Source organism: Pleurodeles waltl, chromosome 6 (genome assembly GCF_031143425.1).
Source record: "Pleurodeles waltl isolate 20211129_DDA chromosome 6, aPleWal1.hap1.20221129, whole genome shotgun sequence".
NCBI lineage: Eukaryota > Metazoa > Chordata > Amphibia > Caudata > Salamandridae > Pleurodeles > Pleurodeles waltl.
The window spans coordinates 1,079,977,571-1,080,049,659 of NC_090445.1; positions in this window are offsets into that span (position 1 = coordinate 1,079,977,571).

Consider the following 72,089-nt stretch of genomic DNA (forward strand, 5'->3'; position numbering starts at 1 on the left):
TGAGTTATTTCTCTATATGAGTTATGCAATTCTTGTGTTTGCCTGCTTGTACACAGTTCATTTATAAAATAAGCCTGTGTTTCAATCATTCACTTCCATGTCCATTTCAATATCCCATCCTCCCCATATTTTTTTGTATTTTTTCATCCAGCCTCTACCTTTGTATACTTCTTTTTCGATAACTGTGCAATACATCATTCCTGTCTCCCAATTCCAGTGCATAGCGATTGACCCTGATCCCCATCTCTGGGCAATGTCTCTTTTTGCCACCATACAGCCCAAATCAATAAGCAATCTTTGATAGCTTTCCCATATGCTCAGCAATGCTAGTCATGGTGTCAGAGTTAAAGGCATACCTATTGCTCTTACTAATGATTTGTCCACTCTTCCGCAGAATGTTAGTGAGAGCAGTTCCACAGGACATGAATAAAGGAGCCTGTTATGCCGCAATATCTCCTACAGCCCTCATCTGGTATCTGACCTAGTTTATATACTAGGGTGGGCGTATAATATATTCTGTGTAGTATTTTGAGTTGGATCAGATGAAAGCTTGCTTTTATAGCCCCTTGCATCAGAAATGCTAGGGCTTCACTCCAGTCGTCTTTAACCAGGTCCCCTACATCCATTGCCCATCTGTCTGTGGATTTTGCGTGTTTCACATTACTGTGGCATATGTCTGGGATACTAGTTTTGTCTCTTCTCTACCATTTAACAATCTAATCTCTAGTGGGAAATCCTGTGTCTCCTCCTCAGACGGGATACTCTTTTTAAGGGCGTGAGATAGTTGGCCATATTTAAGCCATTGTATGTTAGACATTTGGTATTCTTTCCGCAGGTGTGCGAAGGGGACTACCCCGTAGCATTCCACACATCTGCAAATGTGGATAATCGTATGGCGTTCCATCCCCCAAATCCCAGCAGTGAGGAAACCTCTTTTAGTCTAGCTGCCTCCCATAGTGGGGTCCTCAGAGTTAGTCTGTTGTGCCAGCCCATTTCTCTTGTGAGTTTCCCCCATCTTTAAACACCCTGAGTGTCACCAGGTGAGTGGGGGGGAGAGACGGCCTCCTTACAGTTCATGGAGATACCTATAAATCCCCACCCCTACTCTGTCTCTCCAAAATGCCAGATGGTCCCGTCCGTGTATGCCCATTCATTCACCATACCTGCCTGTGTCGCTTCATAATACTTTCTTACATTTGGTAGTGCTATACCCCTTCGTATGTGGATCTTTGTAGTGTTTTCAGTGAAATTCGTGGCTGACCACTCGCCAATATCAAGTTTCTTGTCAGGTGAAGAATTTCTCTGGTACTCTGTATGGTGTATTCTGCAGTAGATAGGACAGTTTGGGGAGCGCTATCATTTTAAACATTGAAGCGTTCCCTAGCAAGGAAAGTGGCAGCAATTGCCAGTATCCTACCTCCTGTTCAAGGTGCTGCAGTAGTGGTGCCAAATTAGCCCCATAATATTTGTCCGGAGAGTGGGTTATCGAGACCCCCAAATATTTAAACTTGGTTCACTCTATTCAGAGTGACAGTGGGAGTGGGGTATCTGTCTGCCTGTCATCCAATTGGAACAATAATGTTTGTCCCAAATTATAGCGAAGCCCGAATGTGCCCAAACATGTCAAATATATGTCGGAGCCTGTTAGTGTGTGCGTTGTGTTGTTTAAGTAAAGCAACATATGATCAGCATATAGTGAGATACAGTCCCCCTCCCCCTCACATCCCAGCCAGCACCACACTTGTGTATTAACTCTTATCCGTGCTGCCAACACTTCAATCTCCAACACAAACAGCATTGGAGAAAGTGGGCCACCCTGCCTGGTGCCCCTCCATATGCTGAATGCCAACAAGGTGTATCCATTGACCTTCACCCTGGATATTGGGCGGTCATATAGGAGTCTGACCCACCGGATGTATTTGGGGACAAATCCCATCCCTTCCAATATTCCACAAAGGTATGTCCATTTCTCTGAGTCAAATGCTTTATTTGCATCAAACACGACTATTGTTTTCCCCTCTGGCGAGTCTTGAGCGAAGGCTAGGTTGTTGTGTAGGCACCAAAGATTCAGCCTAGTCGAACAACCCGCCATGAATCCATTCTGGTCCGGATGTACCAAATGTGTGGGGACTGTTTTTTACCTATTTGCCAGTACTTTCACAAGTATTTTAATGTCTGCGTTTATAAGGGAAATGGGCCTATAGGAGTCCCATTGATCCGGTAGTTTCCCTGCCTTTGGGATCATTATCACAACTGCAGTGCGCATGTCAGCCAATAATGTACCTGTCAGGCATGCTTCCACTAAGGCTACATGTAGTGGGGCAATTGTGTGTTAATGTAGCCGTTTAAATTGTTTGACTGGGAATCCATTACGGCCAGGAGTTTTCCCCAATTGTCTCTGTCCCAAGACAGTCCCGCCTCCTATATCGTGGTATCTGTGTCAAGAGCCATTCTTTGACCGTCGTTAAGTCTCCCTATTGGACAATCGTGAATGAAAGCCCGCAACTCTACATCAGGGATAGTCATGTGAGAGTCATATAAGTTTTCCAAGTATATGGCAAATGTGTCTGCTACTTCCTCACTTATTCGGGTCTTACTCCCCAAAGGCTGTACTAGCTCTCTGATTGTCCTTCTATCTTTCTCTCTCCTTCCCAGCCATGCCAACAATTTGCTTGTTTTGTTTCCTCCTTCATATAGACTTTTCTGCTTCACTCGGTAAGACGTTTTTACCTCATTCTTGGCTACTGTTACATACTCAGTTCTCTTCAGTTCTACTGCTCTCTTGCTATTCTGGTACCCCATCTTTACATGCTTCTCCTCTAGGTGTGTTATCTCTTCCTCTAGATTGGCTAAGGTTGCATGCCTGCCTTGTCTATCCTGTGTCTCCCCCAAAATTATCACTCCTCTGATTGTGGCCTTATATGCCTCCAACAGTATCATTGGGGGTCATTCTGACCCTGGCGGTAAAAAACCGCCAGGGCCGCGAATGACGGAAGCACCGCCAACAGGCTGGCGGTGCTTCCTGGCCCATTCTGACCTCGGCTGTAAAGCCGCGGTCAGAAAACCGGGTCCGGCGGTTTCCCGCCGGATTTCCCCCGGCTGGGCGAATCCGCCAGGGCAGCGCTGCAAGCAGCGCTGCCCAGGGGATTCTGACCCCCTTCCCGCCAGCCTGTTTCTGGCGGTTTACACCGCCAGGAAGGGGCTGGCGGGAACGGGTGTCCTGGGGCCCCTGCACTGCATATGCCACTGGCATGGGCAGTGCAGGGGCCTCCTAACAGGGCCCCAGCCTGCTTTTCACTGTCTGCCTAGCAGACAGTGAAAAGTGCGACGGGTGCAACTGCACCCGTCGCACACCTGCAACACCGCCGGCTCCATTCGGAGCCGGCTTCAGTGTTGCAGGCCCCTTTCCCGCTGGGCCGGTGGGCGCTACCTTGGCTAGCGCCCGCCGGCCCAGCAGGAAAGTTGGAATGGCCCCAGCGGTCTTTTGACCGCGGAGCGGCCAAATGGCGGTTCCCGCCTGGCGGGCGGCAACCGCCGCCAGCCTGGGTCAGAATGACCCCCATTGTGCTCTGCACTATATTATTATTTTCAGCAAATTAGTTTTTAGAGGCCTTTTGGAGACGTTCCACCTCCTGTTTATTGTTCAGATGCCATGTTTCCATTCGCCATGTGAGTTTGGGCTTGTGGGTCACGAGATTTAGGGTTATCAGGAGTGGGGAGTGATCACTCAATCCAATAGCGAAGTATTGCGCCTCAATAAATCTCTCTAATGATTCCCGGGTTGTGAAGAAGTAGTCTAGATGGGAGTGCATTGAGTGGGCTCCGGAACAGAATGAGTATGAGTAACCACCCCCTAAACATAGGGTATGTGCTCTCCCCAGTACCCAATCTTGATAAACAATGTGTGCAGTTGTTGCCAGGGCATGGCTTCTCATCAGTCATGCATGAAGTCCTCCACTTTTTGTTTACATTTATTACCTCTGTGATGGAGCAGTTCCCCAAGTAGAAGACCGCCCGAGGCCTTCGTTAGTCTCACCCCAAGTGTTCAGACGTCAGGGCGTCACCCTTGGTAGTTGCTCATCTTCATGATCTTGTCCTGTTTCAGTGTGGTCCATATCGCTCCTGCTGCTCTCGACGACTAGAGTTCTCCAGCTGTTTTCCCGTTAGGACGTCCATGTGTTGTTTACGTTCCTGACAGGTTGCTCTTGCTTCTCTTTTATTTGTTCTTTGGTGGGTGTTGAGGTGTGTCTCCTCCCCTTGGAGTTTCGACAGCCGGAATTTGCAGGCACCCATTCACGTCTGGTTTTCTTTTCGGTGGTGAACCGGACCATAATCCACAGTGCTCCATCCAACTCCATACATCTTGTGCAGTTTGGAAAAAGTGCGTCTTCCCCTCCAGTTCTACCTGTAGTTTAGGTGGATATATGAGAGAATATTTAAGGCCAATTTGAAGTAGTTTTTTAATTGGTACAAATGTCCCTCTTTGCTTCTGAACCGGGGTTGTGTAGTCCGGATATATGTGGACTTCGCTGCTTTCCACAAACCACGGGCCATGTTTCCTTGCAATTTGGAGTATTACCTCCCTATCTCTGAAGTTCATTAATCTAGCAATTATCGGCCTGGGGCAGGCGGGCCTGGTTGCAATGTGCAGGTTGGAATTCTGTGTGCTTGTTTGACAGAGAAGAATTTTGTTGGTTTGCCATTCAGAATATTGTTTGTCAGCCAGTCTTCCACAAACTGTTCAATGTTGTGCCCTTCTGCTTTTTCTGAAACACCCACCATTCTCACATTGTGGCGTCTCAACCTTCCTTCTGCATCTTCTAGTCTGTTAGTTGTTGTATTCCTTTTTTCAACTTGTCTTAATTTTGTCCTCAGATTCCTTGACGCGGCCCGTCAGATTTCGGTGCTCAGCTCTTAGAAGCCCCACTTCACCCGCTATTGCTGCTATTTGCGTCTCCATGAATTTTTTTGTGTCTGCGATCGTTTGAAGAAAGGTCACCGTTTGCGTGTCTAGGGAGTCAGCGTCTTTTTCTTTTTCAACCCTCTCCATGCCTGATGTAGCACTTTTCTCGCCAGTGCAGGAGTGCAGCATTTTTCCTGATGTGATGACTGGTCGCCCAATTTCCTTTTGTGGGTGGCTGTATTCCGAGCATTGCACAATCCTCACCACATGGGCCGTGACGTGCCAATGGCTGTTCTGGTCTAATGTGCTTGTGTGTTGGTCCTATGTCAACAATTCAGGAAGTGTAAGGCGTATATTACACCTTTTTTTAGTCCTGAGATAACCGTCTTCTGTGCTGTGTCAGAGGGTCATAGAATATTTTAGGCCATTGTCTGTTGTCTGTTTCCTTATGCATAACAATGTCCCCAGCTGAAAGTCCTCCGTTCGAGGTTATTTTGGACCACAAGGTTTGTCCGCTGAAGGGGCTGCACAATAACGCAGTGGCTGAAATGTGCCGGTGAGGTTTGCCCTTGTGTCTTTTATCTGGGTATCCATATCCTCCAGGGCCCTCCAACTGATAGTGGTGGCCAGTGCTCCGATAGGTCCCGACCGGTGATATGACGTTTATCTTTGCACTTCCGCACCTGTGTAGATGTTTGGTTCCACGGATGGGGTGTGGTGGGAGGAATTGAGTTGTTTACAGGGACCAAGACTCGTCCTCCGCTACGTGGTTGGGTACACTGGGGGGGTCTCCTTATTTCTGGCCTCCTCCCCATTTGGCTGTGTCCCCCCTGTTCACCCACTTCATCCCCCAATAATTTCATCGGTGCCCCTGAGGTGTGGGGTGAAGGCAGCACAGTGTACTACTCGGGGGAAGCCCATCCTCTCACGTGGAGGGGAGGCTGCCTTCCCTGCCATATCTCCATTTTGTTGGTCGCACTATGTGTGAGCCACCGGTCTTATGCGCGTTCTCTACTCCTAATGCTGTGTTGCGTGGGTCACCCTCCCCCGGCTGTCTATTGTTTCAGTGCTCCATCGTTATGGTGTTTTTTTGTGACCCCTCCACTCTCTCTGTTCCGCTATTTGTATCGCCTCACTGTTTCACTTTACAGAGCGGCGGCCGCCGTCTTGCCGGATCTCAACCGGGCACGTCGGAGTTTATTTTCCCCTTGGGTCTGCCTCCATTGTGAAGTCGCCGAATTCTAGCCTGTCTCCATTCGACCAGGGTTCGCTTAGCATGTTTCTTTAACTGGATATCACTATTTTACAGGATTAATGGGCCTCGTGGCTCGGAGTCTTTTGGGAGCTCAGGGAGCTGCATGCTACGCCATGCACGGCTAAACCGTCACCAATATTGAAGCAAAAAATGACAACCGCCTGCCCTGATGTGCATCCTCTGGGTCACTAGATGCACTCCTGCTTATGCCTTATGCAGCTGGCAGCTTCCCGGGTGAACATAAGCGCACCGTGCACCCACAAGACGTGAGTCTACTGAACACAATAGATTTCCCCCGCATAGTTCTGAAAACATAGAATAGCGGTGGCTGCTAATTAAGGAGGGTGACATCCCGTTTGGATACACGCCACAAACTGTTGGCAGTCAAAGCGGCACTCCTCCACACTCCTACAAATTCCTGCACTGCCCTGCCCCCACCAAATTCCACCTCCTATGTTAGAGGTGTTGCACCTGGGACCCACAATACATCTACCCCTCTATCACAACAGGGTGGCAGTCCCAATTGGTATCACGCGAACTGCCCTGGCCACATTCTCAGCAGACTCCATAGTCACAACTGTTATAGTTTGAAACACGTTATCTTTATTTGTCATTATGTGTTGGCAATTGATTATGTGTTGAAATTTGACGGCACTTAAACTCTGTGCCATGGAAGATCATACTGTTTTTATGGTGTAACTCATTTTCTTGTGAAAACTCAATAAACACATTAAAAAAATGCAAACACCTCCAACTTAAAATATAACACAGCAATTTATAACCACATCACAGCAGTCGTCATTAAGAACATCAGTGTATCTTTATCTGACGCATTGGTTCACAAAGACACTGGTCATTCCAGGCAGGTTCTGCCCCACATCCCCACCTGAAGAGCACCAGGCCACACAGACAGACACTGCGGTGTCCATAATGGATATATCCGAGGTCACCGCCACCCTGCAGTATCCACTGTGACTCCATGTGAGTGGAATGCATCACAGACTGGTTAATTTGCTTCCCAAGAGGGTCTGCTGAAGTGAGTAAAGTAGAAGGTGGTTACCTTCCCTGAAACACAGGGGAGATTGTCTGCACATATGCCAAGCACTATCCTCTGCTTATGATCCAATATTCCAGAATAGAAACATACCATTGTAATCTGGTTCAGATCATGTGCACAGCAGATCTCATCATATCTTAATGCAACACAAGCGTCCCATGCTTTCATCTTTCGAAGTGGTGACATTCCGTGAGCAGTGGTAGGACCAATGTCCATGGCTGTTCATGACAGCTGCCTAATATGCTATTTACTCCTTGTCTCCAGGGGTCCTTCCTGTACTATTAATCTCTGGCTAAGTCCAACGAACCCATAACTACAGGGATCCCCAAATTAAAATCTGTTGCTGTAAAGAGACACCCCTGAGAATGGAGAGGCTGCCCCCTTCCTTAATTTCCTCACCCCTCCAACGCATTACTTAAACCATAGCTGATTGCAGTAATGCTTTAATTTTTTTGGAGTAGTAACTGTACCCAAGGCTGATGCCTGGTGAACTCCAGAGTAACTTAAGTCCAGTGTCCCTGGTCACAGAGACCCCAAGGCTGTTTAATATTTGACTTACTGTAACAATTAGAATGAGTACAAGTGTGTAAGGATTCCAATCACCTTGCATAACCTATATTTAGGAGTAGTAAATGTGATCATTAATATAATTTTGTGCAAAGCTGATTTTAAGATGTAGAATGGATGCTAATAACAGAAAAGTCAAGGTCAACTCATCTGTCACTACTTCTATAGGGCCACTCTGAGTGGGTTACGCAAGGTGCCACACCACAGCAGCATCCTGTGGTTATTCTTTGTGTGTTCGCAATTAGCCGCCAGTGTCTGCAGTGCATGCTTGGAGCAACACAAGTACTTCTTGGCTCAGCGAGAGAAGAGTCTCCAATTTGACTGCTGGCATCTCAAATGCAATTGAATTTCTCAGCCATGGAAGATCCACTTCAGCACATGGAAGAACTACATCATCCATACTTGTGTGAACCAGAATGTGGGACTGTAACATGACCTGTGAAGGTATATGACTGATACCTCACCTGTAATGTGGCTGTCTGGCTCCTGTTCTGCCTTTGTCAAAACCCCAGCCTGTTGAGTGGTTAAGAGGATGCTGATGAAATACATACAAGTCTTCCCGAACAATCCAAAGGAGAATAGAGGAATGAGATCCTGGAAGTCACCACGCATTGCAGGAGACAGGTCTTCAATAGACCAAAATAAGGGTACCATATGCCCCAGCACAGGATTGCACTACTGAATACTGAGAATAGGAATATCGGGATATCTTAACATTGAGGCAAAATATAGAGGGACAGAATATCGAAATGTAAGTACATATCAAGGACTTATAGATTTTCTATTCTTAATTCTACATCTATGTACCTTAAAGATATATACATCCTGAAGATACACATATGTAGAATTAAGTATAGAAAATCTATACATATCTACCTTTTGATATTTTGTCCCATCCCCACAGATTTTCTCTTGCCCTTCCACGCTGTGGCCCAGAGGGTTAGAAAGCTGGTCAAGCAGGGCTTAAGTGGCACCAACCCACACTGTACTGGACACAGTCACTGAGATGGGACATGGCAAATGAGCGCTGGTAGACTGTGCAGAGCGTTAATGGACATGATGAAGATGAGTCAACAGGTGCTGAGAGAAACTTGTCCCCAGACCTAGAAGCCAAGACTACAATGCAAAGCAGCAATAGGATACCTGCAAATAGTGGCCAAAAATGCTAGTTTCAAATTGATCCAGCACAACATTTTACACCAATCATATCTGGTGCCTAATTGCTTATAGAAAATGTATCACTAACCCCTGATCAGGGGCGGCTCCCTCCATTAGGACGGAGGACTTTTGCCCCCTGCCGGCAGTGGCAGCTGCAAAACCTTTACAAAGAAACAATAATAAACAGTGTTAAGGAGTGGGGCCACAGGAGTGACGAGCAGTGAGGGGGAGTGCAGAGGCCATGTGTGTTTGTCTGGGGCCGGTCAAACATATACGTGCAGTAGGCTCTCTCCAGCCCAGCAGCACAGTTGAAGGGCTGGAGAAAGCATGCACAGGCTCCCAGTCTGCCTGCGAGTGTCGCTAGACAATCCTAATGCTGCTCTGAGCATCGTCAGGATTGGCCGCAGGGCAGGCTGGGAGCCTGTGCCTGCTGAGGAGAAGCAGATGGAGCAGTGTGGTGGGAGAGAGCAAGGTGTTTATTTATTTTTTTATTTAATTTTTATTCTCACCGGACCCCCCGCACGCCGCCCTGCCCCTTCCATGCACCATGACCCACGACTGTCCCTGACTTGATGATGCACATGCCATGGAACAGAGTAGTCATCTATCATTACTGGGATGAAGCTGTAGGCACTACTGAACAACAAGTGGGTATTGAAATAATGAATAATCCCAGAACCTTGGTGATTGGTGTGCAGCCCTGCACCAAGAAACAGTGTACATTTGAGGTCCTTGCCACACGTCAACTGGCCACCTCGTGGAAATCCAACACTGCACTGAGACAGGATTGTAACGTAGGTCCCTGCAGCCTCTGCGGCATAGGGGGACCCCTAACCCACCAGATGGCCCCAACCCTTCATGATACCTCATTTAGTTCAAGGTCAATTAATATATGTGAGATATGGAAAACTCAGGGGCCCCTTATAACATTCTGTATGGAGTCCTATCCTTTTGCATTACATTACTGCACTGAGAGAATGATGTAAATGGGCAACAGCAGAGGGCTCAGCAATTACACTGTAGCAAAAATGAAGGCCCTCCCACATGACCCGCTGGCACACGATACTACTGAAGCTAGAGGATAAAAATGACAAGAAACCACACTGAGACAGCATGGTATGCACAACAAACTCAGGGTACAGGTAGGAGACGTGGTGGAGCACCAACAATGTAGGCAGCCGGAGGGGATTCAATATGAGGGCTAAACAAGATGGTCCAAGCTGACCACGGCTTCTCGTTGGACCCCCATAGCCAGTTGGGTTGGGCTGTTTAATGCCCAGTTGTCACTCGTGGTGGTCCATTAGGTGTTGGCTGTACAATTTGCTGTGGATTAACTAAAGGTAGAACTTTATCGCCGGGAGATGAGCGGGTGTCTCCATTGCTGCACAACAAACTCAGGGTACAGGTAGGAGACGTGGTGGAGCACCAACAATGTAGGCAGCCGGAGGGGATTCAATATGGCACACAGAGGGCTAAACAAGATGGTCCAAGCTGACCACGGCTTCTCGTTGGACCCCCATAGCCAGTTGGGTTGGGCTGTTTAATGCCCAGTTGTCACTCGTGGTGGTCCATTAGGTGTTGGCTGTACAATTTGCTGTGGATTAACTAAAGGTAGAACTTTATCGCCGGGAGATGAGCGGGTGTCTCCATTGCTGCCATAAGTTGTTGTTTTGTCATTTAGCAGTCAAATAACAAATCATGTGTGTTCCATGTCCCCTGTGAAACCGAACCTCACAGTTTGCTTTGCCTTTGACAAAAATATATATACACAAGGAAGAGAAAGCTTGTCAGACTCAGATCACCTAGAAGCCATTTCAACCCTTCACCAGAGATGAGTAAAGCTGATTAAAAAATTCTATCTTTCGAGTTCGGATGAGCCTCCTGGGGTGATGTGTCTGCCTGGTGCACATTCTGCACTGTACCGAAAAACATTTTGTGTGGACCTTCCCACAGAGTCAACTCTGATATCTGCCAGCCTCCGCCCAGCATGGGGTGAGCAAGGGTCTGGATTCTAAAAGAAGTGTCTGTGGGCCACAGCTAGAGGTCTCCTGACATCCAAGCTGTGAGAGCGCAGTACCTCACAGATGCTGAGCTTAAACAAATTTGGGACAAAGGAACTTCAACAACAATAACCAGGGATACAATGGTGAATTCCTTGTGGGACCCACTTGCCACCACCAATCATCAATCATCTTCTAATCAGTTGACTCAATACCTCCACATCTAGACGATATTATTAAAAAAAACATACATTGGTGATAGTGCTGTTAAAGTGAAAACTGATTGGTCAGAAATCCCCAAGGACCGCACACTTCAATACACATTTGTCTTACTGCTTTCATGGAACACTAATGCACATTCAAGGCAGAACGACTTTTTTTGTGGCTTGCCCAACTACCAATAATTGTAAACAAATAATTTTACATGTGAATATTTCTCTTTCCCCTCACCCTTTGCTTAATGGGATTGTTGCATGTGTGTTGTGTGCAGATAAATGTGTGGAAAACATTGCAAAGGTTTGTCAACACCCAGTTATCACCTTTTGATTGTTCACTTTAGTATATTGCCTGCTCCACTGAAAACACACCATTCCCAAACCTTGACCTGGTCTGTGAACTGCTCTGCCTCAAGTGGCTCCACCTGCTAAGTGGAGCCCTCGCTCCTCTGCACTCCTGACCCCTGTCAGGAGTTCCAGGCCCTCCTCTACCCGCAGGCTTCTGCCTGCACCTCATCCCTGGTATCTAGGGGGAGAGCTCTGCTTTCCTACTAGGCTGCCTCTCTCCTCCTTTTCCTCTGCTTCTCTCTCCGTGTGCTCTCTCTTCCGTGCCTGCCCCGGCGCCCCTTTTTGCCACCCGCTCTCTTCTGTGCCCTTTTGACTTTTGCTTTACTTTTGCTTTTCTCTCCACTGTCTCTCTCCCTCTCACCTCTCTCTCTCTCCCCCGGCGCTGCTGCCCCCGCAGCCCACCCCCCCTCCGCTCTCTCACGCCACTCTCCTGCCACTGCTGCCCCTACAGCCAGCCCCCTTTTTTCACCTCCGCTCCCGCCTCCCAGCTGTCTTCTCCCCCCCACTTAATGGCGGCCACGTGCAGCGGGTGCGCCATTGGCACGCCAAAGGAAAAACCGTCTGCTCCCGGACAGCGCCCAGCACCAAAACCCCTGGCCCCCCCACCACCGCCACACCCATCTTCATTACAATGCCTCCACCCTCCATGCCCTCAACACCGGCTGCTCACCTGCCTGCCATCAAGCCACCCAGCAGATCACCCGCGGACCACCCACCCGCTAAGGCAGGATGCAACCATCTTAGATGCATCCTTCTCAACACCTGCTCCATCCACAAACATGCAGTCGAACTATGGAATCTACTCCACACATCTTCCCCAGATGTTGCCTTCCTGAACGAGACCTGGATGAACCCCTCCTCAGTGCCATACATCGCCATAGCCATCCTGGACGGTTACAAGATCACCCACAGGGACCGCTGCAACAAACCAGGAGGAGGCATCCCCATCGTCCACAAGAACACCCTCAGGATCACGACCAGCACCGCTAAACACCTGCACTTCCAGATCCACACCGACCCAAACACCACCCTCCGAGAGACCCTTGTTTACAGTACCCCAGCCCCTGACAGCAGTTCAGCGACTCCATCACCGACGTCATCAGCACGCACGCTCTCACATCCACAGACTACATACTTCTTGGGGACTTAAACTTCCACCTCGAGAACACCAACAGTAACAATTTCACCACCCTGCTTGACAACCTCTATAACCTCGGCCTCACACAGCTTGTCACAACACCCACCCACTCCGCAGGACACACACTCGACCCAATTTTCTCCGCCAGCAAACACGTCTCCTTCAGCCACACCACCGAACTCCACTGGACAGATCACTGCTGCATCCACTTCTCTTTCGAGAAACCCACAACACACCATCACCCCAACGGATCCCACACCGCAGATGGAATAAGGTCACCGAAGACCAACTTATCACTACCCTTTCCCGGAACCCACCCATCGACACTACTGACACTGACACAGCTGCCCACAACTTCAGGCAATCGATCGATGACTGTGCCAACACTCTCGCCCAATCAAAATTCCTTCCAGCAGATGCACTGACAGAAAGGTCTTCTGGTTCACCGCCGACCTCCAAGAATCTAAGCGAACATGCCGAAGACTCAAAAAGAAGTGGTGCCAAGATCAGACTCTGGACAACCACACAGCCTTCAAAAACTCCATCCGCAGACACCACCAACTCATCCGAACTGCCAAGAGAACCACCTTTAAAGAACGCATCAACAAAAACGCACAAAACCAAAAGGAGCTCTTCAACATCGTGAAGGAACGCTCCAACCCCAATGACACCCCCATCACAAGACCTCTGCGACTCCCTAGCCACCTACTTCCACCACAAGATCGCAGACATCCATGACAACTTCAGCACTCAGACCCCCCCGTCAACCTCTGACACCACAGACTCACCACCCACCAGCCTCTTGCTCTCCTGGACCCACGACAACGACACCATCGAAATCATGAACACCATCCACTCCGGCTCACCATCCGACCTCTGCCCCCACCACATCCAAAACAAAGCAAGATCCGTCATCGCCCCCCAACTCCGGAAGATCATCAACAGTTCCTTCAAATCCACCGCCTTTCTGGAGAGCTGGAAACATACCGAGATCAACTCCTCCTCAAAAAACCTAAGGCAGACCCAAAGAACCTCAAGAACTTCGGGCCCATCTCCCTGCTCCCTTTCCCGGCAAAAGTCATAGAGAAAATTGTCAACAAACAACTGACCCTTTTCCTCAAGGAGAACAGCACTCTGGACCCTTCCCAATCCAGATTCTGCAGCAACCACAGCACTGAAACTGCCCTAATCGCTACCCCTGAAGACATCAGAAACATACTGGACAATGGCAAAACCGCGGCCCTCATTCTCCTGGACCTCTCAGCTGTGTTTTACACTGTCTGCCACCACACCCTACGCACGTGCCTCAGCAATGCAGGAATCCCCGACAGAGCTCTGGACTGGATCGCCTCCTTTCTAACTGGCAGAACTCAGAGAGTCCGCCTCCCTCCATTCCACTCTGAAGCCACCAAAATCATCTGCGGCGTACCCCAGGGGTCATCCTTCAGCCCAACCCGCTTCCACATCTACATGGTTCCGCTTGCTAACATTGCCGGATCTCACAACCTCAACATCATCTCATACGCTGATGACACCCAGCTGCTCCGCTCCTTCACCAATTACAACGGCAAGATCAACCTCCTCGAAGGAATGAAGGCCATCGCCGAATGGATGAAGAACCGCTGCCTTAAACTGAATTCCGACAAGACTGAGGTCGCATCTTCGGCTCCAACCCCTCCACTTGGGATGACTCCTGGTGGCCTGCCACACTGGGAACCGCTCCGTTATAGATTTTCTATTCTTAATTCTACATCTATGTACCTTAAAGATATATACATCCTGAAGATACACATATGTAGAATTAAGTATAGAAAATCTATACATATCTACCTTTTGATATTTTGTCCCATCCCCACAGATTTTCTCTTGCCCTTCCACGCTGTGGCCCAGAGGGTTAGAAAGCTGGTCAAGCAGGGCTTAAGTGGCACCAACCCACACTGTACTGGACACAGTCACTGAGATGGGACATGGCAAATGAGCGCTGGTAGACTGTGCAGAGCGTTAATGGACATGATGAAGATGAGTCAACAGGTGCTGAGAGAAACTTGTCCCCAGACCTAGAAGCCAAGACTACAATGCAAAGCAGCAATAGGATACCTGCAAATAGTGGCCAAAAATGCTAGTTTCAAATTGATCCAGCACAACATTTTACACCAATCATATCTGGTGCCTAATTGCTTATAGAAAATGTATCACTAACCCCTGATCAGGGGCGGCTCCCTCCATTAGGACGGAGGACTGTTGCCCCCTGCCGGCAGTGGCAGCTGCAAAACCTTTACAAAGAAACAATAATAAACAGTGTTAAGGAGTGGGGCCACAGGAGTGACGAGCAGTGAGGGGGAGTGCAGAGGCCATGTGTGTTTGTCTGGGGCCGGTCAAACATATACGTGCAGTAGGCTCTCTCCAGCCCAGCAGCACAGTTGAAGGGCTGGAGAAAGCATGCACAGGCTCCCAGTCTGCCTGCGAGTGTCGCTAGACAATCCTAATGCTGCTCTGAGCATCGTCAGGATTGGCCGCAGGGCAGGCTGGGAGCCTGTGCCTGCTGAGGAGAAGCAGATGGAGCAGTGTGGTGGGAGAGAGCAAGGTGTTTATTTATTTTTTTATTTAATTTTTATTCTCACCGGACCCCCCGCACGCCGCCCTGCCCCTTCCATGCACCATGACCCACGACTGTCCCTGACTTGATGATGCACATGCCATGGAACAGAGTAGTCATCTATCATTACTGGGATGAAGCTGTAGGCACTACTGAACAACAAGTGGGTATTGAAATAATGAATAATCCCAGAACCTTGGTGATTGGTGTGCAGCCCTGCACCAAGAAACAGTGTACATTTGAGGTCCTTGCCACACGTCAACTGGCCACCTCGTGGAAATCCAACACTGCACTGAGACAGGATTGTAACGTAGGTCCCTGCAGCCTCTGCGGCATAGGGGGACCCCTAACCCACCAGATGGCCCCAACCCTTCATGATACCTCATTTAGTTCAAGGTCAATTAATATATGTGAGATATGGAAAACTCAGGGGCCCCTTATAACATTCTGTATGGAGTCCTATCCTTTTGCATTACATTACTGCACTGAGAGAATGATGTAAATGGGCAACAGCAGAGGGCTCAGCAATTACACTGTAGCAAAAATGAAGGCCCTCCCACATGACCCGCTGGCACACGATACTACTGAAGCTAGAGGATAAAAATGACAAGAAACCACACTGAGACAGCATGGTATGCACAACAAACTCAGGGTACAGGTAGGAGACGTGGTGGAGCACCAACAATGTAGGCAGCCGGAGGGGATTCAATATGAGGGCTAAACAAGATGGTCCAAGCTGACCACGGCTTCTCGTTGGACCCCCATAGCCAGTTGGGTTGGGCTGTTTAATGCCCAGTTGTCACTCGTGGTGGTCCATTAGGTGTTGGCTGTACAATTTGCTGTGGATTAACTAAAGGTAGAACTTTATCGCCGGGAGATGAGCGGGTGTCTCCATTGCTGCACAACAAACTCAGGGTACAGGTAGGAGACGTGGTGGAGCACCAACAATGTAGGCAGCCGGAGGGGATTCAATATGGCACACAGAGGGCTAAACAAGATGGTCCAAGCTGACCACGGCTTCTCGTTGGACCCCCATAGCCAGTTGGGTTGGGCTGTTTAATGCCCAGTTGTCACTCGTGGTGGTCCATTAGGTGTTGGCTGTACAATTTGCTGTGGATTAACTAAAGGTAGAACTTTATCGCCGGGAGATGAGCGGGTGTCTCCATTGCTGCCATAAGTTGTTGTTTTGTCATTTAGCAGTCAAATAACAAATCATGTGTGTTCCATGTCCCCTGTGAAACCGAACCTCACAGTTTGCTTTGCCTTTGACAAAAATATATATACACAAGGAAGAGAAAGCTTGTCAGACTCAGATCACCTAGAAGCCATTTCAACCCTTCACCAGAGATGAGTAAAGCTGATTAAAAAATTCTATCTTTCGAGTTCGGATGAGCCTCCTGGGGTGATGTGTCTGCCTGGTGCACATTCTGCACTGTACCGAAAAACATTTTGTGTGGACCTTCCCACAGAGTCAACTCTGATATCTGCCAGCCTCCGCCCAGCATGGGGTGAGCAAGGGTCTGGATTCTAAAAGAAGTGTCTGTGGGCCACAGCTAGAGGTCTCCTGACATCCAAGCTGTGAGAGCGCAGTACCTCACAGATGCTGAGCTTAAACAAATTTGGGACAAAGGAACTTCAACAACAATAACCAGGGATACAATGGTGAATTCCTTGTGGGACCCACTTGCCACCACCAATCATCAATCATCTTCTAATCAGTTGACTCAATACCTCCACATCTAGACGATATTATTAAAAAAAACATACATTGGTGATAGTGCTGTTAAAGTGAAAACTGATTGGTCAGAAATCCCCAAGGACCGCACACTTCAATACACATTTGTCTTACTGCTTTCATGGAACACTAATGCACATTCAAGGCAGAACGACTTTTTTTGTGGCTTGCCCAACTACCAATAATTGTAAACAAATAATTTTACATGTGAATATTTCTCTTTCCCCTCACCCTTTGCTTAATGGGATTGTTGCATGTGTGTTGTGTGCAGATAAATGTGTGGAAAACATTGCAAAGGTTTGTCAACACCCAGTTATCACCTTTTGATTGTTCACTTTAGTATATTGCCTGCTCCACTGAAAACACACCATTCCCAAACCTTGACCTGGTCTGTGAACTGCTCTGCCTCAAGTGGCTCCACCTGCTAAGTGGAGCCCTCGCTCCTCTGCACTCCTGACCCCTGTCAGGAGTTCCAGGCCCTCCTCTACCCGCAGGCTTCTGCCTGCACCTCATCCCTGGTATCTAGGGGGAGAGCTCTGCTTTCCTACTAGGCTGCCTCTCTCCTCCTTTTCCTCTGCTTCTCTCTCCGTGTGCTCTCTCTTCCGTGCCTGCCCCGGCGCCCCTTTTTGCCACCCGCTCTCTTCTGTGCCCTTTTGACTTTTGCTTTACTTTTGCTTTTCTCTCCACTGTCTCTCTCCCTCTCACCTCTCTCTCTCTCCCCCGGCGCTGCTGCCCCCGCAGCCCACCCCCCCTCCGCTCTCTCACGCCACTCTCCTGCCACTGCTGCCCCTACAGCCAGCCCCCTTTTTTCACCTCCGCTCCCGCCTCCCAGCTGTCTTCTCCCCCCCACTTAATGGCGGCCACGTGCAGCGGGTGCGCCATTGGCACGCCAAAGGAAAAACCGTCTGCTCCCGGACAGCGCCCAGCACCAAAACCCCTGGCCCCCCCACCACCGCCACACCCATCTTCATTACAATGCCTCCACCCTCCATGCCCTCAACACCGGCTGCTCACCTGCCTGCCATCAAGCCACCCAGCAGATCACCCGCGGACCACCCACCCGCTAAGGCAGGATGCAACCATCTTAGATGCATCCTTCTCAACACCTGCTCCATCCACAAACATGCAGTCGAACTATGGAATCTACTCCACACATCTTCCCCAGATGTTGCCTTCCTGAACGAGACCTGGATGAACCCCTCCTCAGTGCCATACATCGCCATAGCCATCCTGGACGGTTACAAGATCACCCACAGGGACCGCTGCAACAAACCAGGAGGAGGCATCCCCATCGTCCACAAGAACACCCTCAGGATCACGACCAGCACCGCTAAACACCTGCACTTCCAGATCCACACCGACCCAAACACCACCCTCCGAGAGACCCTTGTTTACAGTACCCCAGCCCCTGACAGCAGTTCAGCGACTCCATCACCGACGTCATCAGCACGCACGCTCTCACATCCACAGACTACATACTTCTTGGGGACTTAAACTTCCACCTCGAGAACACCAACAGTAACAATTTCACCACCCTGCTTGACAACCTCTATAACCTCGGCCTCACACAGCTTGTCACAACACCCACCCACTCCGCAGGACACACACTCGACCCAATTTTCTCCGCCAGCAAACACGTCTCCTTCAGCCACACCACCGAACTCCACTGGACAGATCACTGCTGCATCCACTTCTCTTTCGAGAAACCCACAACACACCATCACCCCAACGGATCCCACACCGCAGATGGAATAAGGTCACCGAAGACCAACTTATCACTACCCTTTCCCGGAACCCACCCATCGACACTACTGACACTGACACAGCTGCCCACAACTTCAGGCAATCGATCGATGACTGTGCCAACACTCTCGCCCAATCAAAATTCCTTCCAGCAGATGCACTGACAGAAAGGTCTTCTGGTTCACCGCCGACCTCCAAGAATCTAAGCGAACATGCCGAAGACTCAAAAAGAAGTGGTGCCAAGATCAGACTCTGGACAACCACACAGCCTTCAAAAACTCCATCCGCAGACACCACCAACTCATCCGAACTGCCAAGAGAACCACCTTTAAAGAACGCATCAACAAAAACGCACAAAACCAAAAGGAGCTCTTCAACATCGTGAAGGAACGCTCCAACCCCAATGACACCCCCATCACAAGACCTCTGCGACTCCCTAGCCACCTACTTCCACCACAAGATCGCAGACATCCATGACAACTTCAGCACTCAGACCCCCCCGTCAACCTCTGACACCACAGACTCACCACCCACCAGCCTCTTGCTCTCCTGGACCCACGACAACGACACCATCGAAATCATGAACACCATCCACTCCGGCTCACCATCCGACCTCTGCCCCCACCACATCCAAAACAAAGCAAGATCCGTCATCGCCCCCCAACTCCGGAAGATCATCAACAGTTCCTTCAAATCCACCGCCTTTCTGGAGAGCTGGAAACATACCGAGATCAACTCCTCCTCAAAAAACCTAAGGCAGACCCAAAGAACCTCAAGAACTTCGGGCCCATCTCCCTGCTCCCTTTCCCGGCAAAAGTCATAGAGAAAATTGTCAACAAACAACTGACCCTTTTCCTCAAGGAGAACAGCACTCTGGACCCTTCCCAATCCAGATTCTGCAGCAACCACAGCACTGAAACTGCCCTAATCGCTACCCCTGAAGACATCAGAAACATACTGGACAATGGCAAAACCGCGGCCCTCATTCTCCTGGACCTCTCAGCTGTGTTTTACACTGTCTGCCACCACACCCTACGCACGTGCCTCAGCAATGCAGGAATCCCCGACAGAGCTCTGGACTGGATCGCCTCCTTTCTAACTGGCAGAACTCAGAGAGTCCGCCTCCCTCCATTCCACTCTGAAGCCACCAAAATCATCTGCGGCGTACCCCAGGGGTCATCCTTCAGCCCAACCCGCTTCCACATCTACATGGTTCCGCTTGCTAACATTGCCGGATCTCACAACCTCAACATCATCTCATACGCTGATGACACCCAGCTGCTCCGCTCCTTCACCAATTACAACGGCAAGATCAACCTCCTCGAAGGAATGAAGGCCATCGCCGAATGGATGAAGAACCGCTGCCTTAAACTGAATTCCGACAAGACTGAGGTCGCATCTTCGGCTCCAACCCCTCCACTTGGGATGACTCCTGGTGGCCTGCCACACTGGGAACCGCTCCGTCACCTACCTACCACGCACGCAACCTGGGATTCATCCTGGACTCCTCACTATTTATGACCCAACAAGTCAACGTTATCTCCTCCTCCTGCTGCTTCAACACCCTCCGCATGCTCCAAAAGAGCTACAAATGGATCCCCACAGACACCACAAGAACAGTCACCCAAGCCCTTTTAAGCAGCAAACTAGACTACGGCAATGCCCTCTACACAGGAACCACGGCCAAACTCCAGAAAAGGCTGCAACGCATCCAGAACACCTCTGCACGCCTCATCCTGGACATCCCCCCCCCCCAATGACATATCACAGGCCACCTGAGAGACCTGCATTAGCTTCCCATCAACAAGAAAATCACCTTCAAACTCCTCACCCACGCTCACAAGGCACTGCACAGCATCGGACCAGAATACCTCAACAGATGGCTCTCCTTCTACACCCCGACCCAAAGGCTCTGCTCCACCAACCTCACCCTCGCCATGGTCCCACACATCTGCAGAACAACCACCGGCGGCAGATCATTCTCGCACCTCGCCGCCAAGACATGGAACACTCTTCCCACCCACCTGCTTCAGACCAAGGACCTCCTTACCGTCAGGAGACTTCACAAGACCTGACTGTTCAAGCAGTAGCAGCCTCCCCTCCTCAGCGCCTTGAGACTCTCACAGGTGAATAGTGTGCTTTGCAAATTCCCTGATTGATTGAGGTCTCGTACGAACAATCCACACACTTTGTAGATTTGTATGTGTGCAGTTGCTAGTTTTTCCTCAGATAACTTATAGGAATATGTATGTATATAGTATTTGTATAGCACAAGCCTAGGCAAAAGGCAGCAGTGCACTGTACGGTGTCATACGCAAAGTTACAGTCAATAAATGACTGTTACAGCATTGGGAATACTGCAAGCCTATTGAATGGATCACAAATTAAAAGCTCACCGCTGACATATCCCGTTCAAATACCAGCAAGGCAGGTTCAGCCACCCACAGTCAAAATATTAGGCACTGAAAATTGTAAAATCTGTTATTCAGCCTTTAGAAACAACGGAGGTGTGGTATCAGGTGTTATATAAAACAGTTTCGAGTAAGCCAGCAGGATGCCTCAGTAAGTTCAATGCTTGATGACGATAAATGCTTGTTCTTTAGTCCATGAGTTTGAACCGTGGCTAGACAGACTAGTCCTTCCAAGGTCAATAGCACAAACAGCATAAATTGGCTATTTGCCAACATCTGTTATTTAAAGTGTTTAGAAATTGCTGAAGTATGGTATGAAGCACTCCATAAAGATATGTTAATTTTATGATAAATCAGGTCCTCTGAGATGGAGTGTAATTTTTTCTTTCTGTATTCCTAACAAAACAACAAATTCAAGATGGCGGTCAAGTGCTGTACATTTCTTCCCATGCCTACTTTTCCATTTACTGCCTGAAATGTTGAGCCATAGATTGTATGACACATTGCACTAAGTGAGAAATTACTGGAACAAAAGTTCCTTTTTTTAAAGGTTCTATTAGTAAATCACTGATTAGTCCAAAGTTTGAAACGCACTATTCATTTTAACTTGGAAAACATCCTCTTTCAAGTTTTTTTGAAAACACACAAACTTTTCCAAATAGTGCACACTACTTTGTTCTGTATTCAAGAAACTGCCAATCCATATTGTTAACATCATTTTTTTTTTAAGATCTCTTTTATTGCTTTATAATTGCATGAAAACGCATACAGAACAAAATAACTTCCCATCTTTTTATAACCCCCCCCTCCCTCCCTCTCCCCTTCCGCACTTCCCATCAATTATACAGAGATATTTGTTCGGTTCACAAATGAGTCACTTATTTGGTCTCTTGTACGATCTTCAACTGAGATAACTTGGTCAACTATACATGATCTGACTCTGATAACTTTGCCTCTGCATCGGAGTTAGAAGTGTCAGGTGTTCTAAAATTGTCCAGTATCGTGTTCCAATGTTGAGCATTGTCTCTAGTTCCTAGGCCCCTGAGTGTTTCCCTTAGTAATACTGTCCCTTCAGTTTCTGCCCACTTGATTAATGCATTTCTCCAACGATTTATCTGTGGGCCCTTCAAATCTTTCCAGTGTGAAGTTATTTCTCTCCTTGCTAGTATCAGAGCCAGGTCTATGAATCGGTTTGTGATTTTATTCTTGCTGGGGCAGGGGAAATCTCCCAAAACCGCCACCATGGCTGATCGGGATAATGTTCTGCCCATGCAAGTGGAGAGTGCCTCAAATATCCCCGTCCAGTAGTCCCCGATTAATGGGCAACTCCAGAGCATGTGCAGCAACCCTGCTGCTATTTCTGCACACCGAGGGCAGCTGGCGTCTTCTACACCATAAATCTTTGATATCATATATGGGGTTAAGTAAGCTCTGTGATAAACATATATGTTTATTAATTTAAACCTGGCATTTCTGGAAACTGTATATATGTGTGTGGTTATTCTGGTCCACTGTGTGTCATCTATTGTAATATCTAGTTCCCCCTGCCATTTGGTCTTAAATTTATTTAAGGGAAGACATATGTTGGCTAGTAGAGATGAATATATCCCTGATGTCAATTTCCCTTGGTCTCCTATAGTGCATATTTGGTCACAGGTATTATGTCTGGGGGGTTCTTCTAGTCCTGTGCCCCATTGTTTACGAAGAGACCTAGCAATTGCGTTAAAGGTTAGGAACAGCCCTGATGGTATCTGGAACCTTTCCTGCAGTTCTGCATAAGTGCACATTTTCCCATTATTATATAGAGCCCCTATGGTGTCGATCTGAAGTGCCATGAATTGGGTGATACCCCTTATCACATGATTTTCTGTGACGGTTCCTATACAGATTAGGGGGGCCTCTGGTGAGTACGGTGTTCTGGTATGTGTTCGTTTTAGGTATTGTTCCCATCAGTGACGCGATGCTTCCCATTCTATCGGAAGTGGTTTATTCTGTTTCTTGGGGTTTAGTAGAATGCCCAGAATTCTATCACGGGAGCAGTGGAGAGGAGCTCTCAGTGCCTCCCCCACTGGGGGTGCTCTGATGAATCATGCCAGCCATTGGAGTTGGTTCGCCCAGTAGTATAATTCAAAGTCAGGAACAGCCAAACCACCTTCTGCTGTTGTTCTCTGGAGGGTGTGCAATGCTATCCTTTGTCTGTTGGTTCCCCATATAAATCCTGTTATCAAGGACGAAATTGTTTTAAATACCACCCTCGGTATAGTGAGTGGGATGGTTGCGAAGTAATATAACATTCTAGGTAATACTATCATCTTAATCAGTGCAACTCTCCCAGTGACCTCTAGCGGAAGAGTTTGCCAGAATATCATGCTGTTTTTAATACTCCTAATCATGCTCTGAATGTTCCCTTCTAGTAAATCCTCAGCGGAGTGATAGATATTGACCCCTAAATATTTGAATGTGGATGGGGACCATGGGAGACCCCTATTGTCCATTAGTTTTTCAATAGCCCTAGTAGCTGGAAAAATGGACGACTTCCCCCAGTTTATCCAGAGCCCAGATGCAGCCCCAAAGTTGTCTAACATTGTCATTGCCCCTGGTAGATCGGTCTCTGCATTCCGGAGGAAGAGTAACATGTCGTCCGCATAGAGAGCAATATGATGCGTCCATGCGTTGATTGTAATGCCTTCGTAGAACCTCTGGGACCTAGCTGATTGGGCGAGAGGCTCAACTGCCAACGCAAAAAGCAAAGGTGATAGCGGGCAGCCCTGTCTTGTACCCCTACCTATGGCAAAGGAAGGGGATATTGTACGGCCAGTGCTCACTCTCGCTGTGGGGTTTGTGTAGAGAAGCCTCGTCCATTTGACAAACCCTTCCCCTAGCTGTAGCATCACTCGTTCTAGGTAGTCCCATCGTAGGCTATCAAAAGCTTTCTCAACATCTATCGAGATGATTACTGCTCTATTTGCATCAGAGAGCAGGGCATGAAGGAGTGAAATCAATCGACGGATATTTTGGGCTGTGCTTCGCTTTGGGATGAATCCCGATTGGTCCTGATGGATTAATGAGGACGTGCATGGTAGAAGTCTGTTAGCTAGTACCCTGCTTAGTATTTTATAATCTAAGTTCAACATTGATAGTGGTCGGTACGATCGAACTTCTGTAGGGGGTTTGGTGGGTTTCAGAAGGGGAATCATTATGGCCTCTGTAGTGGAAGGAGGCAAGCTGTTGTTATTCCATGCCTCTTCATATAAGATGCTGAGCTGGGAGGTTAATCAGTCCTGATACGTAAGATAGAACTCCAAAGGGAGACCATCTGCTCCCGGTACCTTGCCATACTCTGGATTGCAGTCTTTATTTCTGTAAGCGATATGGGGGTCGCCAGGGCTATTCTATCTTCCCCTTGTAATTCCGGGAGGTTGAGGTTTCCCAGATCTTGTAATTGCGCATTGCTGAGTACTTCGGTGGGGGGGCATATAGCTCTGAATAATATTTAAGAAAGGTGGCATTGATCTCCTTCTGTCCATATACTTTAATACCCGGGGTGGTCTCTAACTCCACCACTATGGTTTGATGTTGGGGCGGTTTGGCCAGCCAGGCCAGTAGGGCACCTACTCTGTTGCCCTCTGTATGTTGCTTCTGCAAGAATTGTTTGTAATCGAAGCAAGACAATCTAGTGTTAGTTTCTATTATTCTAGCCCTTGTCTCTTCTAGTTGTATTGAGAGGTCGGGTTGTGTTGGGTGTTTACGTTCGAGATCTCTAAGGGAATTCTCGAGATCGGTTAGTTCTATCTCTAGCACCTTCTGTACTCCCACAGTTGTGCTAATACAATATCCCCTGATCACTGTTTTAAAGGAATCCCATTCGACAGACCTGGACGAGGCAGTCCCAGCATTGTTCTCGAAGAATTCCGTAATTTGTGTGCCCAGTTGGGCTCTGAAAGCCTCGTCTTCAAGTGACTCTGCTCCTACTTGTGCTGTATATTCTCCGATCGCTCCTCTTCAATCCCCAAGACCTCCGGTTGTCACTATGTCAGGATTTAAACTTCGGGCTTGGAATGTGGCCCGAAGTCACCACACTATGCCGCATTTGCTGATGTTCCGCTTCGTACTGTTGCCCTCGTTGTTTGTGGTGAAAGAGTCTGAGCCCCCCGCGCCCTCCAACGAATGGTGTGGGGGCCCCGACCTCTACGGGACCTTCATATTCTCTCAGCTGCGGGCCGCGGGCCGCGGCTGCAACAGGTTCACTGCTCTGTCACGGCCGCCATTTTGGGTCACGGCAGCCACGAAGTTGTCGGGAGGAGTTTTCCGGGTAAACTCTGCCCCAAAGTGGATCGCTGCGGTCTCTACTCGTGCTGTATATTCTCCGATCACTTCTCTTCAGTTTTTAAGACCTCCGGTCGTTATTATGGCAGGATTTAAGCTTCAGGCCTGGATTATGGTCCGGGAGCGCCGCTCTACGCGTGCAGCTCCATTGGTCCCAGGCCACGTCCCCCCCATATTGTTAACATCATGACATGCACTTGATAGCCAAGGCAAAAGTTGAGTGTAAGACACAACCCTCACCATGGTGCTCGCCTCTGAAGAGGAAGGTTCAACGACTGGAGAGGAACATGTTTAAGCGCTGCCATTCTCCTACTGAATGAAAATGCTTACACTGAAAATTAGATGTAGTCAATCAAACAAACATTTATAGAGTGCCGCAACTCATCCGTGGGAGTCTCAAGGCACTGGAGCTGAATGCTGCTCTGCATGGAGGAATGATAATTCAAGCATCCAGGTCTTTAGTTCTTTTCTGAATAGCTGGAGTAACAGTGTGGTTTTGAGGTGCAGGGGTACGCTGTTCCAAGCCTTGGCTGCCAGGTGCGAGAAGGAGCATCCTCTGCTGTTGGCTCAACAGATCTGTGGGGTGTCTGCGAGGGAGAGGGACGCTGATCTGAGGTGGCTGGGCAGTTGGTGGAAGTTCAAGCGTTTGTTGATGTATGGTGATCCTTAGTTATGTAGGGCCTTGTAGGCATGGTCAGCATCTTGTAATGACACCTCTTCTGAATCAGGAGGCAGTTTCGTTTTTTTTTTTTATTTTTTTTTTAGATGGGGTGTGATGTGGGATCTTCTGCAGAGGTTGAGAATGAGTCTTGCAGCTGAGTTCTGTATTATCTGGAGACTCTTCAGGAGACGTGATATGATTCTTTCGTAAAGCGTGTTTCCGTAGTCTAGTCTGATGGTGATGAGGGCCTGCGTGACGGTCCTTCTGGTGTCTGCTGGAGCCACCTGACGATCATGCAGAGCATGCAAAGGGTGTGGAAGCAGGCGGGTGAGACTGCGTTGACTGGTTTCTTCATGGATAACATGCAATTCAGGGTGATGCCGAGGTTGCATGCATGGCCTGCTGGGCGGGGGGGTGCCGAGCTCTGTGGGCCACAATGTGTCAGTTGATGGTGAAGTGTTGTTCCCAAAGATGAGAACTTCCATTTTTTTTGGTGTTGAGTTTGAGACAGTTGTCCTTCATCTAGTCCGATACGTTCAACATGCATTTGCTTGTGTGAAGACGTCTTCATACAGTGAGAGGATGAGCTGTGTGTCCATGGTAGAGGAGATGATGTTGATTCTGTGCCATGAGATCTGATGGTGATGGCTGGGGGGGTTCATGTAGTGTTGAAGATTGTTGGGCTGAGGGACGATCCTTGGGAGACTCCATAGATGATCTTCTTGCGTTTTGAGACATAGTGCTCAATTCTTCAAGAGCGCTCAGGCCGATTTTTAGGTCAACCCTACTAGACAGGCAGCTCATGAGCTTATTTTGCGTTGGTTTTCCTGTCACTCTCATTTGTTTGCTTCTTATTCGATGGCTTGCTTTGTCCATCTTGTGTCTGTGACGCACCTGGAGCGTTTCCTCTTTGCTTGTGTCTTTTCACTGCTCACTTTGAAGGACCTACTTTTTCTCGTGTTTAAGCACTCCAAAAAAGTGCATGTGTGTTCCAGCTGTCTCCTTGGGGGGCTTCTCTTTTCTCCTCTGTGTTATTCATGCCCCACAGGTGAAATTACCAGGGACGCTATACAGCATGGTTAAAGACCATTAGCAATGTCAAACACTGACAAAGTCAACAGGTCCCAAAGGCAATACTTGTCATTGAAATGCCCACCAACTCATTGACCACAGTAGATGATTTGAGCAATATGCCAATCAATGTTTATTTTGTCAAAATTGTAGGGGCGCAAATTCTTTTCTCATGAGTCCTCCACCAGAACTGCTGGATTCCAGGGTTGCCTCATACCAAGGCTGTAGTGATTATAGTCCTTTCTTCTACCGTCCTATGCTTTCTATCTCTTATGTCATTCCAGGAACTTTTTCATCCCTGCTGTCTCCATATGCCACTCTTGCTCGCTTTGTCTTCCTTCTTTCTTTCTCCCTTGTATTGCCTTCTCTCCCTTGATGTGGCTCAAAGCCTAATGTTGAAAACAAGTGGCTGTGTTCACCCCTGGAACTGCACAAAATAAGCACTGGAGCCATTGCTTTATCCTTCTTTGTGGCCATATTATGGTGGCTTGCAATTCTTTTCACGAGATCGATGATTTTGCATTTCCCTTGGGTCACATTGATGAATGGCCATGGCTCATGTCAAGGTGTTATGCTTCATTTCTATTTCTATCAGAAGAGTCACTATCCTCTGTGTTATCCCCGTTTGAAATTGTAATTTCATTTATATAGCGCTGCTTACTTTTGACAGAGTGATTGGCACACAAGTAGCATGCTGATCTGTGCGGTTGCCAAGGATGGAAGAGTGTGTGTTCAATACGGCCTATATAATAGTGTAGATGTGATGCCTTATCCTGATTTTGTCACTTCGCCTATGCATGAACTTGATGCGAAAGGAGTGAGAAGCAGGGACTTTGTGATGATACACACTGTTGTGCCGATTGTCATATTATTTGTAATGCTCTGTGTTGTGCCATAGTGCAAGTGGTCATGCTCTCATGGAGGGTGTAATACTGTAATAACAGCAGTCTTGTAAGCATATGCTTACCACATGAAAGCGCAGCCTAGCAATGTTGGTGTGGCTGAGAACACGAGCAGCTTTAACAAGTCTTGGCCAGTTTAATGACATCTCAATTCTGGCTTATAGCCAAATATATAGTGTAAGAGAGGTACAATAAATGTAAAATGTCTCTGTCAAGCCAAGAACAGTGGCAGTTCCAACAAGCCCATGAGCAACCTATTTACATCTTAATTCTTATTAAGTCATATAGCATAGTGAAATAGGTATAGTAGTTTACACATTTCTCAACAGTCTTATCAAATCACTTAGTGTAGTTATATTTTATTTCTTATGTGCTTTAGGACAGTAGTTGTTGTAATGACAAAACAAGAATTAATATAGAGGACGTTCCAACAAAGTGTGGTACTTTTCAGTTGGGAGTATTTTTAACTTTAGGACTTGTAGGAAAACATAGCAAGAGTACTGTGGGCTTGTGGTCCTTTGCCTTACACATTACCTTTTTAATTCACCTTTTGACTGCATTTATGTTATAACCATGAAGCGGTCCAGTTGATCCGGAATCCTTCGGGGCCCACCTAAGCGCATTGCTTCTCTCAAAAAGAAACGGCCTGTAGCAAAGAAATTTACTGTGGTGCCCAGTCATGGCTCGTTACGCTGTGAAGGGGTGAGGCAGCACGTGGGGGGGGGGGGGGGCGAGTGCGGGGAGGGGGGGGTGGGGGGATGTTGGTGGGAGGATAAACATTAAATTATTTTTGTTTAAATAAAAACTTACTTCCCTCACTTCGTCGCTGCGCCGCCGCTCCTTCTTCCTGACAGGAGGCACAGGCTCCCAGCCTACCCTGCAGCCAATCCTGACGGTGCTCAGAGCAGCGTTAGGATTGTCTGGGAGGGCCCAGCCAGGGTGCTTCCAGGCAGACTGGGAGCCTGTGTCTGGTCTCTCTAACCCAGCAACACAGTGCCGGGCTGGAGAGAGCCATGTGCACATGTGTGTTCAGCCGGCCCCAGACGGCCGGCCAAACACACATCCCAGAATCCCCAATGCTCCCCCCCTTTAACAATGAAACGATAATAAACATTGCTTATTATCGTTTAGTTGTAAAAGATTTGCAGCGGTTGCTGCTGGCGGGGGCGGTGCTCCTCCACCATAGTGGAGGAGCCACTGCTGGTGGTGCCTTTGGCCTTTAGTTGATGCCATGCATTAGTATATCGAGTTTTTCAAAGCACCAATAATATATTGGGACCAACACCATGTCCTGATGATGGACCCAATAAATTACTGATAGAGGACCAAAACTTCGACTATACCATCGAAGAGGCCTGTCTTGGGAAATTAGAACCCATGTTATAATGGGCATTGCGGAACAATCTTAAAGCTTCTCAGTTTGGGGCGGGAGTTCTGTTTGGTTTTGAGTTTGTGGTTATGAGTGAGGAAATTCTGGATCAGAAAAGGGTGGCGTGCAAGTTTCCTCCAAGGTACACAGTTCAAGGAGCACAGGTGGTACTGGTAGTTACAATCACAGAGGATGAAGGTGGGCTGCAGAGGAACCGCCACTTTGTGCAGACTCACATATTATGTCAACTGTGAATACTATCTATTCAGCGTAAAGTCTGCCAATCCCAAACACAAGTATCACAACAGGCTGCACTGCATACACTGTAGGAAAAGCAAGGGCCAGGGTTGGATGACTGATGTGGATTTTACACGTGGAGAGCCAGTAGGCAATCACCTTACTAACAATTAGCTGTTGATATCTGATCACCCATTAATCTGGTATGAGAGGGCATTGCCACTTTGCCTATGAGAGGGACCATACTCTAGGTGGGCACTCTTAACCAGTAGAGCCTCTTAGGTCTAGAAGTAAAGCACCACGGGTAGACTGACTGTTGAGTCAATGGGAGAAATACATAAAGACTAGGAAAAAAAAGGTAATAGGACATGGCAAGTGATAACTGGACTCTCCAAGCCATGTTATGACTTCAGTCACTACCAAAGAATACGTGTCTATCGTAGCTTCCTCCTCAATCCCCTAAGAATTTTGTAAATTTGTTTCTTTATCTTTACTTCCTCGCCACGGCCTCTTGAGTTTGATACAGCCCTAATGTTTTAAAGAAATATAATTCAAAATCAAACTTTTAAGATACTATGCCTTACACCACAGCACACTGCTACATGCTTAACTAGGAAAGAAAGAATAAGAGCAGTGCTTAATGTATTTAAGAGTGCCCTCTGAGTGCCAATGCTGCCAAATCCCAGTCCTAGCTTGGTTTGAGTTCAGGTGTTCCTTCTTCCACCACTCTGCATTTCCTATCTTTTTATCTCAGTCTTGCAAGTTCTTTTCATTTCTGGCGTTCTACATTTGCCACTGCTTTTCAATTTGTGTCCGTCTTTCTCCATTTTCTACCATTCTGTCTCGCTTCCTCTGGACCGAGGATTTGAAATAGGTCCTGGGGCTGTATTACATAAAGTGCCCTAGGGGCACTTGTGCGTTTCCATGTGCGCCTGCTTTCCGCACCCCGGGGCACCTTGGTATTACAGAAGGGGCCACAGATGCTTGTGAGGCCCCTTATGTATTACAGATCATGTCTGTGCGCATATAAGGCCAGCACAATTCTGAGGGGGTATTCCCCCTTGGCATTGGGTTGTGCCAACATGTTAATTGAGGAAAAACATTGCCCCTGAGCCCACATCATATTAGGGATAAACTCCTGCCGCAGCTGCCTTTCACTAATATACTGCCTCCAGGGCAGCTGCAAGTTTACAGCTGCCCTAGGGGTAGCACATTATCTGTAACACAGTGCACAGCCCCTGTTTTCACCCGGAGGCATATGTTGGTCAGTGAGATCCGGGAGGATGTGAACCTCAAATGTTGTATCAAACAAAATGGTGGGTGGCAGGGTGAAGGAGTGATATGACCAAAGGGTATTGCAAGCATGGAAGCTCAGAAACGTGTAGGTGCAGCTTTTAGACTCATTTTTAGGGTCGAGCCTGCGTTGCATGCGCTTGCGTATCGCAGCGAGACACTTTAGTATTTAGAAAAGGGCTCGGAGCCCTGTCAACTTCACGTCAGTGTTTTTTATTTGTTGGTGGGCTTGCCTAATATAATCTGCTTGCTTTCATTAGTCGAAGGCATGCATACGTCGTGCCTTTTCCGGTGGCAAGCCCTCCTTGAGCGCAGCGACCAAGTACAGAAAACATGCGAGGCTCGCTGTTTTTCATCGGGCTCGTGGACTTATTTTTCTCTAATTTACGAGCGCCATCTCGCTTGGCAGAAGTCGAGCGCCTTACATAGTTGATTTCACTTTTTTGGGTTATGTACATAAATGCACTTTTGCCCGATAGGTGAAAAGTCGGGTTAGGAGTTTACAACGCGATCAGCTCTAACATGAGCAAACGCGAGACCCGTTGCATTGTAAATGCTTGTTTTAATTGAGCACGCAGCCTTTTCTCCTTCAAATATGCTTAGAAGATTGTGCTGTCAAATCAATTGAAATGTTCCAAGTTTGGCTCAGATTCTGTTGTTGGGATAAGGCAAACCTTAATGGAATGGGTCAGATTTTTGCTGCGCTTAATATATTTACATTGTGTGCGCCCAATTCACAAAGTTAGATTTATGGCTTAAAAGGTATGCCCGTCAGGTACCCATCGAAGGATACCTAGCATATATTTCTGTGTAAATGTTTATCGCAGCTCCATTCAATTACTCAGTAGTAAGTTGCATACAAGAAATGTGGTGTGAGTGGCTCAACCATGATTTGTCTTGAGCGTCTTTGAATGCCCCCCAACTTATAAGCTTTACGGCATTCAAAAACTCCTCTTGGACCCTTTCCCACCCTAGAAATTCTCAGAGGTTTGTTCCAGCAGAGAGGTGGATCAGAATGGGAATATAACACCTCCAAATACTGTGGGGATAAAGGGTTTTCTCTGCGAAGAAAAATATTTGTCCTCATGAAGAAAAGAAAACAACTGGAAAGCAGCCTTTCCCAATGAGGAACCATATTGTATGCACAATCTGCATTTTGTAAATAGTCACACTGAAAAATGTTGCATGACCAAAACATCACATGACATTGCCAGGATTATGACATGATAACTGCTACAAGTGCAACTTTCCAAGCTTACTAGTGCCAATGTTGTCGAATTCCAAAAAGTAGTAAATCTGTACGTGTTCCTGGGGTGAGGATTTACTACTGTTCTTGTAACTCAATCATTATATATTTTTAATTCCCCAAGCAAAAAAAATTAACAAGTTAAAAACATTATTTTCATAAAATGGGGACGAAAGTACCTTTTTAAATATGATCAGGAGAAAAAACAACTCATGCGCTGCGGACCCAACTCTGTGCCTTCTGACCCAACTACCAAGCCAAGAATACATCTGTTTAGGGGGTATCACACTCCAACCAACCATCAAAAGCTGCGTTCCTATTTACCTTCGGCATATCTAGTTAAAGTTGGGCTGGGGCATAAACAGGGTCAGCGCCCTTTACATAATGATGCCCCAGGTGTCCAGAAACGAGTGCTAGTGCTCACCACCACCTCCACAAATTAAGTAGTCCAAATGTTTATTCAAAGCTTGTTGACATAACTTGGGTTTGTGTTTCTAGAGTGGCCTTGGTTAGTTCATTGTTCGCACGGGCTTTAATCATTTTTTTTAAGAGCAGCCTCTTCTGCCTGTCAACACGCATGAGTCAAAGAACAACTGGCACAACTACATGCCCAAACAAGCAGCAGCTCCATATTTGCCAACACCACCCATTTATGCAGTAGGTGGCTGCTTTTCTGAAGTCCTACCACCTCGCGCTTTAGTCCCACCTTCCTACTACTTTTAATGCCAGATCGCTGTAAAGTACTGACCAAAGGATTCTTTTCATAAAGAAGAGTTTTTCATAAGTTTGAGCATGGTGTCCTCCGTTCGTTCATTTCGATTAATTTTGAAAATCTGCAACTGAGAACCCATCTTTTGTTTACGAATACAAAATCCCTATTATACTGAATACATACATTGAAAAAAAAAATAAGCATTCACAAACCAATAGTTTAGGCTTTTGTTTGATGAAATGTTAATAGAATGGCAGTAGAGACGACTTCGTATGTAACCATAGACACTAAGGCCCATATTTATAATTTTTATGCACCGCATTTGCGTCATTTTTTGACGCAAAAGCTTATATAAGCAATTATATTTTGTAAGTTGGTGCCGCTTTTGCGGCAAAAATGACACAAATGTGGCACAAAAAAAAGTATAAATATGGGCCTAACAGAGCTATTACTACTCTGTGTGCCTCCCACCACTACTTTAAGGGTGCAATGCAACATTTCTACCCTTCCCGTCTGAAAACAACAAAACCCTTGCCTTACTTATTATACCGCCTGCATAAGGTCATATACCAAGCTCTGATATGGATCATGAGCCAAGCAATGTATTTTTTTACCTCAATTTTATGACGTTATTATTTTGCATTTTTGAGATCTGTGAATTATCATACATCTTATCCGATTATTCTTCTGGGCACTCATCTTCGTAAGGAGAATTGTACACAATGGAGTGCCTCAAGTGCAAAACTTATACAATTTAAAACTGGCTCACCTTTTGTGTCGTGGCATAATGTAAATCAGACTATGCGTCATGCAAACACAGCATAATTTTTATCTGTTTGGCCTTGACATCATTGTTGTTTTGTCTGTTCACGCAACGTTGGGTATATTTTCACAGCATTGCATTGCATGAATCTTGGTAAACCTGCTCCTTTGCATTGAAGGGAGAATTGAGCTAGTCATCAATTTATTTGAGATTATGTGCAATCAAATTGTGTGAGCACACATTTCAATAAGTGAGAAACTTGGGAGAGTAAATTATAGACAGTAGCTGTGGAGTTGGACTAGCCTAATGGTAAATGGAAAGACTTCTCAACATGCCAGTGCCTCCTAGACATCAATCACCGCAATTACATGTGTAGCGGCAACACATCATCGACTTTCTTACCCCTTATGACATTACATGGTTGACCTCCTGTCCCGCCCTTTACTCCTCAGTCACCTCCTTTTATTGTCTGATGAAGCGGGTAAGGGATGGGCAAAGAGCAGACACTACAGGAGGTAAAGAAGGCACTTTGACATACCCGACAGCTTCTTGAATGAAAACTGCATGTGAAGCTAGGTGTTTAAGAGGGTAACCGCATTCGCTGAATGGGGAATGAACACAAAAAACGGTGAACAGGTGTGTTTGACCCATGTTTACATTCTTTACCTGCCCCGTCTTCTTGAACCTTAAACACCAAGGGTTGTCAAGGCATTTTCCATGGATACCGAAAGGGCAAACAAGCCAATCATGAGTGTTGGGGGCCAAATGTTTGCTCAGAAGCTCTCAGCCTGCACTATCAAATGTTGGGGTGCCACATACCAAGGATGCCTAATCTTGATTATATCGCCTGCCTCTTTAATACACCATCAGACAATCCCTGCCTCCCTATATTACTATTTCAGGTTCTTTTTCATCCTTGTTTTCTCCCTTTGTGCTTGTTTTTTACTTCTTTCTCTTCACTCTTATTTCCCTCTTTGTGTTTTTCTCTCTCTTGCTGTGGATTAAATTATGGTGAGTTAGGTCCTGCTAAAATGGGGCATCATCGTGTCTATCGTTGAGTCAGACTATGTGTGGGGAGATGGGGCCGCTAATTGCCAGCGATGCTCAATGCATGGTACCTCAATGCATAGTACTGCTCTAAGTAGCGTCAGGAGCAATTGGTCCATTCGATTATATACTGAACCAAATGTACAATCGTTACGGTGGCCTGGCCGATGTCTGGTCTGTTCATTTTGTTTCTCATACTATATTGTATGTTTAACATCTAATAAAATAGAAATAATTTAAAAAAATCAAATGAGTTAAAATAAGTGTGTCCCCAAAAATGAGTGCTGGGGCTTCACCTGTAACCACCGACTACAAATAAGAACTAACCAAGCTATTGTTATATGATGTTCACTGCAATCAAGGGCTGCAAGTGGTAGGGTAAAGCCTATAATATGTCAGTGGAAGCCAGATACATGACTGACTCTTCACCATGGCAGGATATTGTAAGTAAAAACTGATATAATGATTGTGTCGCAAATATCGTCCATTTTGGGTGTAGATTTTCTAGTGTTAAATCCAGTTGGGCGATATTTTTGTAAACAATATTTATTTTTTGCAGTTTTTTTCATAACGCGCACTCAAACCAAAGGTATTGGAGAGGTTTACATGAGCACCAGTTACATGGCACAATGTCACGTTCATGTTTCTTTTGCCATGGGCGGATTAAGCAATTTGGCCAAAATCACAGGGTGCTGAGCCGACGCCGAGAATCCAACCTGGTTCTCCACTTCCAAAGTCGTCAGCTCTGGCCGTAACAGCACGTTATGCCTAATAAATTTCCTGACTACGAGCTCTGGTTCAACGTTCACCAGGTATACCAGGCCTTTCAGGGTGGATTGGAATTCTCCTCTGTCTAACAGTGGAGCCGTCCCCCTTCGGTAATTAGTGTAAAACTGGGGCTTATTGCACAGTGACCTCAGTCAAGGGCACGGCTTATTTACGAAAGCCTAATTTGCCTCATTCTACGTTTGCGTGTTGTGGTGACAGCAGCTCGAGCGGCGAGCACGCGGACAAAGGCCCCGCCAGAGAGCGAACAAGCAGCCTCTGTCAGTGACTTTTGGCTCTGAAAAGGAGGGCTGGGGCCCCTCTCGCCCGCCAGTGAATCACTGCCCGCTAACGACTCCAGCAACAATTAGCCAAGACTGACTGACAGTTTTGGGAAGTACGGCGCCTTTGTGTTCACGTCTTTACAGAGGGAGGTCCTGACTTCATCGTCGTCATCATCACCATCACGAGCCGCCAGGAAGGAAGGGCGCCATGTCACTAAAGTGCATAGCAAGCTAATTCATCATCTCTATAAAGCACACACAGCATAGTTTTATGAGCATCGGTGAGTGCGCTTCAGCGGTGAAATACCCACTTAAGTAACCTGTGAACCCGCAAGAATTCCATAAGAAATCAAATGCCTTTTAATTCACAGATATCCTATAACGTCGGTCACAAATACCTTTCAGTGTTCCGAGAGATGCCCTAGAAAGTCTATGAGGTGACCCATAATGTCAGTGGTTGGCATTGTGGCGTACATTTTCACTGTGTTAGGCCATATGCTATCACTGAGTGATGCCCTGCAATGCCACAGACATGCCCGACAATGTCATTAAGATGCTTTTCAGTGACACAGCGATGCTCTAAAATGCTACATAGAGACGCCAATAAAGTCACCGAGAGCTGCCACATACTGCTTATCACTCGAAGATGCACTACAATGCCACTGATGCCACCGTGTATACCCAATCAAGTCACAGAGAGCCGCCATATAATGCTTGTCACATGAAGATGCACTAGAATAGCATTGAATGATGACATAAAATGCCACATAGAGGTGCAAAATAAAGTCAGTGAGAGCTGCCCTATAATGATGCACGTCACACGAAGATGCATTTAAATGTCCTTGAGAGGTGCCATAAAATACTAAAGAGATGCACAATAAAGACATTGAGAGATACCATATAATGCTTGTCACACGAAGGTACGCTAGAATGTAATTGAGGATGCAATAAAATGCCACAGAGAGATGCACAATAAAGTCACTGAGAGCTGCCATGTAATGATGTGTGTCACATGAAGATGCACCACAATGACATTGAGCAGTGCCATAAAGTGCAACACGGAGATGCCGAATAAAGTCACTGAGAGCTGTCCTGCAATGGTGTATGTCATACGAAGATACACTAGAATGTCACTGAGAGAGGCCATAAAATGCCACAGAGAGATGCACAATAAAATTACTGAGAGTTGCCCTGTAATGATCTGTGTTAAACGAAGATGCACTACAATGTCACTGAGGGATGCCATAAAATGCCACACAGACATGCCCACTAAAGTCACCAAGAGCTGTCCTGCAATGATGTGTGTCAAACGACGATGTCTTAGAATGTCACTGAGGGGTGCCATAAAATGCCACAGAGAGATACGAAATAAAGTCACTGAGAGCTGCCCTGTAATGATGTGTGCCACACAAAGATAGACTAGAATGTCACTGAGGGTTGCAATAAAATGCCACAGAGAGATGCCCACTAAAGCCATCGTGAGCTGCCATATAATGCTTACCATGCGAAGATGCACTAGAATGTCACTGAGGGATGCCACAGGGATATGCACAATAAAGTCACTGAAAGCTGCCCTCTAATGATGTGTTTCACACAAAGATGCACTAGAATGTAACTGAGGGGGGCCATAAAATGCCACATCGAGATATGAAATAAAGTCACTAAGAGCTGCCCTGTGATGATATGTATCACACAAAGATAGACTAGAATGTCACTGAGGTGTGCCATAAAATGCCAGAGCGAGATACGAAATAAAGTCACTAAGAGCTGCCTTGTGATGATGTGTATCACACAAAGATGCACTAGAATGTCACTGAGGGGTGCCATAAAATGCCACAGCGAGATATGAAATAAAGTCACGAAGAGCTGCCCTGTGATGATGTGTATCACACAAAGATGCACTAGAATGTCACTGAGGGGTGCCATAAAATGCCACAGCGAGATATGAAATAAAGGTGGTCATTCCAACCTTGGCAGTAAAAGCCGCTTACCGCCGTCAGAAGACCACCAACATACCGCCGCGGCCGCGGTAAACCACCATGGTCATTCTGACCCACAACAGGCAAACAGCCAAAATGCAGACATCCACAAAAGTCCACCACACCAAAGGCCAGCGAGAAACTGGCGATGACCAAACCTCCACCGTCACGCCAACAGAAATACGCCCACACAATCACGACCCACGAATCCACGCGGCGGTCTTTCAACCGCGGTATTCCATTGGGGGTACACACCGCCGCGCTCAAAATACACACACATTTACAAAACACAGCCACATTGGACAATTCAAAATACACACACCTGATACACATACACACACCACTCCCACACACCCAATACAATATAAAACACACACCCACATCACCCACAAACCCCCACTTCTACAGAATCGGGACCACGCACTGAGAAAAAGAGAAGTGAGCACCCAGACGCACATTTAACTTTCACCCAGCAATATTTCCACGCAACTTCACACAACACACCAATACACATCACCACACAATCCACCCCACACATCACCCACACCACCCCATGGCACCGCAAAGACACCCCAGGTTCTCCGAGTATGAACTCAGGGTCATGGTGGAGGAAATTGTACGGGTAGAGCCACAGCTCTTCGGGACACAGGTGCAGCACACCACCATTGCCAGGAAGATGGAGCTATGGAGCAGAATAGTCGATAGGGTCAATGCAGTGGGACAGCACCCAAGAAATAGGGACGACATCAGGAAGCGGTGGAACGACCTACGGGGGAAGGTGCGTTCAATGGTATCCAGGCACAACATCCTGGTGCAGCGGACTGGCGGCGGACCACCACCTCCTCCCCCAGAATTTACAACATGGGAGGAGCAAGTGTTGGCGATCCTGCATCCTGAGGGCCTCGCAGGAGTATCTGGAGAAATGGACTCTGGTAAGTCTCATCTTCACTACTTCATCCCCCCCACCCCACCAGCATGCCAACTCATACCCCCACCCTCACCCCCATCACATCCTGCTCCTTGCAAATGTCTCCACATCACAGCCCACCCATCCCAACACCAAGCCCTGCATGCGACCACAAAGCATGGACACCCATCACCAAAGCATGCCCACTGCACATACCCATCCCCCACCAAATCACCATCACAAAAGCCCCCACACGGGAATGCCAGCACTGGGGTACAAGGGCACCCACCCATTACACGCTATGGCACACACAAATGCAATAACCATACTTTTATACCCCTGCAGGACCCGAACGCCATGTCACCGCGCAGGAGGGTCCACAAATGTCCACTCCACCCCCAGAAGAGGCCCACAGTGAGGACAGCATCTCTGTCGACCTGGATCTAGGTGACCAGCCCAGCCCATCGGGGACCTCGGGACAGTCGGTTCCCCTCAGACAGCCACAGCACATAGCAGACCTTCCCCCTCTGGCAACACCAGCACAGCACCCACCCAGCGGGCCCATCCCTCAGTCCCCAGGACACGTCAATCAGCGGTGTGTCCACCACAACAGGGCACCCAGGTTAACCCCCCACCCCAACAACAGGGACCTGGGGGCAGTGGTAGTGGGCACACGGTCCAGGGGACAGAGGCACAGGGAAACAGGGGAACTGGGAGGGCTGCTGTGCGACAGGGGGGGGACAGGCCCAGGGAACCCACTCTCCACAAGGCCCTCTCCCCCATCATGGGAGCCTACCACCACTTCCAGGAGACGATGGCGACGGTCCTGGCCAGGTTTCAGGAGATCCAGCTTCTGCAGGAGGAACAGTATTTGGGGTTCAGGGAGGAACTACGAAACATCAGTTCCGCCCTGGCCACCATTGTAGGGGCTCTGAATCAGGTAGTCACCACATTGCGGGACACTGTGGCAGGACAAAGGGCCCCTGACACTAGCATGGACCAAGAACTGCCTACCACCTCCGCTGGCGCTAGTGGACAGAAGGCCCCCCCACAGGACCAACAGGCCACTAGCACCCCACCCCCTGCAGAAGGAGAACCACCCCGCAAGCGATCCCTGAGATCCAGGAAGAAGACAGAGTAAGATGACAAGACCCCCGCCAGGAAAGGATACCTCCCTGATTGTCATCCCACTGTCCCACATTGACACCATGTCCATTCTTATACTGCCCATGCTCCACTTTCCACAGGCATTTGGACATTGCACCTGTGAGACTAATAGTCTGGACTCTGCCATGGACAATCCTCCACCATCACCCCTCACCGACTTGCAACCACCCACCAATATAGGACACTTAAATAAACAGTTATTCGACAAAACAATCAGGAGTCTGGCTGTGATTTTGTACTAATGTATTAGACATTACCGTCCCAAAATGCATATTTACATTGTGATGCCAACATACCACTGTCACACAGCTGTAGTCCATGGGGAAACAAAGCAGATGTCACGCAGTATGGCCCACATCTCTGAAATTGGAAGGGAAAGTCACAACTCAGTTACCATACACAGAGGGAAAAGGTCAGACAGTAGAGAGGTAGTAGGGCTTAAGTATATGTAATATGACGGGTTGGACTGTGTGTCATTGAAAATACTGCTGTATTACTGTGTTCCTGTTGTCTATGTCGTCCTCTTCGGCTTCCTCTTCTTCACTCTCCACAGGCTCCACAGCTGCTACAACACCACCATCTGGACCATCCTCCTGCAGAAAAGGCACCTGGCGTCGCAAAGCCAGGTTGTGAAGCATACAGCAGGCCACGATGATCTGGCACACCTTCTTTGGTGAGTACAATAGGGATCCACCTGTCATATGGAGGCAGCGGAACCTGGCCTTCAGAAGGCCGAAGGTCCGCTCGATCACCCTCCTAGTTCTCCCATGGGCCTCATTGTACCGTTCCTCTGCCCTTGTCTGGGGATTCCTCACTGGGGTCAGTAGCCATGACAGGTTGGGGTAACCAGAGTCACCTATTAGCCACACACGGTGCCTCTGGAGTTGACCCATCACGTAAGGGATGCTGTTATTCCGCATGATGTAGGCGTTATGCACAGAGCCAGGGAACTTGGCATTAACATGGGAGATGTACTGGTCTGCCAAACACACCATCTGTACATTCATCGAATGATAACTCTTTCTGTTTCTGTACACTTGTTCACTCCTGCTGGGGGGTACTAAAGCCACATGTGTCCCATCAATGGCACCTATGATGTTGGGGATATGTCCAAGGGCACAGAAATCACTTTTCACTGTAGGCAAATCCTCCACCTCAGGGAAAACAATGTAGCTCCGCATGTATTTCAGAAGGGCAGACAACACTCTGGACAACACCTTGGAAAACATAGGCTGGGACATCCCTGATGATATGGCCACTGTTGTTTGAAATGACCCACTTGCAAAGAAATGGAGTACTGACAGCACCCTGCACTAGAGGTGGGATCCCTGTGGGTTGGCGGATGGGTGACATCAGGTCTGGCTCCAGCTGGGCACACAGTTCCTGAATAGTGGCTCGGTCAAGCCTGTATATCAGTATGACATGTCTTTCCTCCTTTGTCGACAGGTCTACCAGCGGTCTGTACACGGGAAGATTCCTCCATCTCCTCGCATGTCCCAGCGGACGGTGCCTATGTAGGACAACAGAGAGCACAGAGTCAATCAGCCCACAGGTACGTAACCACAGTTTGCACAAAACACAATTCCCAATGCATTGAATGGTTTGTAGGAGTGTTGATGCAAGGCCTAGGTATGTGTGACGCAGTTAAAAGTAAGCCATGTGGGCCCTTGAAATGGCGGCTGCCTGACCTGTGAAGTGTGACAATGGGATGTGAGGTCAATGCGATGGTGTGGCACACCGTGGCGGTAGGCGGTCGAAGACCGCAGCGCAAAGCAGCATTGGTTAACATTGAACCCTATGGGTCTCAGGAGCCAATGACGATGTGCGCCGGCGGTCGCGGTACGCACCGCCGCGGGCGTGACTGCCATTTTCTATCAGCTTAATCACTCGATACCTGATCTTCGACAGGAGAGGACCTAGCCTGCAAGTGCTGCTGTGACCTCGGTCTGGAAGAGACAATGGCTCATGCGACTGGGGAAAGGGCCCCTGCCTTCACTGCTCAGGAATTGGAGAAACTCGTGGATGGGGTCCTCCCCCAGTATGCGCTACTCTACGGTCCTCCAGACCAACAGGTAAGTACACTGGGACCATGCTTTGTGGCCAATGCCTGTGTTGAGTCGGGTGGATGAAAGATGGTGGGGAGGGGAGCGAATGAGGCATGCATCAGACGACGGATGACAGGATGTGCCACATGGCAAGGGTAGGGATGGGGGGCCACTCACATTGAGGGTGCAGAAGGTGATGACTCTTTTTCTCCCCCTGTACATTTCACATAGGTCAGCGCCCACCAGAAGATAGACATTTGGCGTGCCATCGCCAAGGACGTCCGGGCCCTGGGGGTCCACCACAGACGGGGCACCCACTGCCGGAAGAGATGGGAGGACATCCGACGCTGGAGCAGGAAGACGGCAGAGGCTCAGCTGGGGATGGCCTCCCAACGTGGGAGGGGTGCCAGTCGTACTTTGACCCCCCTGATGTCCCGGATCCTGGCGGTGGTCTACCCCGATTTGGATGGGCGCGTGAGGACATCACAGCAGACACAAGAGGGTGAGTACAACCTCATTCTGCTGACTTTGCGCGCAGTGGAGGTGTCTGGGTGGGGGAGGAGGGCTGTGGGTATCCCTAGGCCAGGGCGATTTCTGTAGGCTAGGCCCCTCCATAAGGCATGGCCCTGTGCCCCCGCCCCCCACCTCTGTAGGGTGCCAAGTACAGTTATCCATGGCGCTGTGTCATCTATGTGTGCAGTTGTCGTCCATAGGTTGTAGGCCATGTCCCACGGATTGAGTAGTGGACCCCAAGTGCGTGGGGTAGTGCAGGGGGCTTCTGTGTCTGTCCTGTCCGCCAACGGTGTGCCAACGCATGCACTCAACATGTCTTCATTTCCCCCCCCCCCTTTTTTGTGGTCTTCCTGTTCATGTGTGCATTAGCATCATCAGGTGGAGGAGAAATGGCATCGGAGCACAAGGGAGCTGCATCCCACATGGCCCTGGAGGGCCATGTAACGGATTCCGAATACACCAGTGGGACGGAGGGCGAGGGGAGCTCCACAGCAGGGACTCGTGCAGACATTAGTGACACGGACTCGTCCTCTGAAGGGAGCTCCCTTGTGGTGGCGGCAACATCCGTGCCCCCCACACCAACAGGTACAGCCGCCACCCAGCGCACCAGCACCGCCCTCCCAGCAGCCCCTCAGCGTTTGCCCCGTGCCCGCTCACCCAGGAAGGTGGGCATCTCCTTTGCCCCAGGCACCTCAGGCCCTGCCCCAGTCACCCCTGCTGCCCTCAGTGAGGAGGTCATTGACCTCCTGAGGACGCTCATTGTTGGGCAGTCTACCCTTTTGAATGCCATCCAGGGTATAGAAAGGGAGGTGCACCAGAATAATGCATACCTGGAGGGCATTCATTCTGGTCAGACTGCCCTTCAGCGATCGTTCAACACTCTGGCCTCAGCACTGATGGCAGCAATTATCCCTGTCTCTAGCCTCCCCCCTCCAACTTCCTCCACCCATACCCTATCACCTGTACCTCTGCCTATCCCAGACACACCATCAGACCAGCCTGCACACACCTCAACACCCAAGGGAAGCTCATCCAGACATAAGCACCACACATCACACAAGCATTCACACAAGCAACATCCACATACAGACATACCAACACCCACTGCCTCCACTGTGTCCCCCTCCTCCTAGTCTCCCTCCTCCCTCCCTGTCACGTCTCCACTCACACCTGCATGCACAACATCTTCAGCCACTACGTCCATCACCAGCACACCCACCAGAACCCCCCGCACACGTGCAGTCACCACCCCCACTACCATTTACACGTCCCCTGTGTCCTCTCCCACTGTGTCTGTGACCCCCTCTTCCAAGCTACACAAATGCAGGCAGCCACCCACCCAACAGCCATCCACCTCACGACAGCATCCAGCCCAAGCACCTGCACCCAAAGACATCAGACTGAAGACTCCTACAACCACAACCTCTTCCTCCACTCCCATACCCACTACACCTACCCGTCCCTCTGTTCCTAAATTGGTTTTCCTTTCCAAACTTGCCCTCTTTCCAACAACTCCCCCACCCCGTCCATCTCATAGGACTCCAGTCAGCACCTCAGCCACCACAAAAGCGGGACCTGTAATGACAGTGTGCCATGGACTTTGGGGTCCCCCACCCTCAAGGGCAGCCAGTTCAGTAAGGAGCCAAGGCACGGCCAGCCCACCCCCGGTAAAACATCCGAAGATTGTCAGTGGCCGGCGCGAGAGGCCGAAGACACCAGGGACCAAAATCCCTACCATGGCTCCGGCAGGAAGTGTGGTGCCACCTGGCACACCACCAAAGTGGGGAAGGGCCACAGGCAAACAGGGAAGGCTGGGAAGGGCAGCACGCCCGACAAGTCCGCCAGCCCGGTACTGCAGCCCAGGAGGGCCCCGCCAGCCACACGACAGATGGGCTGGAAGGCACCGCCAGCCACAGGTCAGGTGGCGAATGACCTCCATGCTGAGCTGAGCTGGACACTCATCGGATGTACCGCTGCACTGGGCACCACCGTCTCAAGCGCCGCTGAACCGGGCCCTTCATCTCAAGCACCGCTGAACAGGGCACCGCCGTCTCAAGCACCACTGAACAGGGCACCGCCGTCTCAAGCACCGCTGAACTGGGCCCTTCATCTCAAGCACCGCTGAACAGGGCACAGCCGTCTCAAGCACCGCTAAACAGGGCACCGCCGTCTCAAGCACCGCTGAACAGGGCACCGCCGTCTCAAGCACCGCTGAACTGGGCCCTTCATCTCAAGCACCGCTGAACAGGGCACCGCCGTCTCAAGCACCGCTAAACAGGGCACCGCCGTCTCAAGCACCGCTAAACAGGGCACCGCCGTCTCAAGCACCGCTGAACAGGGCACCGCCGTCTCAAGCACCGCTGAACAGGGCACCGCCGTCTCAAGCACCGCTGGCACATTGGCGGAAGGGGCAGGCCCGCCTCTGTGTCGGGCAGGGCTGCACGAAGCACTCTGGGCACCAGTCCCCCTCCAGAACCAGTGGAGACTGTTATCCACTTGTGAGACTGTGGCTTTGCACTCCCAGGATTGAACAGTGGCCATGGTGTTCTCTCAGTTGGAGTCAGGTATCCTGTGTGGGCTTTGCCCATGTGATTTGGGCCCAGTGGTCCACGGACAATGCCTGCTACAATGATCGGACTTTAAAATATATGTATATAAAGGTTTTAGATGTGTGATATATTTTTAAGCCAGTGATACAATATATTCCAATGTTTAGAATAATTTCCTTTTGACTTTGCATTCTTCCAGGGGGTTTGGGAGGTGTAACTATGAGTTGTTGCTATGCATTGATGTGTGTGTTGTAGTGGGTGAGGGTGGGGGTGGGTGTGTCGCGTATGTGTGTCCCCGTAATTTTTTCCCTCCCCCCTCCCCTGTGTCATAGGTGCAGTACTCACCGTTGTCTTCTGCGCCGGCGTTCGTGCTCCTGGTAGAGGAGCAGGTAGACAATCGCTGGGAGGATGTGGAGTTCGGGTTCCATGCTGTCCAGATTCCTCGTGGGGTGTATGGAGGTGAGCGTTTTCCGTTCGAAATGGCTGTTTCTGCCGTGTTTTTATCGGCGGGGCTACCGCCCCGGAAAAGGTGGCGGATTGGTAGGTTGTGATGGGGTGGGCAGTACATTGACTCTCGCCTGTCTGTTGGTGGTGACCATCGCGCTGTTTGTTTGTCCCACCGTGGCGGGCGGTGTGTTGAAGTGGCGGTCTCTGTTGGAGGTTTCCGCCAGGGTCAGAATTCTATTTTTTTTACCGCCAGACTGTTGGCGGTTTAGCCGCCGCTTTAACACCGACCGCCAAGGTTGGAATGGCCCCCAAAGTCACTAAGAGCTGCCCTGTAATGATGTGTATAACACAAAGATAGACTAGAATGTCACTGAGGGCTGCCATAAAATGCCCCAGCGAGATTTGACAAAGTCACTAAGAGCTGCCCTGTAATGTGTGTCACACAAAGATAGACTAGAATGTCACTGAGGGCTGCCATAAAATGCCCCAGCGAGATTTGACAAAGTCACTAAGAGCTGCCCTGTAATGTGTGTCACACAAAGATAGACTAGAATGTCACTGAGGGTTGCCTTAAAATGCCACAGGGAGAAGCCCAATAAAGTCGTTGAGAGCTGCCATAGAATGTTTGTCAAACGAAGATACACTAGAATGTTATTGAGGGATGTCATAAAATGCCACAGAGAGATGCCCTATGAAGTCACCAAGAGTTGCCATGTAATGCTTGTCACACGAAGAAGCACTAGAATGTTATTGAGGGGTGTCATTGAATACCACGTAGAGATGCATAATAAAGTCACTGAGAGCTGCCATATAATGCTTGTCACACAAATATACACTAGAATGTTATTGAGGGATGCCATAAAATACCACAGAGACATGCACAATAAAGTCACTGAGAGCTGCCATATAATGCTTATCACACAAAGATACACTAGAATGTTATTGAGGGATGCCATAAAATGGCACATAGAGATGTCCAATAAAGTCACTGAGAGCTGCAATATAATGCTTGCCACACAAAGATGCACTGGAATGCCATGATGGAATGTCATAAAATGGCACATAGACATGCCCAATAATATCACTGAGAGCTGCTTTTAATGCTACTCACTCGGAGATGCACTAGAATGTCACTGAGGGATGCTATAAAATGCCACAAATGCCACAGAGAGATGCCCAATAAAGTCACTAAGAGCTGCCCTGTAATGATGTGTTGTACACAAAGATATACTAGAATAGTACTGAAGAATGCCAAAAAATGCTACAGAGAGATAAGCAACAAAGTCGCTGAGAGCTGGTTTGTAATGATGTGTGTCACACGGAAATGCACTAGAATGTCACAGAGGGGTGCCATAAAATGCCTCAGAGAGATTTCCAATAAAGTCACTGAGAGCAGCCATGTAATGCTTGTCACACGAACATACACTAGAATGTCCCTGAGGGATGTCATAAAATGCCACAGAGAGATGTCCAATAAAGTCACTTACAGCTGCCATATAATGCTTGTCACACAAAAATGCACTAGAATGTCACTGAGGGATGCCATAAAATAACACAGAGAGATGCACAATAAAGTCACTTACAGCTGCCATATAATGCTTGTCACACAAAAATGCACTAGAATGATACTAAGAGATGATATAAAATGTAACACAGAGATGCCCAATAAAGTCATTGACAGTTGCCATATAACGGTTGTCACACGAAAATACACTAGAATGTCATTGAGTGATGCCATAAATGCCGCACAGAGAGCTGCCTGTAATGATGTGTGTCACACAGAGATGCACTAGAATGCCATTGAGAGGTGACATAAAATGCCACAGAGATATGTCCAATAAAGTCACTGAGAATTGCCCTGTAATAATGTGTCACAAGAAGATACACTAGGATGTCATTGAGGGATGCCATAAAATGTCAAAATGAGATGCACAATAAAGTCACAGAGAGCTGCCATGTAATGCTTGTCACACGAAGATGCACTAGAATGTCACTGAGGGGTGCCATAAAATGCCACAGAGAGATGACTAATAAAGTGACTAACAGCTGTCATATAATGCTTGTCACAACAGGACACATTAGAATGTCAGTGAAGGATGCCACAGACAGATGCACAATAAAGTCACTGAAAGCTGCCCCGTAATGATGTGTGTCACATGAAGATACATTAGAATGTCAATGAGGGGTGCCATAAAATGCCACAGAGAGATGCCCAATAAAGTTTCAGAGAGCTGCCATAATAGGATTGTCACACAAGAATACACTGGAATGTCACTGAGTTATGTCAAAGAATGCCACAAAGAGATGCCCAATAAAGTCACTAAGGGCTTGCATATAATGATGCCTGTCACATGAAGATGCACTAGAATGTCAGTGAGTTATGTCATAAAATGCCACAAAGAAATGCTTCGCAATGGCGTTGAAAGCTGCCCTAAGATTTCAAGCGGTACCTTAGATCATGGGTACTCGCAAAGTTTTCCGAGGGCCAAAATTCCAGTCTGGTTTGTTGCCGAGGGCCGTACTGATGGGCCTGCGGGTAGGGTCGGGTGTGGCAGGGGGGTCAGGGTCAGAGTTACAGGGGTAAAAAACTAACAAAAAAAGCCCCTTTTCAAAACACAAAATTTACTAGACAATGCTGTATCTCGAAGCCAGATACAACTACAAACTACAAGGAGGCCATTTTGATAATACATTTTTAATATAAGACAACAACAATCTTAAGAGGCATTGCATGGTAATCCTAGTTAACCAGATATTCAGCACAGGTTTAACTGAGTCTGTAAAACAGGTACGTTAAAGAAAAATATACTAAACTTATTTTACACTTCATGTTTCCTATTAGTGTCCTGTAATCTGGTACTATGTCTGAAACAGCAAGTTTTAAGAGCTTATCCAGATGTACGTTTGTAAGCTTATTTCTGAGTTTACTCTTCAACAGTCCCATTATGGAAAATTAACTTTCACAAACACATGTTGACACAAACATACAAATCAATCAGAAAATCTTTATTCAGATCTTTGATAGAAATCCATAAAAGAGCATATGTAAAAAGTTAATTAATAGGTTAAAAAGATAAGTAAAAACCCCATCAATAAATAGCAGTAGTATATGTGTACATAAAATGATCAGTACAATAAGTGGAGCTTCTAAAAATATGCATATCTGATCAAATAGTCATTTGGTCAACTAAAATATTATTTGCAGAACTATACATCATTAAATAGCAAATGGGATATATGTACATAAGAAGATCAGTACAATAATTGGAACCTCTTAAAATGTGCATACCTGAGCAGATAGTCTTTTGGTCATCTAAAATATTGTTTGCCGAGCTGTGCAAATTTGTAGCAAGGTGCTTAGCAGTTAGAATCAAGATATTTCCTTTCTTTCATCGCTGCAGCGATAAATAGCTATACAGATCATATCAGACTGGAGTAACTGCAGATTAAAAATAGCTACCTTATGCCTCCTGATATTCAGTGATTTAAGAAGTGGCATTAAAAACACCTTCCTCTGCTCTTTGTACAGCTTACAAAATAAAAACATATGCATTTGCGATTGTTCTGAATGCGTATCACATGGACAGGGTATTAGGTCCCTATTGCAGTGCACCTTAGGGGAATAAGCCACTAAAAAGTGGGCGAGGCCCAGACGAAACCCTTGTCAAGAAAAATCTATGGTGCCGCGGGACAGTTAAAAGATATGGTTCGATTTTAGATGTAGTACATAAGGGTAGATAAGCTGTCACCATGCCTTTCCCCAGATCGTGCCTCTCTCTATCAGTAGCCAATTTCTCTTGGAATTAATTTTTTGCTACTGGGATGACCTGCTTGCCTGTGGCCCCAGTGTTAAAGGATAAGTCTGATCTGTTAAGGCTGCTCAGGGACTCTTTAATGTGCATAACCCAGGGACATTTCTGTACTCCATCCAGCCTCATGCAGTCCATAAGCAGTGTCTGAGTGAGAGCTGCTTCCAGCCTAGTCCAAACAGACATCCAGAGGGCTAAATGGGCTAGCTTAATCAGGTCCTCCAGAAAAGGGAGACCTAAGTCTGCATGTGGAATTATAGCGGGAACGCTCTGTGAGAGTGAGAGTAGACTTCTCAGAAACTTATTTTATCTTATTTGCAGAGATGATGCGCCCGTATAGCCCCAGCTCCATATCTGACAATCGAAGTAGGCCTTACCTTATAGATGGTGGTAATGGGCTTTGTTGGTGCGCAGCCTAGTTTGATGATGAATTTGCATAGAGCTGCCACTGCTTGGTTGTATTGTGTGACCCTAATTTCTCTGAGGTGCTTCTAGTTAGACCAATAGTCAAAGGGAATCCCCAAATACTTGAAGGTATTCAGACTGCTCAGTTTGATACCTTCAATATAAAACTGAGGTGCTCTACTTCTTTGGCGGCCACAAATCATAGTGTATGATTTTGTTTTATTTGTCGACAATCCCAAGGCCATCATGAAATCCACAAATCTGCTTAAGAGTTTTTGGAGGCCCACCCAGGCCGTGCCATCAGAACACAATTATTGGGGTACATCAATACCGGTTGTGGTCTGTCGGCGACCTTACGGGGATCTGCCTTTTCGTCAATTAGAGCTACCTTTTGACCACTTATATAAAACGTAAAAAGGAAGGGTGCAAGAACACAACCCTGTCTTTCCCCTTGCCTAACCTTAAAGGGGCTGGTACATTGTCCCTCTTGCCCAAATCTGACCTGAGCTTCCACATCATTGTGGAGTTGGGTCAACAGTGACACTATCTTTGGGTCAGCACCATTATCGGTTAGCATCGCCCATAATTTGTTTCTGTCCACATTGTTAAAAGCTGCCGCTAGATCCGTAAATGCCAAATAAAGACACCCTTGCTTCGCCCCCACATACTTTTCTCTAATCAGGTGGAGGTTCATACATTGGTCAACTTCCCACCGCCTTCCTGAAGCCAAACTGAGACTTGGAGATAATGTTATTGTCTAGAGCCCAGGCTTCCATATGGTCCAGGAGGATTCTTCCCAAAATCTTTGCAGTGGCGTCAATCAGAGAAATTGGACGATAACAAGCAGGGTCACTCCATTCTCTTTTCTTAAATATCGGTACAATAATGGCACTAGACCATGATGGAGGGAGGTCAGAGGTTGATACAGCTCTGAAAACGTTTACCAAAATTGGTGCCCAAAGATCAATGTTGTACTTAAAGAGATCAGCTGGGACCCCATCTGGCCCTGAGGCCCAATCTGGCAATCAGCCCTTAATAGCTAGTATGACATCGTTCAGGTGAATGTCCAGTTCCTCAATGCCAGGCATGGCAGGGGCATTTACGACGGTAGTTTTGCAGTCATCCGAATGACCTTTATACAGCTTTGTAAAATGACTGACCCATCTCTGCTCTGGGATGTGTACCTCAACACCTTTGTTTGTGAAAGAGCTAAAAAAAAAAAGGGGTATTGAAGACTTTCCAAAATTGTGCCCCATCATTAATAGCTGAGGCAATGGTCAATTTCTCCCACGCTTTTTCGCTTATCACTTTCTTCCTAACTGAAACTGCCTTCTTGTACTGAGCCCTGCATTTTGTTTCTCGGAGTGGATTTTAATGCCCGCATGAGATTTGAATGAGTGTAAGTGGTTGATTTATCGAATCATTTTACAAGTTTGATTTTGGGAGATTGGGTAGGTAGAGTTAAATGTGTCCTAACTGCCATGCAGATGTCTGCGAAATCTCCCAAGATCTGAGACGGGGGTAACTCAGTGTTTAGGCAGGTTTCAAAGGTGTCCAAGTTTTTGCCCACAACCATACTTAGGAGAGTTTCTTTGTCTACTTTTTGCCATTTACATAGAACACCTTCATTCCTATGGTATTCCAAAGAGCCTCCCATTTTCTGCAGACTCCTCTTTTTGAAACCCTATTCGAACGTTAGGACCAGTGGATAATGATCGCTAAGGCCACTTGGCACAACCTTAAAAGCACCCAGTTTGTCCCGCCAGGACCTTGACATCATTACGTGATCAATTACAAACTCACCCCCCGCCAATAAAAGTAATATCAGGGGGTGTGAAGGTCGGTGAGATGCCACTTGCCAACACTAAATCATGAGTCCTCATAAGAATGAAACTCTTTGTTTCCCCGCAAAGACCCATGACAGCTGAGAACCATGTGGCGGCCATCGGGCTTAGGACCCTTCGCTACCGCATTTTGCAGTAGACTCTGAGGTGCTGTGCAAGGGCAGAGAGCTCTATAGTTAAAATAAGACTTCATGGAGGGGAAGAGGGGCAGAGGCATCAGGAGCACGCGTTTCGGTACCTGCCTGACTCTAAAGTGCCAGCCAATTCAGACATCGAGCTGCGCTGAGACTTGTGATTAATGGCAGATACGGGTGTGCATTGCCTGAACACAAGGGAACAGACAGAAGGGGCTTGCAGTATCTATTGATACCCCACACCTCGAAAGTGAGGCGCCGAGCCATTTAAAAAGACACTAGCTCCAGGCTTGGTAGCTCTATGCACCCTGCCACAGCGCTTTCTAGTGCAGCACACCTCATACGTCGTAACACTTCATCTGGGTGCTTAATGTGATATTGCATGGCTAGACATGACATTAAGCAGAAAGTACTGCAAGTGACAGACCCTTTGTGATCCCAGGAGGGGCCCAGTCAGAGCTTCTATTACCCAATATTAGTGGAGACGCGCTGAACATTGAAAGGGGGACTACGAGTCCCAGACTGCTTTGGGCCCTGGAGGCGGCCATTTCCAGCTCCAGCTGCCCCCACTCACCTGCCAGCAAGCGCTATTAAGCACCAGGGGGACACCATATCCTTTTTTTCCCAGTGAACTGCTGTTGATCCATTCCTCCTAAGTGAGCCATCTCATCCCCTTCTCATTCTTTCTGTCCGAACCCTCTCCCAAATCAATTGATCTGGATTTGCAGAGCATAGCTAATCACCGAGAGGGTATACAGGTGCTTGCAGGTCCTGGAGGCTCATTTGAACAGCCGGGTCTTGAGGGCCCTTTGGAACTCTGGGAGAGGGGTGATGGTCCAGCGTTGAGTAGGGAAGCTCACATAAATCAAAGAGAGTCAAGCCAGAGTGAACGTAGAAACCTTCTTTAGTCCTAGCAGCTAGAATACAAGTCAAGCAACTTAAAGAAGTATTCTTATATTAAATATAGAAGATTAAATACAAAACTCCGATGGCTCTTAAAACTCAGAGACAATTAAGTGAGAGTTTGTAATTATTCACAGGCTGACGCCCTTAGAGGAGCTGTTGGTAAGTGTGTGAAAGTTTCTTATCTAGACTTCATCGACAACTAACACCATTTAGAGTGCAGACGTTCCTGGGGTATAATTAGTATGATTAAATAGGTTTAAAATTGCAAGGTCAGCTTTTGTGACTACCTTGCACCCATAGATCAGACAATTTGGATAAGGTAGGATTTGTTGGGTCAGTCCCAGTTGTTCATCTGCTGTCCTGGTAGATTTCAGGCCAAGGGGACCTCTCTGCACATCGGACAGAAATGGACAGGCAGGGCCAAGGCTGGAGCAAGATCACAAGGACACTGTTGGCATAACCTTGATTAGGGCTTTGTTTTTTTTTATATAGTCTTTTTATGTGTCAGTCTGTATATAGCCATATTTTTTTTTTTAGTCATCTTATCAGTATTTGTCCATATTTATTTTGTGCTTTGTGTATAAATGAAACAGTAACACATATATTTCCACATTTATTTAACAAACAAATGTGCAATCCTACCTTGATCCTACCTTGATGCCTGTCCAGTTTTTAGCACAGTTGGTGGCCAAATGTAACAAATAATAAACACACATGAATAAATTTGCATAATAGCACAAACACATTTGCAGTTACTGAAAGAATTAGTATTTATTAGTATAATGTTAGAAGTCTTCAGCCCAAGAAGGCTTTTACGGGCACTCTTCTACATCAGGTCACTTGTGCCCAGCATGAAACAGGTTTCAAAGAACTGGTTTTGTGCCTGATGGCAGTTACCTCCTTGCAGCTTCAAATTAGGAATTACACCCTTGCATATGGATGCATGGTATGGCCGCACAGTATGGCTCCTGCCTGCACTTAAATAGATTTCCTCCAATAAAAATGCCCACACATTGAGAGAAGAGCATCCTTAGCTAGCCTGAAACATCCTATTAGGCATCAGGTGAGAGAAGTACATCAGCAATGGCTGATTAAAATTACACTGCATAACTGCTCTGGTTTGGTTTTGTGGTCAAAACAAGACCAAATTAGCATCAGTCGGTCATAAATGGGTTCAGAATACATGCTTAGCCAATCCTTGGACTGTCTCTGCAGAGCCATTTCGTGCATAGCTGATTTCTACTTCTTGGTGCACTAGTGCACTGAAAAAAACCACTCTCTAAAAAGGGGTGTACTTACCATTCATTGGCCTCATTATCATTGTTTTTTCTTGCTGCCTTTCAATTCAGCGCTGTGTTTGCTGATTTCACTTCTGGGGTGGGCAGACAAAACTAAATGTAGCCAAGTGGAGTAGCTTTTAACCATCAAACTATGACGCCTAGCAGGGTGCAAGCATAATTGCAGAAACTCCTTTTTATAACATGCCTCTCTGGGAATGGACCAAGGCCAGTATGTGTATTAACATTTACATGTTTAATCATGATGTTCATGCTTCTCTTTTACTCATCACTGTGTATGTATGAGTATGTTTAAACAAAAAATTACTTTGGTGTGGCACACAGAAGTCTTAAGTGAGACGTGTTGTCAGTCCATCGGTCGTGAGGGTCTGTTGGTTCATCAATCTCTGCACTGGCCTACAGTCCAGTTACAAAGCTTTGCAAATAACCCAGATCCATACAAAGTGAACACTGGTCATTCCAGGCAGCATAGGAAGAAGAGTACTTGTTTGTTGAATGACCAAAAGAGAAAGCCACCTGTTTGCTTTGCAAAGAGAAAGTTAATGTTCTTAAGAGGTATAACCTACAAAACTCGACACACGCAGGATATACTGAGAACTTCCCATTGCACTCAAAACTGCATTCAGCAAAAGTGTCATCGTTAAAGCAATCACTTCTTTTTCAGCAGAAGCTCTTCCTTTTCCAGATGAAGAATCTGAGGCTGTTACAGAAGCATCATTCAAAATATGCTACTTGCTTGCCAAACATAAGAATCCATTCATGGAGGCAGAGCTGGTGAAGAAATGTTTCCTTTCAGCAGCTGAAATTTTGTTAATAAACTATTCCAACAAAACCATCATTTTAAAAAGAAATCGGCGCATTACAGCTATTGGATTCCACATGTGCATGCAGAAAAGAGGCAATGGGTAAAAACGTACAGGAGGAGGTCATCAAGGCTGTCAGAGAATCACTATTCTTAAGCATTCCCAGGGATGAGTCCACAGATATAAGTGATGTGGCCCAGTTATTAGTTTGGGTGAGGTATTTGGACAAATCACTTTATCCCAAAGAAGTGCTCCTGTGCCTTCTACTAATGCAAGGGCATACAAGAGCAGAAGATATACTGTACAGCATCTGCAACTACTTTGAAACATATCACACACCATTGGATACTCTTGTCAGCACCACAACAGATGGGGCTTCTGCCATGGTACGCCATGACAAGGGTTTGTATCTCTGATTAAAAAGAAGCTCAACAGACAGACTGTGAAAGACTATCAGTGCATTATTCATCAAGATGTTTTGTGTGCAAAATTGAAGCATGAAGAACTGAATAACATTCTAAAACTTGCAGTGAAAATTGTTAGGTTTATTTGTGCCAAAGCCGTTAACCATAGATGTTTTAAAGCTATGCTGAAGGATTCCGAAGCTGAATATATAGACCCTGTTGATGCACACTAAATTGCGATGGCTAAGCAAAGGGAAAGTTCTGAAGTGGTTCATTGCTTTGTTCCCTGAAATTTAACACTTTGTAAACAGTAGGGTTCAATCATTCTCAAAACTAAAGGATGTGAAATGGCTTAGAATGCTCCATTTTCTTACAGATCTATTTGACCACTTCAATGCTCTCAATGTGATGCTGCAAGGCAAACACCAGCTTGGTGCTCCATGATGAATGGTATTACTCATTTGAAAGTAACTTTACGCTATTCAAAGAACAACTGGATGTTGCTGACGTCACCCACTTCCCAAAACTGTTGGCTGTGACTATGGGGTTTCCAAATGCAGAAGAAATGCTGCCAACGCTAAACTTTGGTGCATGTCTTGAGGACAACTCTGGGAGATCAAACAGCGATTTTCTCAATACGGAGCCCTCACCCCTCTGTTCAGGCTGGTGAAAACCCCTGGATGGTGAGTGCATGAAATCTTGATGTTGGTAAACTTATTGGCATGAATAGGGTGCAAGCACACATGGAGCTGATAGATATGCAGCACAATTCAGCTCTCAAAGCATCTTTTTTGGGGAAGGCACCACAAAAATTCTGGAACATTGTGCCTTTACTACTTTATTTTTAAGTTGGTCATCCTGCTCGTTAGTGTTGAGTGACAGGGGTGGGACATTTTTTAGCACAATTATGTAGGGGGTACATTGAGGTGGAAGTTGCAGATTTTGTAGGTTCTTTCCCTTAGGTGAATTATGTGCTTTAAACTCCATCAACCCTGTACTCCCAGGGACCTGTCCTCTCCCATTTTTCCCTAGGGGTGCAGATAAGGATTTAGTTGGAATTCTACTGCTATTGGCAGCCGATCCATAGGAGTATTAATCAGCTTATTCGGTCCTCCTGATCTAGGATAATGGCCCTTATGATGTACTGCAGCACAATGTTCTGCTGCTGTGCCCAGGGGACAGATCACTGTGTCCGGCTCCGAGGTCGGGGTAAGGGCTGGGCTACACTTTGTAGATTCTAGTAAGTGTTTTAGTGAGGTGTCTATACTCTGCAACAGGTTTCCTAGGGGTTTAAGGGCTCTCTCTAACATAGATTCCATGTAGGCTTTGTCCCCATGTTCGGCCTCAGGATCTTGGGGACCCACAGGTTCCACCCTCTATTTTTTCCCAGCTATAGATGGTTTATAGACAAGGGAATTGCCCCACTTATACCTGTTGGATTTGGAGACTTTTGACTTGGACATGCTCGAATTCCCAGGGGGGGGTAATCTTCCATTTTATAGGGGGAGAAGCTGTATCTTCCAAACAAACAATGGCGTCTTTATCTCTAATGGACAGGTCGTCTTCTCTACCAGAGGAGATGTTAAGTTTGTCCTGCAAGACGCACCCCTTTCGTATGCTTGTTATCTTGCTCCCCTTGTTTGGCTTACTAGCCTCCAGGCGGGTCCTGCCCTCCTCCCCTCCCACAGTTACAATGTTACTTGACTTGGACATGGGAGGTGGCGAGGAAACAGGTGTTTTTCCTTGATACCTCCAGTCTTTCATCGATCAAATCAATTTCGGTGTTTAATGTGGACAGTGCCGTGGTAAGGTATGATACTATGGAAGCTGTAGGGTTAGTATCTTTTGAGGAAGTCATAGGGCTCACCTTTCTTTTGCCCATTTTAACTTGAGTGCACTAGAACCCAAAGGAATAAAACAGCAATACGATGTAAAGTAATGTAGAACACCAACGGGGCCTGCTTGATGATAGATGTTAAGGGGGTGGCCTGGACCAGCCCAGCCTCATTCTGCCTCCGACGGGCGTGGACGGGCCTGGCCGAGCAAGGCCCGTGCTGTGGTGTGCCCCTGGCTGGAAATGGCCGCCTCCTGGGGCACAAAGCAGTCTGGGACTTGTAATCCACCTTTCAATGGAAGTACCACCTTACTAGGAATGGTAGCTCACACAGTGCAAATGGTAACAGCAGCACACATTTCAAAATGGTCTCCCTACAAACAATCTTAATCAGCGGGTACAAAGCACCCTCCTGCCCACTGTTAATAAATGGAGTATTCCTCCTACTGATCCAGAGCTAATGTTACTTTGGATTACAGCTGCTGCACCCGTTAGTTAGCAAGTAAAATCCCAAAAGTACAGTCCAACTTCTAAGGCTGTTACCGGAAAATGTCCCCCATAAAACATTATGGGGTTTCTTAGGAACCCTCCCTTTCTGTCAAGGTTGGTCTTACCAAGGAATCACAGAAAAGTAGGTAAGTGACAGTAGGACAGGTTGTTTAAATTACACCCAACATCAGTTTTCCATCCACAGTTTACAAAGAGTGCACACCAGCCTGCTCACAGATAGTGCTACATTTTTATTACAACTGGGTAACAAAATTGTACATTTGTCAAGAACTGTACATTTCCTATAAAATAATTCACACAGCTTTCCTCTCTACCCTTACTACACTGTTGTTTCTTAGAGCGGTCTGGAACACACCAGAGTACACTAATCTAAACAAAGAAGGGGCCCAGGTTAAAGAGGGCTACTGGAAAAGGGAAGCAGCAACTCTAAGGAGGGGGAGATGGGAGACACTGGCAAACGAGAAGTGTTGAGGGTACAGAGTGGAAAAGGCAATGGAGGAAACAAGAAGGAAGCAGCACAGAGGAGACTTGATAAAGGCACGCTGAGTAGGGTAACTGAAAAGTAAGAAGTAACCCGCCTGAGGAGCTAGACTAGGGGTCATAAATGTGGTGCAAGGGGCAGCCCCTAAATGAAGTTCATGCTTTTGCACCGGTTCAAATAAACAAAGCAGTCATTGTGCTAGTATTACTTCCTGTGTAACCAGGAATAAGGGAATTAGCATTTGCAGTACCTGGGGCAAACTAATTGCACATGTTTTTTTCTGGAACAGCAAAAATATTTACTCCATTTATGAAATCTGGAAATTTGGCACGTTTCAATCAAAACAATTTTTCTTATGTAACAGAAATAATGGGAATGCCGTTTGCTCTTTTTTAGTGATGTTCTTAAACTACCACTCACATAACATTATGTAGGTGCTCCATATATTCTCATAACCTCATCTATCCCTTTTGAATTATGGGCAACTTCATAAAAAAACACAAAAGAACACATGAGGCCACTTACTGAAGGGACAGAAGGAACGCTAATTGAAGTAAGGTCACATCATTGTTTCACTTTACTGCACCTTACCTTTTTAAGTGTTCCCAAAGGGCTGCCTGCAGGCTGTGGGTAGAGACGGTGTCGGCAAAGTGCTGGCTTCAGGCGGCAGGCTTCAGGCGGAAAGCTTCAAGCAGTGGGTAAAAAACGGGCTGCGGGCAAAAAATGGGGGGCTGACAGAAAACAGGTGGTGAGAGTAGCTGGAAGATTACCAGAAGGCCCCATAAAAGTTAGGTGTGAGCGCTCACTTTTAAAGGGCCTTTGCTTACCGCCAGGTGGGTGACATCACCAGTAAACACAGAAGAGGGCCGCTGGAGTGGGGGCATGCGCAGTGAAGCCGCTATCGCACATGCTCCAGCGGCCCTCTTTTGTGTTTATGCCGCCTCTTGTGCTTTAGTCTGGTAACCAGACCACAAGGTCTGAGGGCCGCCAAGGAAGTTCAGCTGGGGCCGCTGGCGGCCAGCAGGCCATAATTTGAGTACCACAGCCCTAGAGAGTCACATGGACATGCCCTAGAATGACTCTAGGAAACACCATGAAATGGCAGTGAAAGATGTCCTACAATGTCATTGAAAGATGCTAAAAAATGTCAGAAATACCCCCACAATGTATCTTAGAGGTGCCCTACAATATTATTCAAATATATCCTGCAATGCCACAGAGATTAGCTAGAGCATCACTGGGAAATCCAGTCTGTGTTACACACAGGAGTGCTACAATGTCACTAAGAGATGCCCAGCAATGTCAATAAGTTATGCCATATATTTCACACAGAAAGACCCTAAAATGTCACTGAATTGCCATACAGCATCACTGGGTGAAGTCCAACAATATCACTAAAAGATGTTATAACTTGCCACTGAAAGATTACCTAAATTGTATGTTAGTTTGTTTCTTTAGATGTTTCTTGTAGTGTTACATTGGTAGCGAACAGCCAGTAAGACTGAGTAAGCAATCAGAAATGCAAGGAAGCTCTTGCAGGATTGATAAAATGAGCGTTGACAAATCAAACACCTTAAAGGTGTTCTACAGCTGTCTTACCTAGGTCAATAATTAAAGTTAACACAGACATAATGCCATGTTTAATTTGAATAGAGGTGATTTCATATAAAGTTCTATATGAGAATCGTGTCTGAGTCATTACAGAATCCTAAAATGTGAGAAGATAGTTGATAGTTTTCTCTTGGTAAGTTGGACACCATACAATTGTTGCATGCACAAATACTGTTTATCACACTAACTCCTTCCCTGTTGGTTTTGCCACTGTTGGGAAAGAAGTTGCAAAAATGATAGCTTTCTGCATAGAATGTAAATAGGCGATAAAGAACTGAGGGCCTGTTTTATAGTTTGGCAGAGGGGGTTACTCCGTTACAAACGTGACAGATATCCCGCCCACCGAATCATAAGTTCCATAGGCCATAATGGAATTGTAATACAGTGGGCAGGATATCCATCACGTTTGTGACAGAGTGACCCCCTCTACCAAACTCTACATCAGTCCCTGAATGTGACAACAGGTGATGACTGAATGAACTTTCCTGTAAAAACCTTTCCAATAGAAACACTTCCTTGAAGACGAAAGAGGACAACGAACAGTCAATTGCATAAGGGGAGATAACATTGCTGCTCTTGGCGGCAACAAAGCCCACACTGTCTTTGGTAAAGAACTGGTGACAATAAATCTTTCAGAGAACAACACCGTCAAGCCAGACCTAAATAATACTCTCACAATAAATAGAGTAAGCACAGGACAGTCAGCAGGGCGGTGCTTAATTTGAGCCAGTGGTTCCAGGTGGGGCCCACCAGCAGTTATTTTCAGGCACTGCCACTTACTATACCTCATCAGACTTTGATCCAGAATAAGAAAGAGAAGAACACAAAAGTGGTAAGAAGGAGGAAAAGAAAAACTGAAAAACAAAGACAAAGGGAGAAAAAAAATCGATGAAAACGAACGTGAAGGATTGAGTTAGAGGGGCATGGTAGTGTCTGGTAAAGGATTAAAGGCGCAGGAGAGGTAATCAAGACTGCTCAGTGAGACGTCTGCTATAATGTCATTGATTGGTGCTCCATAAAACCAGTAAGAGATGGCATTGTGTCATTAAGACATGTCTCATGATGTCACTTATAAATGCCCGTTTCGGTTACTCATGGCTGCCCTATAATGTCACTTAGAGATGCCCTGTATTCCTGAGTGGTTGTATAATACCACTTATAAGTGTGCTCTAATACCACATACCTGTAGGCCATAAATATATCAACTTTTCTGTCAAACAGAGATGCCCTCAAATGAGGCTGAGAACCTGTGAACTCACTGGGAAACACCGTGTAAGGGCAGTGAGAGATGCCCTATAAAGTAACTGGGAGATGCCCTATAACATAATTGAGAAGTCTATAATTAGTTCACTGAGAGGTGCTATAGAATGTCATGAATATCCCATAAATGTCAATGAGAGGCGCCTTAATGGTCAGTTAGAGGTACCCAATAATTACTGCTCCCAGTTTACTTATATAATATTATATTCAACCATGTTTGGTTTTATGCAGTGTCGTTTGTTATTTGAAGATGCTCTGCACTTTTATGGTCTTTTGACCGAAATAAAGTAAATAAATTCGGATACTGATCCCAGTTTTACGGTATTTATGTGTTTTTCAACTCCATATGTACTTATCTATGTTTGTTATCCCTCTTATTGCCATTTATCCACATGAATTCTTTAGCCGCTGAATAAAATGAAGTTGAAATTCGTGTTTCAGCATTTATGTGACTGATACATGCACACTCACGCCTCAATGTCTGTAGAATTGTAGTGCGCGAAGTAATCAGATACTATCAAATGTACTCTTCTGAAACATCTGATTTGTTGTCTATCTTATTACCAAATCTACAGCTATTTTACAATTCATTGAGCAATCTTGGGCCAAAAATGAATCGATTTTAGGAGCGCAAACCCTGCAATCTGCAAAATCGCAGAGCTTGCAATCTCAAACCGTTGTTTAACCATCTACTGAATCTGTTTACCAATTACAAAAGCACTACCTCTTTAAATTTTCTCTGGCGGATTTCCTGGTAGTGTTGCACCTGCCCTGTATATTTCTAAAGATTTTCCAATGTTTAATAACCTACTTTGATGATAAGATCTTAATGGTCTAGCTTGTATTGGACGCTCACTAAAGACTGAGGCCTTGGATTACATGGCCAAAAAATGTAATTACAATCATCATAGAGACAGACTAGGGTCATGGCCTTTTGGAAACATGCACTCGATGTCCTTTTATTCAACCAAAACCACGTTGCATCTGGAGAGTAAATGAACCCATATTCTGACGCTCTGAAATTATACCTGGAATTGAAAGAAACCGGGCTACATCACTTCAGCTTTCAATGGGATCTGGTTGGCAAAGCCTTTAGTGGTGTGCCTCTACAACGTTCATGAAGCAACCACCAGCCCAAGCTTTATTCCAACTGTAGTGCAAGAAACAGCACAGAATACCTACAGGAGCTGGCACTCCAAAGTGCATCCCTTCAAAACCTCAGTTCAGGTAATGCCAAGGTCACCAGAGTCCACAAAGATGATCACCAAAAGCAAGGCAAGAATGATAGAAAGAAGAGGGCAAAATCTTAGCACATTAATCCCCAGTATTGAACCGTGGGAGTATAAAGCTCCACTATTTAACCCTCACAGTATTAAACTCCAGTATTAAACCACGGGGAAGCTTGAGTTCACATCTGAGGAGGCTAGCACGTTCGACACACCTTTTGTCAGTAGAGCAGGACAACACCAAGATCACTCCCACTGTTCTTAAATGGGGGGTTAGCCGTATATATATATATATATATATATATATATATATATATATATATATATATATATATGTGTGTGTGTGTGTGCCAGCCACATTTTTCCTCCCATTACAGCAAACAGTATAGGGACACATGGTCAACTCACTTTAGCCATTGACTACCTTCCTTGTGAGTGTGGCATTTTGCTCTTTCACTCGGAGGACACCCACATCCAAACTAGTTCCCTTAATGCATAGGCTACTGTAGCAATGTGAGCGTTTTAAAACCAAAAAACGTTATTGCTTTTAGGCATTTTAAAATGTATATTGGCGGGGGCCTGTGGCTCCTCCAACAGTAGAATTTGACAACAGCAATGATGAAACAAATCACATATTGGCAATGCCAAAAGGCTGGCAGCTAATGTCAAACCGATTGGCTTCACCAATGCTTGTTGTTATGGAAACCTGTAAATGACCAACAACAAACTTTGTTTCCAACCCTAACCCCCCCACACCAATCACAAACAGAGCCCTTTGTAACCTGGGTATGAAGTTTTGAAGTTGCTGACTTCCAAGTTCACTACCGGAATATTGAGTCTCAACTGACGGCCAGTCTCAAGTATTACACCTTGCCTGCTGGCAACAAGCCTACATTTCTAAATAAAGATGCAGGATTACACAAACACATACATAGGTCTCCCTGTCACCTCAGAGCTTTCCTCTGCACCACACAGTTGATGGGAGCATTCACACAAAAAAGGCAAATGAAATCATGATTTAGCTCGTAAATTCTAAAAAGAAGTATAAGGTCTATTACTGATCCCATTTGCCAAGCTATACTGGGTAAAATTGTGGCATGACTACAATACTGCACAGTAATTTGAGGTAGTAAGACCCAGGAAACTCTATCGAAGGCCGATAGCTAGTATAGGAAACTAACCTTAGGAATTTGAAAAGGTAAACTTATTGTGCTCTATAAACTGAATGTTGGTTGGCTTGAATCATGCTGGTTATGGAACATTTCGTGATGTGGACTCTAAAGGTGAAACATTTTCATGCCCTGATGATTATGTTTTGTATCATAACGGTGTATAAAAGAAACGTGATGCGGGGGAATTGTTTTTTTAATTTACATCAAAATTGTGAAAAAAAATTAAAATCATGGATAATTGTGGACCTTTAGGAAGATCTGCAGATAGGTTTATGACAAGAAGAGACACAAATTACTTTGGTTAGATTATCAGCATCATCTTCTATCGCACTCTGCCAGAAAATGTAACTCAAGCAGGATAATGCTGAATAGTGGTTCCAGTTTTTAAGAGAACCCTGAACACTTAAATATGTTAAATAACGTGACTGGAGCGCTTGAATGTCACAAAGAGATGCCATGAACTACCATTGAAAGATGTCCCTATTTAACATGTATGACCTAAACCTCACGCCTAATATTGTTTTTTGGACTCAATGTAGGACTTAAATGGTCATTAGCACTGCATCACAGACATCTGCTGTGGGGTGCCCGAGAAGCTTGTTACTCACATATTCAGCAGTGTTGGACATGTGAGTTATTTTCTTTATTGGTAATCTAAATACTTCCACATAGGATCAAAACAAAGACAACATCCTTCCAACCACACACCCTCCCCAGTGTAGCGAGCTACTCAAGTAGGCAAGTACTTCAGCACCCCACATAGGGATAGTAAGCGCAGTATTCATGCTGCAATACAATATAATACAAAACATCTGTAGGAAAGGTATGTAGCGCTGTTGGCAGCCCACCCTCCCTACACCATGTGGTCTGGGACATGGAGCAGTCAAACGCAGGCTGCGCTTTTACATATTCTATTGGTGACAACAAGAAATGCTGCACCCCTCCTGCAGTCTGCAGGAAATGTGCATGTCCATTTAATGACCAGGGACTTGTTCCTTTTTATGAATTTGAGTGAAGATGCAGGCCAATCATTGCATGCCGCAACATTGTGTGCCCTGAGACAGTGCTGGGTGAGCCATGCGCTTCATTGGTTGCATCCTTACTGGGGTTGTTGGTCAGATGGTCATAGCTTCCAGTCTAAAAACCTCACATTGTAGAAATATTTGGCAGCTCTGTAGAGCAGCGGTTCCCAACCTGGGGTCCGTGACACATCCCCAGGGGGTCCGCAGGCCTGGGCCTGCAGGAAGGCCTTTCTCCGGTTGGGGCCTCTGACCAAAAAGTGTGTTTTTATATTTATACCTTCCTTTGTGCAGCAGTTTTAAAAGCACTGCAAAGGGGCAAAAATAAAGGCGTCAAGATAACTGGTGATTAATGTACCAGCTTCCCTAAATAAAACCAAACATTGAAAAGTTAGTCGCGGAGATGCAGCGGTAACCTCATTATTATTTTTTTGCTTTTTTCATGTTTTTTCAATATAAATAATTATAGCTTTAGTAATTTGAGCATTTGTTTGGCATGTACTCTCTTGTGCATTTTTTGCTAATTAAATTAATGTTTGAAATTTAAATTGTACAAATTGTTTGGGGGTCCCTGGCTTTCAGTAATGATTCAGTGGGGGTCCTCGTGAGTCAAAAAGTTGGGAACCACTGCTGTACAGGGTTTTGAAATCACTATTGCTGACATTTAAATCCCAAAATGAGTGAGAGCATCTTTTGTTCTTTTACACATTTCAACAGTAAACAGTCGCAGGGGCGCTGTGCCAGGGTGTGCGCAGTAAACGCCCACATGCCTTAAAGAAAGTACATCTTCTTCTTCCTCACCTGCACAGGTGCCCAGCCTGCCTAACCGTCATGCCCTATTCTGAGTCAGCGTTCTGGAGCAGGCGTGTTAGGCTGTGCCAGGGTGTGGCGAAAGGTGTCTGCAGTGAACATAAATGGCACAAAAGGTGTGGCGTTGCTAAATGTGAGTCCCAGACAGGAGCTCAGAGCAAACAATAAATATGCTTGATCCCTGATGGCCAGAACGAACCCAGGAATTCACTCCATTGATCCCAGTAGCATCTTTCAAAATCCAGAATTGCACTGGGTGTGTTATGAATGTGGCCTTTGACTTTGTTGTCTTCATTTATGTGGCTGGCTGCAAGAGCTAGTGGCAGGGCCACTGGAAATCATGCAGCAGGGAAAGCGCTAATTATGAAGCAGGGTTTACTAAATTATGCAGCAAGAAAAGGCAAATATACATAATGAGGCACATTTTTTGATAGTATCATTTAATTATTTTGCCATTTATACACATGGTAACACTGTCTCTGTATAGGTTGCACCTAAGTCGTGCAAGTTTAACACCCAAATAAGCTATAAGCAACAGAAAGGGGACAAGTCAACTTTTGTAAAGGGCCTTCCACTACACAGCAACACGTGTTGGGTTTGTAGCATTGTTTGAATCGCTTGAGCTGTAAATAATTTTTGGTTCAAATCTACAGATTATGCAGCAGAAGGTAGATTTTGTGGCAAATGCAGTTAATTCATAATTATGAAAAATTTCACAGCCACAGAATCACATATTTCAAGTGGCCTTGACTATTGGCTGGAGACAACAGTTTTGGAAGAACAAATTCTGGCCTCCTTTTCCAGTGTCATACAAGAGACTGAAGTCCCCTCAAGCCAGGAGGTAGGCCGCATCTCCTTTAGTCTCTCCACAAATGCCTCTCTCCGACTGTTGACCAGTTGCCACTCTTGCACCCAAGGTCTATCGATCCCACAGAAGAGTCAGACCCCTGCAGCTGCTAGAAGTCTGAAACCTTAACAAGTGGCACTCTGACTGTCTACTCCGTGTTACAGTTTCAGAAGGGGCTGGTTACTCTCCCAGGCCCTAACCAATGACACACTCCAGTTGATACTAGGTGTGAATGTTGTTCTAACCAGCAGGGGCTGTTCTAGGGCAGCTTTATCAGCCCATCTTTGCCCTGAATTCACACTCTGACCCGAAACCTAGGATCTATGTGTTGTAGATGTGACAGATTTCCCCATTCAAGAAATGTCGTGTAAAAATGTAAGGTGTCAAACCATGATTAACCAAGCTTATATCGCCTTTCAAATAGAGAAAACCTCTACCCGCTATTTTCCGTATTTAAATGTTCACGTGTGCGCTGGGACAGGTAACAGAATAAACTTCAAATGCAAGCAGTGTGAGGTAAACTAAAAAATCTACCCACCCTCCTCAGCCCACCCTCCTTGATGCTCAGACAATTCACATTATGTTCACTGTTGTCCCATCCTCCCCCCATCTACGCACAGATTGGATCGATGGGATCGATTTTCAAAGTCATCGAACTTCAACTGTAGTTCAATGAGGTCAGGCTAAATTTTAAGAGTTGCAGGTTCCTGCTTTTGTTTGAAATCTTCCAGATCCAATATTCTTTGTTACGCCTGGGACACTGGAGAATTCAAAAGCTGTATATTCGCATTTAGCTAGCTGAGTTGCTCACAGGTTTATCTGTGGGCCTCTTCCTATGACACTTCATCTTGAGAATTTCTCCAAGTATGGGATGCAGAATAACTTCAACTGAAGATGAAGACGATCCAAATGAAGGGGTGACTGGGCCCGGTATCGCCTGATTTAATTGTAGGACTTTTGAACAAGCTGCCTCCTCTGGGCACAACTTCTGTGGCTGCTCTGAGGAGCTTATAAGTATACATGGCTGAGTGCTCAATTGAGGTGGTTGTTAACATAGCCGTGCCATGTGCCTTGTCTGCTGCTTGTAGAGGGTTAAGCCCCACACCCTGTTCAATTCCTGGGTCTGGCCTGTGTTTAAGCTGAATTTGCTGAGCTTGCTGTTCTTTTGCATTGGAAATAGCAAAGATAGTGTAAGCTGATACATTTCTTGGCATCCCCTCACTCATCATCAGGGCATCAGGCACCCCTGTGGCCTAAAGGCATGCCTCTTCAGCCCTTACGTGGTCCATTCTCCTTGTTTCTGCTGGCTCTACAGGAGCCTTCACTGTTTCAGGGTTAACACCACGATTAGTGGTTGCAGATCCTTCATGGCACTGATAACAGAGCTTATAAATAAATAAGTCTGTCCAGACCTGGCTTCAAGAGATGCTGATCTTACCGTTACCCGAGCACATCGAGTTCCATCACACCAACAGCCACATTTTCAGCATCCTTGAACTATCTTGGTAAAGTTTGGGGACTATCATGTGAAAGAACGCATATTATCAAACGCTTTAAGAACCAGAGTTTACCACACCTCTAACAATTATCATTCAGAGTATGTTTGGGATATGTCACTTGGCGCTGCACGAGGCCACAAAGAATTGAAGGGCATGACTGACGCTTTCAAGACTTTTGGGGCACCAGCCAGGATAGTTCAGAAGTCAAAACAGAAAGTTTTGTATAAAGGCCATTCACACATTTTCCAGTCAGTGAAGCAAGCTAAGACCTTTTTAGATCAAATGTGTCAGGCTTGATAGGCAGGCTGAGTATATCTGTCTTACAAGCTTATGAATAAGCCTGTGCTCAAAGCTATAGGAGAAGGCTGAATAGGGGCCAGTTAGTAGCACATTGGAGCACCCTCTACCTGCTTCTCTGGGACGTTAACCTCAAGGTGCCATACCAAAGTGCCTTAATCAAGGGGGAGGAGGGGTGGGACAGGGAGGATAGGGGATGGAGGTTTTGCATTAAGGGAGGTGAAATCTCCATTAATTGAGACTGTTAGGGTATCAATGGGAGAAAATGATTATGACCACTTCTAGTTGTCAAAGCAAAATGTTTAGGACCATCTCATGCAACACAAATGGCATTAATAATCTGAGTAAGCGTAGATCGATTTCAGCATGGCTTAAGTCAACAGGCGCTCAAATAAATTTTCTTCAGGAAATGCATTTGAAGGTATCAGAGAAACAGCTACTGATGCCAAAATGTATATCACAGGCCTTTTAAGCAACTGTGAGGGGCGTAGCTATTTTATTTACTCAAAGCTTTGTGGGAGAAGTGCTAAGGATGGTGCGAGATCCTAAGGTCAGGTGGGTTTTGGTGAGTGTTAGAAACAACAAGACAGCAATGAATCTGGTCAGCTACTATGGACCCATCAAAGATGAGGCAACGTCACTACAAGAAATTTATGAGCTTCTAGCCACCCTTACGGGATTAGTTCTAATGGGAGGTGACCTCAACCTCATTCAAGAGGTTGAGAATGATTGTTGTTGCTTTAATAAATACCAGAATAAGCCAAAATCAGCTGGGGTTTTGGCACAGATGGTGAGGGAGCTTGCTTTGATGGACCGTTGGAGAGCTGACCATCCCAAGAGAAGTGAGTTTACAAGCTTCTCTAAACGCTTTAATTCGGCATCTCATATCGGCTATTTTTTGATATGACACAGTTGGAGAAGAGCTGGGTCAGGTATATTTCGGACCCCTCCTCTGATCATTCCGCCCTGTACGTAGATTTAAAACTGAGTGATTTGTCTAAGAAAGATCTACGATGGTCCTTGGAGAGATCCTTGCTGACCCAAGAGGAGTGGATAGCTAATATGTGGTCTGCCTTAACCGACTTAAAAAAAAAAAATCAGGGCACAGCTTCAAATAGCCTTAATTTGTAGGGAAGGCATCACTTATACCGCCCTTTTAAATAGAGGTAGATGTGAGGAAACTGCATTGTTACAGCAAGAATTTGAGCAGGTTAGAAACAAGGATATTAATTTACATACAACTCAGTCTAAAGCCAGACTGGCATATGCAAGCCAGAACCTTAAAAGTGATTTTGTCTCACGTTAAACTATTAGCCAAAGAACTTGTTTCCAGAAGGTTTAAGAAGAAAGTGAGCATCCTGGACACTTTCTAGCATAGTTAATAAAGAAGAAGCATATTCAGAGGGTATTAAAGCAGTCTTAGATCGAAAGCAAAATTACATAAAAACGGACTTAGACCAGAATGCTGGAGTGTTTTTAGACCATTATGCTGAACTATATTCTCAAAGTGATAACCCTTTGTCTATCTCAGTTGTGGCGTTTTTCTATTCGATTAGACTCCCCTCACTGGATAGGGAATGGCAGGAAAGTATAGAAGCTCCCATAGCACAGGCAGAAGTTCTGGAGGCCATTAAACATTCCTAACGCTAAAGCATGCAGGAATGATGGCATACCGTTAGAACTGTATAAGATATTATCTGCACAAATAGTGGATTTTTGACATGCGTTATTCAATTAATTCTTCAATGGCGGTGAAATCCCACAAGATTTAACTGAGGCAGTTATTGTTATTTTCCCCAAGAAAGACAAGCCTCCCGAGCTACCGGGCTCTTATCACCCTATAAGTCTGTTGAACGCAGACTACAAACTCCTTTCTAAAATCATGGCCCCGAGATTAACTCCGGCAGGTACATGGGGATCAGAATGGATTTTTGCTAGGAAGATCTATATCTATTAATAATATGAATTACCTTGTTCGGCAATAGATTACTTTTCAATTAACAATATTAAAACTGCCATTATAGTGCTCAACTCTGAAAAGGCGTTCGAACATGTCCAATGGGAGGTCCTATTTATGACTCTATGACGCTTTGGCATTCCAGCTAAATTAATCAGGTTGCTGCACAACCTATATATCAAAGCAGTGGCCAAGATTATGATTAACTTCAAGTTAATATGATCAATCACAATATGGAGGGGCATGCGACAAGGATGCCCAATGTTGCCAGTTCTCTGTTTTGTGCAGCCACTGGCTGCAGTCATGAGACAGGACCCTACAATCCTGTGGCCATTACATGAAGCCCCCAAATTTAAATTATATGCAACAGCCTCGAATGTCCAGAATGCTTTAACCAAAACTCAAGCTTTTCAGATATTGGGGAATATAAGATTAATCAGGCCAAATCAGAAGTATTGCTATATCACTGTTCATTTGAGATACTACTCAGTGAGATGGGACATCAGTACTCAGGTACTCATCCCATAAGGTATCTAGGGTGTTGTGTAGTTATCAACTTTAGTAAATCCAACCAGGTGAGATCTCTGCCTCCCAGTCAGTACAGCTTTGGTGCAAAACGCAACAGAATACAGGTTTTGCCTTTGGAATTTTTTCTGTAGACCACCCTTTTTTTTACCTGTCATTTTATTTTGGATCTGTAGCATGAAAGGTGCCTTTTGTGATAGTAACCCGGTCTCACTCTCTAGTAGGTTTTCGCACCTGCAGAATTCATGTGACTTGGATTGACTTGCTCCATCTTCTTTTTTTTAGAACATTTTGAAGCATCTCTTGAAGCCCGTTCACGTAATGGCAATTCAATAAGTTAACTAAGGTTACAAACTTCCTTTATTTAAGCATTACCTTTTATTATAATTTAATGTGATTCTGTCTTCAGGTGATGAACCAATTAAGCCCTTTCTTAATATCTATAATTCACCAATGTCATCCCATTGCAGAATATGACACTGGTTACTATTTGGACCAATGATTAAGTCACTTTAAATTGTGAAGGCTTTAATATCTGCCTGCGATGTAGATACCGATTTTATATAACCTGGAGGCCCTACATCAAGCAGTCTTGACTATTAATAGGGAGGAAGGAACTTATTGACAATGCTACCGCCATACGCAAGGAGGACAAACTCTGTGCCAATAGAGCTTTTGTATGCATGAGACAGAATGAACAAGAGCGTGATGAGCAAAGGATGTCGAATATACAAGGCTATTTCAAGATAAAAACTGCATTTTCCCTTGAGCCTTATTTATTACATAACATTGGCCACCGGGAGTAGGCATTTCTTATTTAGGTTCCAGACAGGAACAATACGCCACCTGTTGGGTTTCCGGCTGGGCCAATATGCTAGTATTAACATTGGTACCTGCCCCTGTGAAGATGTTTCGAAACGGACATTGCTGCACTATTTATTTTTTGTAAATGCTATGATTGTATATTAAAAGCTTTTTATTGACACTTTTAAAAACAAAGAAAGTTTAGAAGGTGCACACTGTAGTTCTGTTTTTACAGATACTTTGTGTTGTTGATGTAGTTCTGCTGTAGCATCATTCCTCAAATGTACTGTGAGGTGTCGTAAATCCATGTGTGATTAATTTATGGAGCTAAGCGATTTTCACCTAATTTATTTTTATGTATTTAATGTGTTACTGTCTGTACTCTTATGTTTATTAAGTCAGTAATCGAATACAGTTCTTCTGATTTGATTTGGTTTGATGCAGTGTTATCTGTGGCAGTTAAATACACTCCAGTGGCAGAAAAGGAGGGCAACTTGCTTAAAAGTACCCTTGACTATCTTGTTGTCTTTTCAACATTGTTTGCACAAGTGAAACAACTGCAGACAATCATCAGGTTCAGGGTGCTTTAGCTGCTATTTCTGTCTTTTCCACTCCCCAACCCTCCGGAATTTCAGAGATGTTCAATGTTTGACTCGTCACTCAGTCACTTCTCCAGATTTTATACTGCCATCCATGTCATCGTACTCTTTAAGTCAAATAACGTATGTCACTCCCTTGGCATAGTTTCACAAAATAGGTATTAGCTTCAACCCCAAAGTACACGCAAATGTAGGAAATAATGTATGTCTCATTTATCAACTGCTGCTTGTTCATGCCTTTCATGTGTCGGTTGTCCTTTACTGTTGTTTTTGTTATCGCAAAGTGGTTTTGTATTTCGTTAATGTGATTTCCTTCTACTTTCCAGATCTCTATATTATGGCTTTCTTTGTCCTCCTTTGTGTTAAGGATTATTAAGCAAAGTAAGAATGAGAGTGAGGGACATATGCTGCTCAGTAAGCGCGCCCTGCATAGAATACCTTGGAAGAAGAGTCGGATAGGTCTACACTGAAACAGGAGATGTTCTGTAATATCATCACTTCTGAATGCCAATAAGACTTGGATAAATCAAGGATTTAATTACGAGACTGCCAGCCTCGCCATGGCGGTCCTTCTGCCGCGGAGCCACAGTAAAGACCGCCACATTAAGAATTGTGGGGCTTGGCAG